At 44.5% G+C, this 72,089-nt stretch overlaps 2 protein-coding genes and 1 pseudogene across 3 annotated transcripts; all 3 read left to right on the forward strand.

Moving 5' to 3' along the window:
* The first annotated feature begins 5,576 nt into the window (after nt 1-5,576).
* Nucleotides 5,577-13,250, forward strand: CDK20 (cyclin dependent kinase 20). Of its 2 annotated transcripts, XM_065878828.1 has the most exons (8): nt 5,577-5,894; nt 6,257-6,370; nt 8,498-8,686; nt 8,936-9,057; nt 9,248-9,310; nt 10,046-10,169; nt 10,615-10,770; nt 12,259-13,250. In XM_065878828.1, the coding sequence occupies exons 1-8, from the start codon at nt 5,820-5,822 to the stop codon at nt 12,454-12,456; spliced, it is 1,041 nt and encodes a 346-aa protein (XP_065734900.1). In that variant the 5' UTR covers nt 5,577-5,819; the 3' UTR covers nt 12,457-13,250. The 2 variants fall into 2 exon arrangements, with proteins under 2 accessions (XP_065734900.1, XP_065734902.1); XM_065878830.1 differs by lacking the exon at nt 9,248-9,310 and having other exon boundaries at nt 5,820-5,894; nt 12,259-12,456.
* A 2,863-nt stretch (nt 13,251-16,113) lies between these two features.
* FBXW12 (F-box and WD repeat domain containing 12) lies at nt 16,114-51,270 on the forward strand. Its single transcript, XM_065879862.1, is given in 6 exon segments — nt 16,114-16,212; nt 18,781-18,818; nt 25,395-25,558; nt 26,006-26,131; nt 28,620-28,890; nt 50,979-51,270. Coding segments are annotated over 6 exon segments (990 nt in total).
* A 3,892-nt stretch (nt 51,271-55,162) lies between these two features.
* The window catches only part of LOC136125004 (NUT family member 2G-like), a 19,322-nt pseudogene continuing 2,395 nt past the window's right edge, over nt 55,163-72,089 (forward strand).

Below are 72,089 nucleotides of genomic sequence, written 5' to 3' on the forward strand. Positions count from 1 at the left end.
ATCATCTTCACTGTCATTATTCTGAATTCTTTTTCTGGAAGGTTGCCTATTTCCACTTCATTTAGTTGTTTTCCTGGGGTTTTATCTTGTTCCTTCATCTGGTACATAGCCCTCTGACTTTTCATGTTGTCTATCTTTCTGTGAATGTGGTTTTTGTTCCACAGGCTGCAGGATTGTAGTTTTTCTTCCTTCTGCTGTCTGCCCTCTGGTGGATGAGATTATCTATGAGGTTTGTGCAAGTTTCCTGCTGGGAGGGGCTGGTCTAGCTCCGTTTTTCTGTCTCAAGATTACTTTGGCTATTCGGGATCTTTTGTGTTTCCATACAAATCGTGAATTTTTTTGTTCTAGTTCTATGAAAAATGCCATTGGTAGTTTGACATGGATTGCATTGAATGTGTAGATTGTTTTGGGTAGTATAGTCATTTTCACAATGTTGATTCTTCTAATCCAAGGACATGGTATATCTCTCCTTCTGTTTGTATCATCTTTAATTTCTTTCATCAGTGTCTTATAGTTTTCTGCATACAGGTCTTTTGTCTCCTTAGGTAGGTTTATTCCTAGGTATTTTATTCTTTTTGTTGCAATGGTAAATGGGAGTGTTTCCTTAATTTCTCTTTCAGAGTTTTCATCATTAGTGTATAGGAATGCAAGGAATCTCTGCATTAATTTTGTATCCTGATTTTTTAGCAGTTTCTTGCTTTCTGTTTTAAATATTGTTTGTTTTAAATGTTATCTGAATACATTGAGAACTACTTCAAACAACGCTATAATTTATTTTTGTTTTTCAGTATCAAGCAATTTTTAAAACCTCAGTGGAGAATAATCTAATATCCTCACCAAATATTAACCCTTTCTATTCTTCTTTTTCACTCTTGACATTCCCTGCTTCCTTCTGTTATCATTCCCCTTCTGTCTCAAGAACTTCCTTTAGCAATTTTCAAATTAAGTCTGCTGGCAACAAATTCACTCAGTTTTCCTTCATCTGAGAGTGTCTTCATTTCACTTTCATTTCTGTAGGATATTCTCCCTGGATATAGAATTCTGTTCACAGTTCCTTTCTCTTAGCACTTGAAAAATGTTGTGCTATTTCCTTCTGGCCTCCATGGCTTCTAATGAGAAATCACAGGAATTAGAGACATTCTGCCCCAGGAGGCAATGTGTCATCTCTCTATGGATGCGTTCAGGAAGGTTTTTTTTTTTGGTTTTGGTTTTTTTTTTTTTTTTTTGCTTTTTTTCCCTTTAGTTTTCAGTAATTTGATTATGCTGTTTCTGGGCATTATGATGTTTGGGGGCTTATTCTTACTCAGCTTCTTGAATCTGTAGGTTATACCTTTCCCCAAATTTGTGAAGCTTCCAGTCATTATTTATTCAAATATTATTTTTCAGCCTTGCCCTTTTCCCCTCTCCTAAATGTTAGATCTACTGTTATTTTCCTACCAGCCCTTCATATTCTGTTTATTTTTAATTTTTTTTATTTAAATAGTTTTAATTGTGGAAAAGAACACATAAAATTTACCATTTGAACTATTTCTAAGTGTACAGTTCAATAGTGTTAAGTATATTTACAGTATTGTGCAACCAATATCCAGAAGTTTTCATCTTGTAAAACTGAAACTCTGTACTCATTAAAAAACAGCACCTCATTTCGTCCTCCCTCCAGGCCTCAGCAACCATCAATCTAATTTCTGTTGATATAAATTTGACTTCTCTACATATTTCATATAAGTGGAATCATACAGCATTTTTCTTTTTGTGACCTGCTTATTTCACTTAGCAAAATGTCCTCAAGGTTCATTCACATTGTAGAATGTGTCAGAATTTTCTTCCTTTTTAAGAATGAATAGTATTCCATTGCATGTATATACTGCATTTTGTTTATTCATTTCTCTGTCTATGGACACTTGGGTTGCTTCCTCCTCTTGCCTATTGTGAACAGTGTTACTATGAAAATGGGTGTGCAAATATCTCTTCAAGATCCTGCTGTTAATTCTTTTGATATATACCCAGAAGTGGAATTACTGGATCAAAGAGTAATTCTATTTTTAATTTGTGAGTAACTGCTATATTTTTTTCCATAGCAGAAGCACCATTTTACATTATTTTGTGTCAAGTTTCTTTGCTGAACATTGTGTTTGGGATTCATCCATGTTGTTGCTAGTAGTTATGCTTTGTTTATTCTCATTACCGTGTAGCACTCCATTAGGTAAAAATCCCACAATTTATTTATTTATTCTACTATAGACTTTGGGGTTGTTTCCAGGTTTGGACTATTAAAAAGAGTGCTGCTATGCATATTCTTGTGTGTTTCTGGTGAATATATATATATATATACACATTTCTGCCAAGTTAAATTCCTAGGAGTGGAATGATTCTGGTGATTACAGTAATATTGTATTATGGTTTTGATTTGAAATTTCCTGATGACTAGTGGAGTTAGCACAGACCTTTTCAAATGGTTATGGGCCATTTGGATGTCACATTTTGTGAAGTGTCTATCACAGGTTTTGCCAATTTTTCTGAAGGTTTGCTTCTTCTTTATGATTTTGTAAGAGTTCTTTATAAGTTCTGGATATGAGTGCTTTGTCAGATACATGTGTTACAATACCACGTCCCATTTTGTGGCTTTGCTTTTCACTCTCTAAATGGTTTCTTTTGATGAACAGATGTTCTTACTAATGACGAAGTCCGACTTTTAATTTTTATTTCCCTTTTAGTATTTTCTGTAACCTAATTTAGAAAATCCTTACCTAACCCAAAGTCATTAAGAGATCATGTTTTCTTCTAAGAGCTTCATTGTTTACCTTTTATATTTAGGTATGCAGTCCATCTGGAATCAATTTTCATTTATGATTTGAGATTTAGGTCAATAGACATTTCTTCCTCATATGACTTTTCAAATGACCCGTACTATTTTTTGAAGACCATCCTTTCCAATTCCACCACTGTGTCTACCCTCACCATTTATAATAGCTGTAAAGCATGTCATTCTAAGTTACTCTCATAACTTATTCAGCCACTCTTCCATGGGATATTTGGGTTATTGTCTGGCCTCTGCCATCATCAAACAGGGTGAACATCTTTGTATGGACATTAAGGCCTTCTTCTGAAGTTGTTAGAACAAAGTAGAATTTCTGAGCCTGAAAATTCTTACATATTTTAAGAATTAGTAAATAATACAGTTCACATCTCAAAGAATACAAAGAGCCCCAGTGAAACATCTGTCTCCTACCCTGTCTGCAACCCTCCCAGTCCCTTCACCAAGTAAGCACAGTCATGAAATCTTGAGTATTTTCCAGATATCCTGTAATGCACAAAAATTCATTCTTTATATTCTTTTCTTCTTTTCTTTTTATGCGGCTAGTGGTACTCTATATGCTCTGTTGTTCATCTTGCCTTTCTAAATTAACAAAACATCTTAGAAATCTTCCGATTACTGTAATAAAAAAGCAACCTTGTTCATTTTTAAGGTAGTGAGCATAATTTTCCATTTGATGGGTGTATCAGAATTTAGACAGTCTCCTATTGATTGACATCTATGGTGTTTCTAATCTTTTGCTATTCAAACTATGCTTCAATGAATAACTTTGAACATGTCATTTCGCTGTGTGCAATATATCTGTAGGAGGTACTTCTAGAAGAGACCTTGCTGGGTCCAAGGGGATATGCAGTTGTAATTTGATGAGCATTGCCAACGCTTCAGAAATATATGAAAGCTCCTGTTTTCCCACAGCATGGCCAATGTAAGGCAGGAAATAGATGGGCTCCAGGCTAGACATTTACAGCTGGCCTCCTGCTTGCTCTTCCTGGGGTGAGAAGAAGATGTGCTCCAGGCCAGACATTCATAACCAGCCCCCTGTTTACATTTCCTGAAGCAAGAGATAAATGGGCTCCAGGACTACATATTTATGACTGGACTCCTGTCTATATTTTGAGATCTGCACTGCAGTATAAAAACCAGCAACAGAAATAGGATAAATAACTGGACACTGGACATTTTTATTGCAGGGACAGAGTGGGACTAAACCCTGTTAAACGATCAAGGGGTCATACATTTCCCACTCTTGGGGCACATGTGCATAAAGTCTCGTTGGGGGTCAAAAGGGAGGGGGCACCACCCCATAATATGTGATGCTAAGGCCATCCCACAGGCCTCTGGGCTGAAATCCATCTTGGAAAAAAGTTGCACACGCATGTTGGGGAGGGTCCTAGGGCAGGTCAGGTGTGGAAAAAGAAACCAGATAATTGGCCAAAGGTACACAAAAACCCAGAAGAACTGCCCTATATAAATGACTTAACCTCCTCTTTACTGCGCTCCTCCTCATTAGGGAGGACGCCCACACTCTTTGTCTCCAGGTGTGCATTTCTGCCTTGCTCCTGCCTTAACTAAACAAACTGTTTCTCTGTGTGCTCTCTCACTTGTTGTTGTTGTGCTGTGTCTCTAATAATAAACTTTGTACCTGTTTTTACAGTTTTGCCTCCATGAGAAATGCATTTTTCACAGGGGGCAAGAGCCAAGGGGTGTGGTTGCTAGGATTCCTGGTTTTCATCCAGTCTACCCAGGTTCAATTCCTGGGCAGGGAATTAAGATCTTGCTTCACGCCACTACTCATTGCTGCCTCTTCAAGATTAAATGGACTGTTAGATCTGAGATCTTTAGCTATCCCAAAGATGGAAAATTGTAGATTATTTTACATTTATCTCATTGTGTATGAGATTGAGCACCTTTTCAGAAGTTTAAAAAGCTAACTGTGGGCTTCCCTGGTGGTGCAGTGGTTGAGAGTCCGCCTGCCCATGTAGGGGACACGGGTTCGTGCTCCGGTCCGGGAAGATCCCACATGCCACGGAGCGGTTGGGCCTGTGAGCCATGGTCGCTGAGCCTGCGCGTCCGGAGCCTGTGCTCTGCAATGGGAGAGGCAACAACAGTGAGAGGCCCGCGTACCGCAAAAAAAAAAAAAAAGCTAATTGTGTTTTTTGTCAACATCCTTTCATGGCATGAACTTCTTAAAAATCACTCTGGCTGCAAATTCCTCCAAATGTTTCCTCATGAGAAGCCCTTAGACATGGACTTTCCGGGTCAGAGTTTGTACTTTTTAAACGTTGTCTTTACATGTTGCCAACTGACGCTCCCTCCACAATGCAGACCCGAACCCGTCTCGCTTCAATCATCATTGGCTTTGGGGCTCATAGGTGGAAATGGCACCTGTAGGTTCTCACAGGTGGAAACTTGCACCTCTAGGTATGGGGGCGAGGGTACCCTGGCCTGCCCGAGGAGGCGACCCCACCCCGTCACCTTTTGGCCGCGACCTCGGCGCCGTGGTCCCGCTCCCGGCTGTTCGGCCCCGCCCCGTGCCCCGCTCGCCCAGCTGATTGCCCCGCCCGCCTCGCTGAGTGCCCCGCCTCCACCCCGGAGAGTGGCTCCACCCTCCCGCCTAGGTAGCCCGCTTCCAAGGCTGTTCCGCCTTGCTCCCAGGCTGCATGCCCCCGCCCCTCTGCGTAACCTGGCGTCACTCGTCACGTGACGTCCGGCAGTGCCGTGAGGGGTCGGCGGTGGGTGTCGCTCCCGCTGGCACGGTCTGCGCACGGGTGATTTCCGCCGAATGAAGCTCACTGAGGCGTGATGGCGAGGGCCTAGGGGAAGGCGCAGACAGGCCCGGACGCCGCCTGTAGCTGCCCTCGGCCTCCCGGCCTCTGCGCTCTTTCCTGCGCCGTTGCTAGGCAGCCGCCTCTGGGCGCGGGAGGCAGGGCGGGCTAATGCGGAAAGGTACGGGTGCCGGGGAGGGGCTGTGATTGCGGAGGGTCCGGGTGTCTGGCAGAGGGCTATGGAGCAGTACTGCATCTTGGGCCGCATTGGGGAGGGCGCGCACGGCATCGTCTTCAAGGCCAAGCACGTGGAGGTGAGCACCCAGCCCTTCCTCCTTCGGTTCCATTGAGATCTACCCATTTTCCCGACCCACGCTTGGGCTCCTGCCTCCCCGCAGCTTTTCGTGGCGTGCTCCCCCCTCTTTTGCTCTCTTGAGTGGAGGGCGTCCATGTTGCGGCCAGCTACCAGCGGTGCTTTCTTCCGGAGAGTGCCCCCTAGGAGCGTGGCGTGGATGTCTCTGAGCTGTTTGCTCAGCGCTGCGCCTGCTAGCCCTGATTTCCCTCCAGCACGGGGTGGGGGGCGCGTCCCACCCCCACGAGGGCCTCAGGCCTCAGCGTCGCATCCCCTTTTCCAGCCGGGGATGGGACTGCAGTGTCTGCGTCTTGTCCCAAACAGACTGGAGAGATCGTTGCCCTCAAGAAGGTGGCCCTGCGGCGGCTGGAGGATGGCATCCCCAGCCAGGCCCTGCGGGAAATCAAGGCCTTGCAGGAGATCGAGGACAGTCAGTATGTGAGTGGGGCTGGTGTTCTGAGGTGCTGGTTCCCGCCCTCCTCCATTCACTCCCACTCTGAGGTCCTGCAGTCACTCTGTTCACTCATTTGCTTCCTCACCCCTCACTCACTCCCTTTCTTCTCCACTTGTTGTTCACCCTTATTCACCCAATTACTTCACTCATTCATTCCCTCTTGTTCACTCACGTATTTCTTGGCGTACTCCTTCGCTCATTCACTAACTAACCCTTTTTTTTCTCAAAACACTTAGTGATTTCTGAAGATAATAATTGCCACCTATTGAGCTCCTGTTATGTTCTGCATGCCAGGTTAACTGCTTTATGTATATTATCCTTCTGAGTTTTGTCCTCTGCTCCGCAAGGCACATTCAGGCTCTCCCTATTTCAGGCCAGGGGAGGAGGCACAGCCACCAGCTTATGGGTGCTCAGCTTGTTCCACTTGTCTGTGGAGGCTTTGGCCCAGGTCTGATCGCAGAATCAGGACGGTTTAACATTGGGGCCTCCCATAGACTCTACCCTCTACTGGCCACTGGCAACACAGAAACCAGCCCCTACCCTGCTCTTGAGAACTGAAGTGTGGTAGGGGAGATGGACAAAGGCTACAGCGCCCATCTGGCGTGGTTTGTGCTGTGACAGGCCTGGGAGGGGCTGTGGGCACACGAAGAGAGACACCTCACACACCCAGTTTCATTCTCTTTGTGGTATTCTTTCTTGTCCATGTCCTGAGTAGAGGATGTGCTTAACTTCCTGGGGAGTGACAAGGGTAGGTCCACCCACCTAAGGGTGGGTGATACTCTGACTTGTTTCTTATTCTCTGGAGATGTCCTTGATATATTGGGTGACACAAGCATGTTATAAAACTGCATGTGTCATCTTGGTTTTGTATGAAAATATTTTGTATATATATATGAATACATGTCTGTGTGTGCCATGTCTCTTGTAAAGTCTGGTGGAATAGACTCCTAAGGTTGACTATAGGTGATAGGGTTTTTCTTTTGCTGTTTTTTTTTCATTATAATTTTGGGTATTATCTGAATGTATTTGTTTGTCCCAATCTGTAAAATGAGTGTCTACTACCCTCAACATCAGAAAAATAGCAATATGGCCATTCTTGTTTTTTGAGGAAAGTAAAAGGGCTTTGCTGACAGCTTGTGTGTGGGAGAGGTGGAGGGCCCATAGGAAGCTGGTGATACTGTCCCATTTCCTGTGCCTCAGCAGTCCTGAAGAGTCTATCTTTAAAACACTCCAGATCTTACCCTGGCCCAGGCCATCCTCACCTCTCATCAGAACAACTACAGCAGGCTCCCCTGCCCCCCCGGCCGCCCCCCCGCCACTGCCTCCACTCCACAGTCAAAAAATGTACATAAAATCATCCACTCCCTGGCTTGAAAAGCTCCAGAGGCTTCTCTTCACTCTGAAAGAACTGTCACCATCTGCTTCCACCCGACTCCAGCCTCTTTTTTCATTCATTCACAACTTCTTAAGTGTCTCTCCCATGATAAGCACTGTCTAGACTCCAGGAGTGCAGAACAGAGGAGCCTCCTTCCTGTTCTTGCCTCTGGGCCTTGTGTTTGCTGTCCCCTGGCCCAGAGCTCCTTCCCAGATGCCTTCTCTTCTTTCTTCATCAGAATCTTCATCAAAATACCCTATATGTTTGTTGTTTGGTCATTTGTCAGTCATTTGTCCCCTGAACTCCTTAAAGTCCTTCAGGACCCACCAGCCCTTGCTGCTGTTCACTACTGTGCAGCCTGCCCTTGTGACCTTGTGGGCCCTCAGGAAGTATATATGACATGTCTCCTGCTCTCCCACTGCTGGGAGTTGTGATCACCTGTGTGTGTGTGTTTCCAGGTGATTTTCCAGTTCGTGGGCTGGATGGGGGACCAGACACTGCCCTAAGTCGCCTTTCTTAGACCTCCTTTTCCCTGAGTGTTTACTGGAGCATTAGAGTAGGGACTTGCCTTCTCCTGGGAGAGGGAAGCAAGAGATCACCAAGCTCCCTGATTCTGAGCTCAGATCTCATGCCACCATCTCTGCCTGCCTGGTCCTCTGTTGGTGCAAGGGCTGAGGGTCCCAGAGAGAGTCTGAGCCATGTGAGACTGGTGGCTGATGGGATGCCCCGCTTGCAGGTGGTACAGCTGAAGGCCGTGTTCCCGCATGGCGCAGGCTTCGTGCTGGCCTTCGAGTTCATGCTGTCAGATCTGGCTGAGGTGGTGCGCCACGCCCAGAGGCCGCTGGCCCAGGCGCAGGTCAAGAGCTACCTGCAGATGCTGCTCAAGGGGGTCGCCTTCTGCCATGCCAACAACATTGTGCATCGAGTCAGTTCCAGCATGGGCTGGGGTGGGACCTGGGGTGGTGGTGGCTGGGCTGTGGGTAGGCCAGCCCTTGATGAAGGGCATGGTTAGAAAAGGGACAGAGGGGGCAGGGCCTATGGGTAGGAGGCCAGGGCTGGGGCCCTGGAGGAGGTCTGGTCTTGTGCTGACCTGGGTGCCCAGCCTGCCAAGCCCTCCTATCCCGAGGTCCTGTGGGGGCTCTGGAGGAACTGATGCCTCTTTTGGTGCTCTCAGGACCTGAAACCAGCCAACCTGCTTATCAGTGCCTCGGGCCAGCTCAAGATAGCGGACTTTGGCCTTGCCCGGGTCTTTTCCCCAGATGGCAGCCGTCTCTACACACACCAGGTGGCCACCAGGTAGGGAGGACCAGTTCCCAAGCAGGACCTAGCAATAGACAGGCCCCAACCCTCCTGCTAGGAAGAGGTGCTTCTTAACCCTCTGTCCAAACAGTGCTCTTGGGGCTGGTGTGGGGGCCAGGATGACCTTCCAAGGCAGCTTCCTGACAGACCGGTGACCTGGCTGTGACCACCTGCCCTCCTCTCACAGGTGGTACCGAGCCCCTGAGCTCCTGTATGGTGCCCGCCAGTATGATCAGGGTGTCGACCTGTGGTGAGACTCCTATGGGCTGGGCAAGGGGAAATGTGGGTCGTTGGGTCACCTTTTCCTCCTGGGCATTGAGGTCTCTAAGCCATTTGGGGGTTTTCCTGCCGTGAGCTCTAGGTTGCCATGGGGGTGTCTCCCCTGGTTAGAGTATCTCTGAGGAGTTTGGGATCAGTGTTCCTCCCCTTGACAGTTTTGAGCTGGGAGGGGTCAAGTGGGATCAGAGTGGTTGTCCCAGTAGGAAGCTTCTGGGCTGAGGTCGGGGAGGTGGTCTGAGGCATGGGGCATCTAAGCTGCTATGCAGGGGGTGATATCCCAGGTTGCAATATTCCTGAGCTATCTAGAGGCCTGGGTCCCTGGATATGAAGGCCCTGAACCTTTATTTGGGGTAGGATGGTTTGTATATGCCTAAGAGTTTGAGATTTGGGGGCCGTTTTGGAGTCTGCCCCAGAATGGGAGGAGGTGGCAGTGTGTCCCAGAATGTGAGGCTCTGAGAAGTCTCAGAACTGTTGAGGGGTTGATGTGTGTTCCAGAGTTGAGGCCTGAGAGCTGTTTAGAGAGGGGGATATGCTCTGTGTTCTAGACTTGAAGTCTTTGACTGTTTGGGGATCTGTATCCTTAGCTATGAAGCCTGAAGTCTACTTTGTGGGTATCTTGACCGCAGTGTGAGGTGTGGGTGCTGGTGTGGGGAGATCTGTTTCCATGGTGTGAGATCTCTGAGTTGTTTGGGTTCTGTATCTGCAGGGCTGTGGGCTGCATCCTGGGGGAGCTGTTGAACGGGTCCCCCCTTTTCCCAGGGGAGAATGACATTGAACAGCTTTGCTGTGTGCTTCGAATCTTGGGCACCCCCAGTCCTCAAGTCTGGCCGGTTTGCAGGGGCCTACAATGGGGAGGGGTGGGGGCGGGTGGCTTCTATTACCCCAGTAGCTAGTGACTCCCCTGACCCGCACCTTCTCTCTCGTGGCCCCATGCCTCCCTGACTTCCCGGACCTCGGTCCTGGCCCAGCGTGGGATCTCCTCCACCCCTGCCCTGCTGGAGGTGGGAGGGCCAGGGCCCAAGCCCTATCCCTTCCCACCCGTCCCCAGCACACACGCATTCAGACCGAGCAGGGCATGGAGCAGGCGCCTGAGATGTGGAGGAAGGACTGAAGGACTGAGTGAGCACGTGATGTCATGAGTGACATGTGAGCAGGGGTGCATGGATGGGGGAGTGATGAGTGAATGGGAGCAGGTTGGTGACAGGGAGCGAGAACTGACACCTAAGGGGGCTGGCGGTGTGGGTGCCGGCCCTGATGGACCCCCTTCTCCTCCAGGAGATCAAGGACCTGCCTGACTACAACAAGATCTCCTTCAAGGAGCAGGCTCCCATGCCCCTGGAGGAGGTACTGCCCGATGCCTCTCCCCAGGCCTTGGACCTGCTGGGGCATTTCCTCCTCTACCCTCCACGCCAGCGCATTGCAGCCTCCCAGGTAGGGTGACACCCGTTGCCCTGACCCTCCTCGTCTGTGCCCTTTTGACCCAGCAGGTTGAGATTCTCAGAACCTGTGATGGGCTGGGACCAGAACCCCTGGAGCCAGGGGTAGGAGGGTGCAGGGCAGGTGTGCCTCTCCTGAGTGGATCCTAGAGGGGACCCTAGAGGGCAGGTGGCCAGGGGTGGCCCATTAGAAGGGCATGCACACCTCGCAGAAGAACGAGTCTCAGGTTATTGGTGACTCGCTTCTTCATCCCTTCATTCCTTCAACAAGAATTTACTAGCATGTGGCACGTGCTGAGCATTGTCCTGGACCCTGATCCAGAGTGAACAGACATGACTTGTGCCTGTGGGGTCTCCACCCTGTGGTGAGGCAGGGCTGTCAGTCTGTGGGAGCCGAGGGGAGGGTTGTTGGGACTGACTTTGGGGTCATGCAAGGCTTCCTGGAGAAGGGCAGGTTTAAGCATGGGGAGTTGTTTTTGCAAGAGAAATGATGAGCAGAAGCCTGGAGAGGAGGACCCAGGAGGGGTGGGTTGTGGCTGGAAGGCAGGGGAGGAGGGGAGGACCATGGGCTGATGGCTGATGGTGTGAGGGCCTCTGTCGGGTGTACCTGGCCATCTGGCCTCATGGCAGCCTCCCCTCCCTGCCCTTGGCACTAGCAGCGTGTGTTTACACATGGCCCTGGCGAGTTCCCATGTCAGCAGCACCTTCAGAGTGTACTGAGGCCAACTGACCACCTCTCAGCCCCCTGCTGCTGCCTCCAATCTAAGCACCACCACCCCCCCACCAATCGCCTTCCAGAATATGCTTCTCCTGCCCATTTAGTCTCTCCTCCACGTGGCAGAGGGACCTTGTCCAGGTAGGCTGTCGTATCCTCACCTGCAGGGCCCTCCTGGGGATCCCCTCAGAGGAGAAGCCAGGTCCTAGTGGCCCACAGGCATCACACATTTGGGGCCATGACCTCTGTGACTCTGCCAGCTCCCATTCCCCTTGCTCACTCCCCTCGGGCCCCAGGGATCACCCATGTTCTGGGGGTCTGTGCATTTCTGTCCCTAGGCCTCACTCATTCACCTTTCAGGTCTCTGCTTGAACGCCACCTCCCAAGGGCCTCCCCTCACCATTCTTCAGGCCTGCAGCCCCTCCAGTATTCCTCATCCCCACCTCATACTTTTCTCTTTCCCACAGCACTGATCATTTGATGCACTGTTTGTCTTACTTCTTTATCGTGTTTATTACCCCCACCCCTCACTTTGTGGAAAACTTGCAGGCAGAGCTCTTTGTTCTGTTTACCGCTGCATCTCCTGTGTCTGGAGCAGTGCTCAAACAGTGAGCACTCCGAGGTGTTGGAGTCACCTGAACGATGAGCAGATGAAGGAAAAATACTCTTCAGGGCAATATTCACATCTCCTCCTCGGCGGGAAGTGGCTGAAGCTGGGACGGGGAGGTGACCAGTTTCCTTTTGCTGCCCCTTGCTTGCTACCCTCAGGCCCTCCTGCACCAGTACTTCTTCACAGCTCCCCTGCCTGCCCACCCCTCGGAGCTGCCGATTCCTCAGCGCCCAGGGGGACCTGCCCTCAAGGCCCCCCCAGGACCCCCCCACATCCATGACTTCCACGTGGACCGGCCTCTCGAGGAGTCGCTGTTGAACCCAGAGTTGATTCGGCCCTTCATCCTGGAGGGCTGAGACGTTGGGCCAGACCCCACCGGTGTGTCCCCCCCTTCCCTCCCCAGGACAAGCCAGGCCTCTTGTTCTTCTGCTCCGGCCTGATTCGACCACAGTGGTCCTGCTCCTGGCCAGGCCATCCAGCCTCAGCAGAGGGGACCCTCAGCCTGTGCTGTCGGCCTCCCATCTGTGTGCTGGTAACAGATCCATCAGAAGGAGGCAGTGAGTTCCGCTGTCATGCCTGCCATGGGGCTGGTTCTCTAGTTGCTGCCTTCCTGGTCAGGGTCAGTCCTGGTAGAGCCATTTGGGGGAGCACTGAGTTTAGGATGTCCTCATGTTGGAAATCCAAGTGGGAAGGAAAGTTTGGGTTGATTTTGTTCTCAGAGACATTAAACACTAGTTCACTTTTGAGATTTATTATAAAACCCCCCGGTAGTTCTACGTGATGTATGCCCCTCTTCCTTTCCAGTTGAGGGAAGTGGCTAAGGTAGCATCATCCCCTGGCCCTTGCTTTCTGTGGTCAATGGGAAAGTGGCCCCATTCGTGGCTACTTTACTCTTGGGGGATTGCTAGGTGCTTCATGTGACAGAGCTCCCTTTTGGAGGTGAGTTGGCAGAAATCAGGACCCAGGAATGGCTCAAGTTGGGGACCCAATAAGTGACCCTCCACACCTTAAGCTGGTTTACCAACATCACCCTCAGGATACGGGTGAGCCTGGACCACATGGGCCTCCTCTTTACTCAGAGATACTGGGCAAATAAGAAGACAGACATTCCTGGAACTCATTTGTTAATTCAGTAAATCCCAATACAATCTGAACTGGCTCTTGTTTTTCTTATTAAATAATTTGGTAAGCCAATTCTAAAATATATGTGGAAATGAAAGGGTTAAGAGGAGGCAGAAGCAGAAGAAAAGGCAAAAAAAAAAAAATGATGAAAGGACTTACCCTATCAGATACCAAGACTATCATAGGGCTGTAATAAATAAGCAATGTGGTATTGGTTCACAGATAGATAAAAACAGATAAATCAGAGAAACTTATTCTTAGCAATCTTTTATTCTTAAAATATTCATTTTGTGCTCATGTGGATAGAATTCTATAAGCACTGCAGTCACAGAGGTGACTAACAGTGCCACAGTCACTGCCCTCCAAGCTCTTAGAGGGCAAAGCACAGTAAACTCCAGTTGCTTTCAGGGAAGAGTCTGAGTGTCTCATATGTCTTTAGAGGTGTTTTAAGGATCTGGCCTCTGCCTGTTTGTCCAGCCACATCTGTAGATTCTAAGCTTCAGTCTAGCTCAGTTTCTGGTGTCTCTTACCTCCGTATGAATGCAAGTCCGTACCCAAACCCTGACCACTGACCCTCAGCCAGTTCCACTCACAAAGACTAAAGCTTACTCCACCCTGACATTGACCCTCACCTTGACCATAGCTAAACCTTACACTTAACCTGACCCTATCACCCTGACCCTGACATAGACTCTCACCCTTAATTCTTTGCCAGCCCCTTCCCCACCCATGCCTGGCTTTGATCTTGGCATTGACTCTGACCCTCACCCAAACTCTGACCCAGTTTGACTTAGAACTAAACCTTGTCCATGAACTTGGCTCTCATCTTCACCTTAACCCCGAGTCTCTAATTGACATTCCTCTTACCTTGATGCTCATTATGATCCTGATGGTTAACATGTCCCTCACACTTGCCCTGAACTTGACTTATCTTTGACAATGACAGCTTCTCTCACACTGATTGTGAATACTGTGATAAATGAGATACTCACCACCTTCAATCTGATTCTGACCCTCAACTTCACTCTGCCCCTAGACTGAATCCTCACCTTGACAAGGACCATCATACTGACCCACCCCGTCCTTGAACTTGTGCCTTGATGCTGAACTACACTGTACACTCAACCTGAAACTAGTCTGCACCCCAAGCCTGACCATGATCCTGATCCTGACACTCATCTTGACCTAGACCTCCATTTCACCCTGACCTGGGTCCTCATCCTAATGCTGAGCCTCACACAGAACATGGACTCACACTTGGCTGTCACTGTTGACACCCTAATCCCATCATGACCTTGAACCTGATCTAGACCCTGACCCTGAAATTGAACTTCACACTGACTCTGACTTTCATTATTATGATGGCTCATCCTCAGCCTGATCGTCACCTTCATCTTGACCCAGCCTCACTTTGAAACTTAACCTTGAACTTGATTTTGACTATAAACCAAACTCTGACCCTCTGTGGTAAGCAGAATAATGTGCCCCCCGCCAAAGATGCCCATGTCCTAACCTGTGAATACATTGCCTTACACACAAAAGGGACTTTGCAAATGTGATTTAAGGGTACAGACTTTGAGATGGAAAGAGTATCCTGGATTATGCAGATTGGGCCAATGTAATGGGGTTGGGGGGAGGGAGAGTTGGAGGAGGAGGACTTAATTCCTTCCAGCAGCAATAGAAAAGGAACCCACCTTGACTTTTAATTGACCTTGACCTTCACAATGAACATCATGCTCATCCTGACCCTGACATTACCTCACATTGATCTTGACCCTGAACTTGACACTGACTCTAATCCTGAACATCAACCTCACCCTCACCTTGACCCTGAATCCTACACGGAACTGGACATCCACTGTCAACTTGAATCCAGCTTTCAATCTTACTTTCACCCTGACAATAACCATCATCCTAATCCTGACATTCATCCTCTCACTGATCCTCTCTAATGGAGCCTCAACCTGATCCTAACCTTGGCTCTCACACTGATCTTGAACCGAACCCTGGATCTAAAATTTCCCTTATAGTGACCTTGTCCTTGAACCTGATTCTGACACCATGACCCTGACCATTCTCTTATCTTGATCCTTAACCTGACATAGAATTTTACCTTGAATTGGACACTCACCCTCACTCTGATTCTGATCTTAATCACTCTGTCCCTGATCTTACCCTCATCCTGACTGTGACTCTGGCTGCTGTGACATTGAGCTTGATCGTGACCTTCACCCTTACACTAACTCTGATCTGATCTTGGCCAGGGCCACGACCAAAACCAGGGTCGGGGCTAAGGCTAGGTAGGGTGAGAGCCTGGGCAGGAGCCATGATGAGGGAGGTATCAGGTTAGGGCCAGGGCTTGGGCAAGGGCCAATGCCAGTGTAAGACGGAGGCTGAGGGTCATTCTGAATGTGATTGTGAAGGCCAGGGTCGGGGCTAGGGCAAAGCTCAGGATGAAGGTGTGTACTAGGGTGAGTCAGGGTCAGGTGAGGGTAGGAACAGGAGTATGGTAGATGTCAGATGCTAATGAAGTCAAGGGTGATGATTAGGGCGAGGTTGAGGAAGAGGATCAAGGTCTGGATAAGGGCCGCCACCAGGGCAAGGGCTCGGAAGGTGCTGGGTTCAGGGGCACCACGAGGTCCCGCATGAGGGTCAGGGCGAAGGTCAGAACGAGGATGAATGTCAGTATAAGGGGGTGGGCAAGGGTCTCAGATGTCAGGACAAGGGCAGAAGCCAGTCTGAGGCCAAGTAGAAGTGGGGCTGGTGAGCGGATTAATAGAAGTGGGTGTTCCGAAAGGAAGCGCGGAGGCTGGGCGAGGATTAAGCGAGCGGGCGGGGCTCGGGCTGCGGGGGCGCAAGCGCAGCAAAGGCGTAGCCCGACCCAGGCAGCCATGGGGGCGGGCGCTGTGGAGCCGCAGATGGCTTTGCACGAGCTGCTGCATGTGTTTTTGGAGGCCCGGGACATGCTCTGCGTCGCCCAGGTGGACAGGGTAGCGCGTCCTGTCCCAGGCGGGAGGCAGGGCTGGGCTCGTGGACACTGGCGTGTCCACGGTCGGTCCATCCCCTCGGAGCCTCAGTTTCCCAAATCTGGGAGGGGGCGTCGGACGGCCCTGAATCCGCGATCTGCAGAGGGCGCTTTTGGCCCCCGGGGTGGCGACCTCGGCGACCTATGAAGGGGTCTCTCTGAAAGCCTCTTATCCCTCCGTCCCTCCGTCCCTCCGTCTGTCGGTGTGTCCAGAGCTCCTGCGCGGTTGGCTTGCACTGGGCACCTGTGAACAGGGTTCACCCCTAAGATTGGCCTAGGGATCCCCACCTCTTCTGGAATATTCTGGAATTTCCCTTCTGAGGCCTGCCTGGAAAGCCGTGCTCTCCCCGTGAGTGGCACCTCCTCCTGCGGGCTCCGCCTGTCCCTTCCCAGCCAGTCGAACTGTACTGGCTGTGCGCCCTAAGTGCCTGTTTAGTGCATTAGTCTGATCAGCGCTTCTGCCCCTGTGGTGTTCCGAGCTCTTCCTCCTCTGTGCTCTTACGCAGCACAACTGTAACTAAATGATCACATACTGTACTTGTTAAATGTTTGCTTCCCCCCCACCCCCGACCCCCGCTAGACTCATTCTTTTGTCTCTTGCATCGCTGTGTGTATAACCACTGTATGATCACTGTGTGTATACACTCAGCGTATGGCTTGATATTTCGTGTACTCTAAGTAAATGTTTGTTGAGTAAATGAATTTCTTTACTTTTAAAATACATTATTATATCATTTTACAAAAAGATTAATAAACAGACCCTTACCTGAATTGTGTAATTATAACTTAAATGTATCAAGTAAAATACTGCGTTGTTATCCCCATTTTTACCAATAGGGAAAGTGAGTATCGTGCCGTGAGTGCATTGGCTGAGGTCACCCAGGTTGTCTCCCAGCAGATTTTGAAAGGGAGGTGCCGTTTACCCTTTGATAGCAGCAACTTCTCCAGGTTCTGGTTTCCCTGTTAGGTAAAATGAGGTCAATAAACCCTGCCTCACAGTGTCATCATGAAGATCAGCATCTAACAGAGGCATTCTCCAAGGTGGGTAATACCCATTTTGCAGGCTATATTACATACTATAATTTTATGTTAGGGAAGTAAGAACATCTCAATTGGGTTTTGAACCGGGAACTATAGAAAAACAGAATGCGGAAATCTTCTTACTTGGTTTGATTATTGCAAAATATCAACTTTACATTCCTACTAGCCAAAAAGATTTCTTAAGGACTGAGAAACTTTGATTTTGGGTGAGTGAGGACTGTGGAAGTAGGAACCTGGGCTCAGATAGGATGGTTGTTATTTCTGCCAGGGCCTGGAAAGCCACGCATCTGGATGGGACCCTCAGTAGGTCTGGGCCACAGAAAGCTCCAGAGTGGTTTCTACTGAAGCTGTATAGGCTCCAGAATCCAGGGTGGCCCAGCTGGAGAGGCCAAGAAGTTCCAGGATGCAGGTGTGGGCCTGAGGGAGGGGGAGGCAGGGTACTCTGATCCCTTCCCAGGGCCACCTGAATCTCTTCCAGATACTTCTGCAGAGAGCAGTTTGTGGGAATAGGGCCTGTGTGCCCTCCCCAGGTAGCAGTTCTGTTCCTTCACCATCTCTGGGACATCCCTTTAGCCAGAGCCTTAATTTACTCCATTGCAGCAGCCTTCTTATGGGTCCTGCTGCTCTGCCCTCGTTTCCAGTTCTTCCTTCTCGCTCTTTTTTTTTTTTTTAATTGGCCCTACCACGTGGCTTACAGGATCTTACTTCCCCAACCAGGGATCCAACCCATGCCCCTTACAGTGGAAGTTCAGAGTCTTTTTTTAAAAAAAATATTTATTTCTTTATTTTGCTGCATCGGGTCTTATTTGCAGCACACAGGATCTTTGTTGTGGCACGTGGGATCTTCCGTTGCGGTGCACGGGCTGTCTAGTTGTGGCACACAGGCTCTAGAGCACTCATGGGCTTAGTTGCCCCAGCATGTGGGATCTTAGTTCCCCGACCAGGTATCCAACCCATGCCCCCTGCATTGGAAGGCGGATTCTTAACCATTGGACCACCAGGGAAGTCTCCAAATCCTTCCTTCTCATAGCAGCCTAAAACACAGTTTGACTTGCCACTTTTCCATTCACAGTTCTCACTGTTTTTGCCCTTCTGACTTCCAAGAGTTGGTCTAAGCCTGTCTCCAGCTCCTTTCTCTATGTTCTGATTAAGGCAACCTACTCATCATCTTTTTCATACTTCTGAATCTTTGCCCAAGTGGATCTTTCTCTCCCTGAAATACTTCAGCCGTTTTCTTAGAGGATAACTGCTCATCCTTCAGGAGTTGATCAGTAATTACTTCTGAACCCCTTGGCTCCAACTGAGTTGGTCATTCTCTCCTTTGTCATTCATTATTTGGTGTGTTTTATTTGATTGTCTGAATTTGTCTCTAACTCCCCACGGTGAGTGTTCTTGAGTGCAAGCACTGGGTCTCATTTAGCTCTCTGTCCCCTCCACAGGGCCTGGCAGGCTAGGCACTAATTGCATGTTGACTGACCAGATACTCTTCTAGGTCTGGAATGAGGCTTCAAGGACCAAGGAACTGTGGAGGTGAGTGGAGGAAGAGCCAGGCCTGCTCAGGAGAGTATCCCTCAAAGGAGAGAGGGGTGTACTTTTCAGCACTCGCTGCGTTTCTGCTAAGTAGACAAGAAGGGACAATCCACAGCCCTTACCAGCAGGAAACTCCTCCCTAGTTGGGGATGTGAGACTTTTTTTATAGTGTATTGAAATATAAGCAATTTTGTTAATCAAGTGGAGGTTGATGTAGGTGGGGGTGCCAAACTCAGGGGCAGAAATGTACAGCAACTTGAATGCAGCTGGCTGATAGAAAAATCAATAGACAAATGAACCACTTTTATTTGATTTCAACTTTGGTGTAACAACATAGTTATATAAGCGTGTTTGATATTAGAACTTAAATAAAATTCAAAAAATTAAAAGTAGATAATAAAAAATATTTTAATAATTAAATTATTAAATTTTTCTTTTCTGTTCATTCCTCCTTTGGAAACTGACATCTTTTCTTTTGTCCCAAGGGGTAAGTGTCAGATCTTCTGCCTCTTGTAGTATATAGGAGAGACTATATAGCCTTGATATCAACTAGGAGCTACATTTAGTTTTAGTCTTTCCTTATGGAAAACAACTGTTCACATGAAGTTTCCTCCAAACATGGAGGGAATCTTTGCTTGATGGTTTTTATTTTTATAATAACTGTGAATTGATAAATTTGAGAATTGTGGAATGCCAATCTTGCCATATTTAGTTTTCAGTATCATACAGCACTGTTCTCTTTGTTGCTTTTTATTCATTTTTTTTATTGCTAATCATACTAATTAGAAAAATGATGTTAATCTCTAGTCAATTTTAAAGTAAGGGAACTTTTACTGGATTTCAGTCTTTATCTCTACAATTTGGGGAATGTACTCTACATAGAACATTCAATTCTGGAAATTGATTTCTCTGTAGATAAGTGGACAAGAGAATGTCTTGCCAAATGTGATTCTCAAAGACACTGTGTCACTAGAAATAAATGAGTTGACTCATAGATTGGTGTAACTATTTGTGGAAGCCCTTGGAGGGCAATTCTCACAGTTGAAATGGGTAGGATGCCAACCCTAAACCCTAGTCTTTGTTCTCATCTTTACTGATAAGCTGGGGTAGGAATTTCCCTTTGAGTAACATAAGTAATATATTTCTTTCAGCAGTTCATAAAATCTCTTGAGCAGCTTATCACCTAACCCCCACATGTATGCATGTGTTACCATATTGTGTGTACCTCCAGGTTCCTCAAGCAGATTCTTCAGCTGTCTGCAAGCCAAGTCATGAATGGGTTTTCGGTTCATTACTATTTTATAGTTTTTGGTGCTAAACTCTTTTTAGCCTACAGTCATTCTTTGGTATGGTATCCTTGATCTATGTTTATATAAAAAACACTGGGTTTATGTTTCTGGAACTGGGACAACTGCAACAGCATTCCAGGAGCATCGTCACATGCACGTGTCATTTCTAATGTTGTATCTGTCATGGGTACTAGGCCCCAAAACTCTCCAGGCCCATAGAAACTCTTACGGACACAGTAATGAACATGGTTAACCGGTCATATGTTTTTAATATGTACTCTATAATTCTAATTTAAAACACTGCAAGTTACTTCTTTAAAATGCTTCATGACCTTTTAAATTCTGCCATCTCTTTAACACACCATGCGTTAGATTTTTGGTTAAAAGTAAAATTGCAAATATTTGCTTTTGTTTAAGCAAAAAAAAAAAAATATATATATATATATTTTGTTTGTGTACAGTAGATTGTTTTGCTGTTAATTGCTTTCTGAAAGGTTTTGGTGCCATGGTGTTTTTTCACTTGATACATCCTTGTATTTCAGAGGCTTATCTCATACTTTACTCATGTGCACACTTCAGCCTTGTTGACAGTCTGCCCTTTTTTTGGTCAAATCACTTGGTTTTATTTCTTCTGAATATTGGTTATGGTTCCTACTTATGGTTTGATGTATAATGGCCTTAAATATGTAGAAATAGATTTCACTTCCACAAAGAAATGTTATCCCCCCTTTTTCTTAAACCATATTATCTTCTTAGTCTAGCTTTTATTTTCACACTGTTTAGGTTGAGATATGGGTACAAGAAATTTCCCTTTCTGTTTATTTCAACTAAAAGAAAGTCAACAACGTAAGAATGATGATGTGAGGCAGCTGATACTCAGCCTCTTAGTCCAAGAGATAAAAGGGATGGTGAAGGCCATGGTGGAGCTGAAAGCTCATTCTTTTATTTTTTTGGCTGTGCCATGCGGCTTGCAGGATCCTAGCTCCCCAACCAGGGATCGAACCCAGGCCCTCATCAGTGAAAGCACAGAGTCCTAACCACTGGACCACCAGGGAATTCCCTGAAAGCTCATTCTTGTCTGAGGAGTACCGTTCTGTGTGGCCCCAGATAAATTTTTCCAGGTGAGAATTTGATTTCAGTATAGCTAGAGATCTTCTTCTTTTACCTAATTTGTATGTGAAATCTCTTGATTTTTAAGTATTGACAGCTAGTTCAAGTAGGCCAATCCTATGCAGGCCAGACAAGGTAATCTGGATGCCCATTCTGCCTGCAGGCTGTGAGTATGCTACTTCTGGTAGAAGGAACAGGGTTTCAGTGAGGACAGGAAAACCCATATCCGACATAAGCACTGGATCCTTCCCAGTGTGTTAGAGGTCACTAGTGCCTAGTACAGAGCCTGACACATAGGTGCTCAGTGAGTGTACAGGCTTTGAATGGAGAGAAACTCTTTGCATTGTACTTATTAAGACCATGGGCTGTGAGCTACTTATTTCCCACCCAGCCTCATTTTTCTCCTCTGTGAGATATGACTGGAGTCCTCTGATGCTGTATCAACTCTGGTGACTGTAAATTTTGAAAGCCTGTGTCCACGGGGCCTCCTTAATCCTCTCCCAGATGTTCACTCTCCTTGTGTTTTACTTCCATGGCACTAATAGGCTGCCCCTTCTGAAACTTAGCATTTCTCTCCGGAATTTTAGTTTTACTTATCCTCCTAACCACCAGCTGAGAGTACTCGTAGGGCAAGGGCCATGTCTCACTCACTTTGGGGTCCACAGACTAGGTGGGGATTCAGTATTCTCCATAGTGTGGATGAGCTAATGTTTTATCTTCAACAGCCTTATAAGCGAGTTGCTATCATAGAATTGTCAGTAGTTATTGATACATACAAGTTAAGGATGCAGACTCTTGGAAAATGGTGGATTAATGACTTCTGAAAATTTTCTGTTCCATAAAAGCAATGAGAAAACTGGCATAAATTGTCAAAATCAACTTTTACAGAACTCTGGAAATTAACCAGAGACTTACAGTAGTCTGGGAAGTGTTTATTCAAGAAAAAAATGGCTTATTCTCAGTAAGAGCAGCAAGTGTTCACTTGCTCTGTTCCCATAACAACCTTCCAGCTTTGTGTTAGCCTTGAATACCAACAGTTCACAATCACAGTGAAACCAGGAGCTGCAGTCACTGGAAGGGTAAGAATGGGATTAGAGATTCTTCAAAGCCTTATTCCCAGAGAATTGTCATTGTTCAACCTGTCTGGTGTTTCCTGGAAGAGCTCACATGTAAGCTGTCTTTATTTTACCTTGCTTGAAGTTCACCCAATGTGAAAAACCTTTACCTTGGGGCATCTGTCAAGACAACTAAAGAGAATTGATTAACTTTTTTTTTTTTTTTTTTGCGGTACACAGGCCTTTCACTGTTGTGGCCCCTCCCGTTGTGGAGCACAGGCTCCGGACACGCAGGCTCAGCAGCCATGGCTCACAGGCCCAGCTGCTCCGCAGCATGTGGGATCTTCCCGGACCGGGGCATGAACCCATGTCCCCTGCATTGGCAGGCAGACTCTCAACCACTGCACCACCAGGGAAGCCCTGATTAACTTTTTAATTAGTCTTTAATCAGAGTTGATGAATGATAGTTAAGGAAACAATAGGCCAACCAAAGAGTTTAAAAGGAAAACTGGGAATGTGATGTCCTTAGGGGTTTTGGAAAGCTCCAACACATTCCTAGGAATCTAGAAGGCCAAGTGCTTATGCAGGGCTGTGTGCTAACTCAGGGAAGATATAAAAGGGCTCTAAACTTTTACCTCTGGTTAACCTTGAGGTTCCGTGGAAGCAGGAAGTGAAGACTAAGACAGAGAAGTCAACTGCCTGGCTGAGTGTTGAACACATGCCCCAACCTGCACATAGAGCATTTGGCAATGACTAGGAAATTTAGTGGTTCCAGAAATTTAGGAAATCTCTGTTCTCTCATTACTGCACATTAATTTAACTGAACAGAGACATAAGTGGCCCTACATAACAAAGAATACAGACTTTCAGAGTTCAGAAACTTTTTAGAGTTACTCCACTAAACAAACAAAAAATAATAACAGCTATAATAAAACAGGGGTGGGGTAGAATCAGATTTCCAGAGTTCTACATTATGTTATTTAAAATGTTCAGTTTTCAACAGAAGTTATAAGTCATGCAAAGATACAAAGTGTGGCTAATATGCAGGAAACAAAGCAAACAATAGAGACTGTCCCCAAGGAAGCCCAGGCATCAGACTTACTAGACAAAGACTTTAAATCAACTATTTCAGTATGTGCAAAGAACTAGAGGAAACCATGTGAAAAGAATTAAAGGGAAGTATGAGAACAGTGTCTCATTAATAGAGAATATTAATAAAGAGAAATTATAAAAACTAACTAAACAGAAATTATGGAGTAGGAAAGTACAATATCAAATTAAAAATTCAAGAGCAGATTTGAGCAGGCAGAAGAAAGAATCAGTAAACTGGAATATAGGTCAGTTGAGATTATCCAGTCTGAGGAACACAATGAAGCTAAAGATGAAGAAAAATGAATAGTGCCTAAGAGACCTGTGGGATACCATCAAGCATGCAAGCAACAAATAATAGGGAGTTCCAGATGAGAGGAGAAAGAAAGTAGAAAGTATTTAAAGATATGGCTGAAAACTTCCCAAATTTGATGAAAAATGTTAATTTGCACATCCAGAAGCTCAGTGAGCTGCAAGTAGGATAAAGTCAAAGGAGTTCCATTTCGAGACACTTTATAATCCAACTTGAAAGCCAAAGACAGAATCTTGAAAGCATCAAGAGAGAAGCAACTCATCATGTACAGGACAACCCCAATGAGATTAATGGTTGATTTCTCATAAAAAACCATGCAGCCCAAAAAGGAGTGGGCTGATGTATTGAAGGTGTGGGAAGAAAAAGATTGTCATCAAGAATTCTATATCTAGCAAAATGACGGAGAAAATGAAGACATTCCCAGATTAACAAAAGCTCTAAGAATTTGTTGCTAGTAGACATGCCCTACAAAAAATACTAAAGAGAGTCTTTCAGATTGATATGAAAGGACATTAGACAGGAACTTGAATCCATGTGAAGAAGTAGAAGAAGTAGCACCAGTAAAGTAACCACATGGGTGTATATAAAAGGCAAAATAAATGAATTGTTTGTAACTCCTTTTTTCCTATGTGATTTAAAGGACAACTGCATAAAACAATAATTGTGACTCTCCATTAGGTACATAATGTATGAAGAAGTAATTTGTATGACAACAGCATGAATGAGAGGGGCATAAAATGGAGCTACACAGGAGCTAAGTTTTTTGATACTATTAACTTGATATTAATCAAAACTAGATTGTCATAAATTAAGATTTTATCCGGTAATCCCCAAGGCAACCACTAAGAATTAAAAGAATATACAGTTGAAGAAATGACAAGGGAATAGGACACAAGAAAATACTTAATACAAAAGAAGGCAGTACCAGAGGAATAGAAGGAAAAATGCATAGAAATAAGCAAAATGACATATGTAAATCCTATCTTATCAGTTGTATTAAATATATATGGATTAAACACTCCAATGAAAAGGCAGAGATTGGCAGAAGGGATTAAAAATATCCAAGTATATGCTCTTTACAATAGACACATTTTGGATTCAAAGATACAGGTTGAAAATAATAGAATGGAAACATATACCATGCAAACAGCAACCAAGAGAGAGCTAGAATGACTATGCTAATAACAGACAAAATAAAATTTAAGACAAAAAGTGTTACTAGGGACAAAGAAGGATATTTTATAATAATAAACAGATCAATCCATCAAGAAGATCTAAAAAATTATAAATGTATATGGACCTAATAACAAAGCAACAAAATGCATAAAGGGCTGACAAAATTGAAGTTCAACAATAGTTGGAGGCTTCAAAAAAATGCAGACTCTTGAGTTCCAGTTGCATGACCAAGGCTGCATGACCCTAGGTTCGTTGTTTAACCCCTCTCTCATATCTAAAATGGAGATGAGGACCTACTTCATGGGGTTGTTATATAGATTGACTGGAAACACAAAAAGCACCTATTCCTGACATGTGGTGAGCACTAATTCAGTGTCATATCATTATCCCCATTTAACGGTGGAGGAAACTGAGGCCTACATAGGCAAAGTGAGTTGTCCAAGCTAGTAGATGGTGAAGCTGGGAATCAAAGCTAGGCCTACTGATGCCAAAACACCTTCTAATGACTCCTGTTCTGCCTGGGACTGTGGAGTCTTTGTTTCAGGCAGCTGTGTCTGAGACACTGGTCCTCCTGTAAAGCCTCCCAGATGACCCTGGGCACACAGACATGGAAACAGTACTATCTCTGCTGATCCGAGCTGGAGTTCCAAATGGAATCTGGGTGGCCAGAGAAGGACTTTATCTGCAAAGCCATTGCTGGGCACAAAGGTATGGGGTGGGGAAGGTGGCAACTGTGCATTCCCACTCTTTCCCTGGTCAGATCTCCAGGGATTTGGTTTTTCAGCAAATTAGTTGGAAAATGCCACATAATGAGGACATACTCTGCTATGTTCTATACCTCTGTTATCATTTGATCCTAACAGAGATCATTACATCTATTTCAGAGTAGAAAGAAACAGAAACTAAGAGATAAGGATGTTGTAACTGTTGTTCACAGTAACATGGCTGGTGGGTGGTAGGCAGTCCTAGGCATGATACCCAAATTGTAAGTCTGAAGTCCCAGCTCTTTCTGTCCACCACTGTCCCCAGAATCAGCACCTGTCATGCTCCTGAGAGAGAAAAGGAATGACTTGCCTGCCTCCCCTTCACTAAGTTGAATGTTCACATCCCAGGCATCCATGTTTGTGCTTAAGGCAAGTCTGTGTTCTCTTTCAGGACAGATAGATGAGCTGGCCTACATCTCAACCGAAGAGTACTGGTTTGATGGGCGGGAGAAGTCCATGGTGTGCGCCATGTCGTCAGATGGCACCGTGTGTGCCTGGGATCTGCAAGAGGTGAGCTGTCCAGGAGGGAGCCAGGATGAGAAGTGACCAGATCCTGCTATGTCCTCAGTCTTAGCAAGGCCCTTTGCCTTTCTTTACCATCACAGCCAACTTGTGAGGTGAGGAGTGGGAGCCCTATTGTACAGATGAGAAATCTGAGCTGCAGGAGGCTCAGTCGCTGTGCCAGGTCACACTTCAGACTTGAGTCTGATTGATCGCAAATGCCCTTGACTTTCTGCTGTCCTACCTCAGGGAGATGGGCATTTTTGCAGTGCCTGATGGAGGCTGTTTATGCAAGGGGATTGACAGCTGCCATGCCCAGTTCTGTGCTGTCCCCATTGGAGCCAATGCCAGCCTCTGGGTGGTTTTGCCCAGATAATGCAGCTTTTACTCACCCCACTTGCAAACTTAAGTGTTAAAACCTCGATAACTTGGTTGGTACTAATTGTTAAAAGCTTTCCTATCCATTTTCATATTCTCTGATTGCTCTTTTTTGTTGTTTAAAGGATACAGTTATTTGCCTCATATGTCTTTCCTCCATGGTCAGTTTTTTCATTTGTTTATGTTTTTTTTCTCTTCCACGTGCTTTATTTTCCTCATATACATTGTGATGTTTGACATTATAATTTCAAGTGAAGGTCTCTGGTGACTGATGGGTGCAGGTGGCTGGTTTCTGTTTCATTGCAGTTGTGTTGCCCTGACCCACCTTATGCTGTGGACATGAGACCACACAGGCTTAGATGAGGAGCTCTTGGGCAGGAAGAAGACCTGAAGGCTGGGAGGTTCCATAGTTGCCAAAACAAAAAGGTCTTGACTTGAACATAAAGAGCTTTGGTGCTGGGGTGGCAGACCTTTTCTGTAAAGGGCCAGAGAGCAAATATTTCAGGCTTTGCAGACCACGTGGTCCTGTTGCAACTACTTAACTATGTGGCTGAAATGCAGAAGCAGCTGTATACAAGTAAACAAAAAGGGAGTGGCTGTGTTCCAATAAAACTGTACTTATGGACACTCACATGTGAGTTTCTTGTTTTTTTCATGTGTCATGAAATAGTCTTTGATTTTTTTTTTTTAATGAAAATACAAAAATTGTCAGTGGGCTGGGTTTGGCTGCAGGCCATGGTTTGTTGAACTCTAGTGTGGTCCATTGGTCACAGTGTGGGACTGTTAGGGCTAGACCCCTCGGCACCTATTCTGCCTGGCTTCCCAATCTTAATCCTCTTTGTGAACACATCTCCAATCTTATTTTATTTTTAAGAAGCTCAATCATTTTGTTGGAGTCATGCAGTATGTAGCCTGTTTCTGAACTCTGTTTCCCTGGTTGCTACTTCCTATTCTGAAATGGGAAGGGGAGTTTCACTGCTTTTTTACCCACTTCCATACTACTAGCCACTGGTGAATAATGTGTATTCTCCGAGACCTACTTGACATGAGCCAGTCACCGGTGCTGAGTCCCCTACTAGTAATAGTCTTGTTAGCTGTTTAAGCAACAGAAATCAACTGTTGATTTGCTGATGTGAGGGGGAAGAAAGAAAAGAATGGAAGAATACTGGGATATCATGATTGGAAAAAGATCATGCTAACATGATAACACCAGATAGAAAAAGAACCGTAATAACTCCAAATTGGAAACAAACCCCATGTGGCAACTCTGAGAAACTCAGAAACAGCAATTAGAGGATTGGTTCTCTGATGCCCTGTCCTAATGTGCTGTGGGCCTGCTGGACCCGGGCTCTTACCTCGCTGTTCTAGCTTTCAGAATCGTGGGAGAGACCATGTATCTGGGAATCAGCCCATCTCGGACCAGTCATTTTCCTCTGTGCTAATGGCTGTGACAGGGCATGGGCCTTCGCCAGGCCTGGCCCGCGGTGGCACTGCTGGGCATACCACTGGGAAGGGCATGTTCTGAGCAGGGCAGTTGTAGATATGCAACAGAAACTGTTTACAACTACAAGGCTGAATTAGCTTATCTGTAAACCTGGGTTCCTTGGGGACCAAGTGAGATGCTCCACGTGGAAGTTCTCTTTATGCAGCCCTGCACAGCCCAGGTCCTGAGTACAGCCCAGGTCCCCAGCACAGCCTGGGTCCCAAGCACAGCCCAGATCCTGGGCAGGGTGGGTAGTGTTGGGTCCTGCCTCCCTGCCCAGCCTTCTTTAGTTGAGCCATAGGTAACCACTGGGAGTGCTTCAGACATCCTGTGCCCAGTGCACATGAAGGACCCCACCCTCAGTCCCCCTGCAATGGCACCAACCCCAGGCAGTCTCAACACCCATGCTCAGCCACTGCTCTCCTCCAGGACACACCTGTCTCCTCTGTGGTAGAACATTGCTCCTGTGTTGTGTTCCCTACCATGCTGTGCAGCCTGTGAGGATGGGGATCACATCCTTTACACCTGCGAATCCCGTGTGCACTGGGTGATGGTCAAATGAATGAAAATAATAAGCATTTAGGAAATAAATGGGCCCTATGTGAGTTGTTACGTTAATTTTGTTGTTGCCTAGGGCACAGAGCTCTGTCTAGCCCTCTACAGCCTGCAGCTCTGGTGAATTTGGTGACTTACCCTCGGCTGCAACTGGCTGTCACCGTGGATGAGCGGGGACTGATCAAAGTATGGAAAGCAGAGAACGGGTGTAAGCAAGCCTCCTGCCTGCCTACATACTCGTCTTCATTGGAGGCCTGTGACTTTCCAGAAGGCCCCCGCCTGCTGGTGAGTGACCCAGCTCTCAGGAACCTCTGCTGTTTCCCAGGGTCTGTGGACCTGGCACCAGACCGCTGTGCCAGGTGGCACTTCAAGCCAGGCCCTCCACATGGCAGACCAAGTGACCAAGTAATTCTGCTCAGTCCCCCAAGCTCCTCCTTGCCTGCCACATGGAGGGCAGACTCCTCATCCCCCTTTGGCTCTAGTGTGCCACAGCCTGTTCCCTGGCCCCATCTCTGCAGCCTCTCACCCTCTCAGAGGTCCAGCCCTGTGGGCTGCCTGTGTTTTCTTGTCCACGGGCCCCTGCTTTCCTGTCTCCTGGTCCTACTCATAGTCTTTCTTCTCCTTGCAGTTCCTTCTCACTACTGCATTCTCACCCTTCTTTCTCCCTTTTCAAGTCTCCACAAGGGCCCAACTGAAAGGAAAACTGAGGCATATTCGACAGAATGCAAGCATTTGCTCCAGATGATGAAGGCCTTCTGTTGCCAGGACATTTGTTTTAGAGGTGATTCTTGGGCATTGGGAGGGAGCATTTGGCCAGAGAGAAATGGCAAAAGTGGGTGTTAGCTGGCAGATTGAGGAAGTGGCTCTCACCTGGGGGCAGTATCCTCCTCCTGGAGGGAAGGAGGTCTTTGAAAGCATGGGCAAACTGGCATTGCAAATATCAAGATGAGCAGACATCCGGGAACAGTTTCATATGTAAACAGAACTAATTCTGTTAAAGAACTAAGCTCGTAAACAAAAAGGTAAAACCTGATGAAACAGATTTCACATAAACAACTCTAGTTGTTTAAAGAAGACTTTGGAATAAGTGTAATTAACATCTCCAGAGCAATTTGAGAATATATTGTATAGATGAAGAGGAATCCACTAAGGTTCTCTCTTGGGAATGGAAGAGCACATGATTCACACATACTTGTCAGTGAAGGACAATTAGAAAAATTAGAAAATATATCAAGTAAGAGAGCTAAAAAGAGCAAACGGTTTCTAGGCCAAGATTCAGAAGATGGCAGAAATCAAAGTGCTGAGCCTAAAAATGGGGCTGCTTTTGCCCTGGAGATGTTTACTACAAAGCTAAGGGGCTGAGCAGAGCTTTAATAGCCAAGTAGACAAAAGTTGGACTGCAGGGCCACCAAGGAATGGAGCCCTGTGAATCCTCTTACATTGGGGTGGGTTATCAAGTTGCAACCTAAGAGTGAGGGTGGTCTGAAAGTAAACAGTCCCTGCACTGGCTGCCCAGTTACTGGGTGGGAGTAAATGAAAATCCTTTCTGAAGAAGGTTAACAACTCCCAAGGCCTCTCTTTTCAAATACAGTGTGCAGGACTCACTTAGAGATAAGTAGGCACATGAGGTAAGATGATATGAACTACCCAAGGCAATCTACAGATACAGTGCAATCCCTATCAAACTACCATTGGCATTTTTCACAGAACTAGAGCAAAAAATTGTTTTAATTATATGGAAACACAAAAGACCCCAAATAGCCAAAGCAATCTTGAGAAAGAAAAATGGAGCTGGAGGAATCAGACTCCCTGACTTCAGACTATACTACAAAGCTACATTAATCAAGAGAGTATGTATCCTGCTACTTTACCAAATTCATTGATTAGCTCTAGTAGTTTTCTGGTAGCATCTTTGGGATTCTCTATGTATAGTATCATGTCATCTGCAAACAGTGACAGCTTTACTTCTTCTTTTCTGATTTGGATTCCTTTTATTTCTTTTTCTTTTCTGATTGCTGTGGCAAAAACTTCCAAAACTATGTTGAGTAATAGTGCTGAGAGTGGGCAACCTTGTCTTGTTCCTGATCTTAGTGGAAATGCTTTCAGTTTTTCACCATTGAGGACGATGTTGGCTGTGGGTTTGTCATATATGGCCTTTATCATGTTGAGGAAAGTTCCCTCTATGCCAACATTCTGCAGGGTTTTTATCATAAATGGGTGTTGAATTTTTTTATTTTGGGGTGTTGAATTTTGTCGAAAGCTTTCTCTGCATCTGTTGAGATGATCATAAGGTTTTTCTCCTTCAATTGGTTAATATGGTGTATCACGTTGATTGATTTGCGTATGTTGAAGAATCCTTGCATTCCTGGAATAAACCCCACTTGATCATGGTGTATGATCCTTTTAATGTGCTGTTGGATTCTGTTTGCTAGTATTTTGTTGAGGATTTTTGCATCTATATTCATCAGTGATATTGGCCTGTAGTTTTCTTTCTTTGTGACATCTTTGTCTGGTTTTGGTATCAGGGTGATGGTGGCCTCTTAGAATGAGTTTGGGAGTGTTCCTCCCTCTGCTATATTTTGGAAGAGTTTGAGAAGGATAGGTGTTAGCTCTTCTCTAAATATTTGACAGAATTCGCCTGTGAAGCCATCTGGCCCTGGGCTTTTGTTTGTTGGAAGATTTTTAATCACAGTTTCAATTTCAGTGCTTGTGATTAGTCTGTTCATATTTTCTATTTCTTCCTGGTTCAGTCTTGGCAGGTTGTGCATTTCTAAGAATTAGTTCCTTTCTTCCAGGTTGTCCATTTTATTGGCATAAAGTTGCTTGTAGTAATCTCTCACGATCCTTTGTATTTCTGCAGTGTCAGTTGTTACTTCTCCTTTTCCATTTCTAATTCTATTGATTTGAGTTTATCCCTTTTTTTTGTGATGAGTCTGGCTAGTGGTTTATCTATTTTGTTTATCTGCTCAAAGAACCAGCTTTTAGTTTTATTGATCTTTGCTATTGTTTCCTTCATTTATTTGTGATCTGATCTTTATGATTTCTTCCCTTCTGCTAACTTCGGGGATGTTTTGTTCTTTGTTCTCTAACTGCTTTAGGTGCAAGGTTAGGTTGTTTATTTGAGATGTTTCCTGTTTCTTAAGGTAGGATTGTATTGCTATAAACTTCCCACTTAGAACTGCTTTTGCCGCATCCCATAGGTTTTGGGTCGTCGTGTCTCCATTGTCATTTGTTTCTAGGTATTTTTTGATTTCCTCTTTGATTTCTTCAGTGATCACTTGGTTATTAAGTAGTGCATTGTTTAGCCTCCATGTGTTTGTATTTTTTACAGATTTTTACCTGTAATTGATATCTAGTCTCATAGTGTTGCAGTCAGAAAAGATACTTGATGCGATTTCAATTTTCTTAAATTTACCAAGGCTTGATTTGTGACCCAAGATATGATCTATCCTGGAGAATGTTCCATGAGCACTTGAGAAAAATGTGTATTCTGTTGTTTTTGGATGGAATGTCCTATAAATATCAATTAAGTGCATCTTGTTTAATTTATCATTTAAAGCTTGTGTTTCCTTATTTATTTTCATTTTGGATGATCTGTCCATTGGTGAAAGTGGGGTGTTAAAGTCCCCTACTATGATTGTGTTACTGTCGATTTCCCCTTTTATGGCTCTTAGTATTTGCCTTATGTATTGAGATGCTCCTATGTTGGGTGCAGAAATATTTACAATTGTTATATCTTCTTCTTGGATCGATCCCTTGATCATTATGGAGTGTCCTTCTTTGTCTCTTCTAATAATCTTTATTTTAAAGTCTATTTTGTCTGATATGAGAATTGCTACTCCAGCTATCTTTTGATTTCCATTTGCATGGAATATCTTTTGCCATCCCCTCACTTTAAGTCTGTATGTGTCCCTAGGTCTGAAGTGGGTCTCTTGTAGACAGCATATATATGGGTCTTGTTTTTGTATCCATTCAGCCACTCTGTGTCTGTTGGTGGGAGCATTTAATCCATTTACATTTAAGGTAATTATCGATATGTATGTTCCTATTCCCATTTTCTTAATTGTTTTGGGTTTGTTATTGTAGGTCTTTTCCTTCTCTTGTGTTTCTTGCCTAGAGAAGTTCCTTTAGTATTTGTTGTAAAGCTGTTTTGGTGGTGCTGAACTCTCTCAGCTTTTGCTTGTCTGTAAAGGTCTTAATTTCTCCATCAAACTGAATGAGATCCTTGCTGGGTAGAGTAATCTTGGTTGCAGGTTTTTCTCCTTCATCACTTTAAATATGTCCTGCCACTCCCTTCTGGCTTGCAGAGTTTCTGCTGAAAGATCAGCTGTTAACCTTATGGGGATTTCCTTGTGTGTTATTTGTTGCTTTTCCTTTGCTGCTTTTAATATGTTTTCTTTGTATTTAATTTTTGATAGTTTGATTAATATGTGTCTTGGCATGTTTCTCCTTGGATTTATCCTGTATGGGACTCTCTGCACTTCCTGGACTTGATTAACTATTTCCTTTCCCATATTAGGGAAGTTTTCAACTATAATCTCTTCAAATATTTTCTCAGTCCCTTTCTTTTCCTCTTCTTCTTCTGCGACCCCTATAATTCGAATGTTGGTGCATTTAATGTTTTCCCAGAGGTCTCTGAGACTGTCCTCAGTTCTTTTCATTCTTTTTTCTTTATTCTGCTCTGCACTAGTTATTTCCACTACTTTATCTTCCAGGTCACTTATCCATTCTTCTGCCTCAGTTATTCTATTGATCCCTTCTAAAGTATTTTTAATTTCATTTATTGTGTTGTTCATCGTTGCTTGTTTTCTCTTTAGTTCTTCTAGGTCCTTGTTAAATGTTTCTTGCATTTTCTCTATTCTATTTCTAAGATTTTGGGTCATCTTTACTATCATTATTCTGAATGTTTTTTCAGGTAGACTGCCTATTTCCTCTTCATTTGATAGGTCTGGTGGGTTTTTACCTTGCTCCTTCATCTGCTATGTGTTTTTCTGTCTTATCATTTTGCTTATCTTACTGTGTTTGGGGTCTCCTTTTTGCAGGCTGCAGGTTCGTAGTTCCTGTTGTTTTAGGTGTCTGTCCCCAGTGGCTAAGGTTGTTTCAGTGGGTTGTGTAGGCTTCCTGGTGGAGGGGATTAGTGCCTGTGTTCTGGTGGATGAGGCTGGATCTTATCTTTCTGGTGGGCAGGTCCACATCTGGTGGTATGTTTTGGGGTGTCTGTGGCCTTATTATGATTTTAAGCAGCGTCTCTGCTAGGGCAGGGTTGTCTTACTGTCTTGGTAGTTGTTTGGCATAGGGTGTCCAGCACTGTAGCTTGCTTGTCATTGAGTGAGGCTGGGTGTTTGTATTGAGGTGGAGATCTCTGGGAGATTTTTGCCGTTTGACATTACGTGGAGCTGGGAGGTCTCTTGTGGACCTGAAATCAGCTGAAGTTGGCTCTCCCACCTCAGAGGCACAGGAGCACCAAGAGCCTTTCATCCACATGGCTCAAAATAAAAGGCAGAAAAAAAGAAAGAAAGAAAGAAAGAGGATAAAATAAAATAAAGTTATTAAAATAAAAAATAATTATTAAGAAAAAATTTTTTTGAAAAATAAAAAGATAATGGACTGATAGAACCCTAGGGCAAATGGTGAATGCAAAGCCATACAGACAAAATCTTACACAGAAGCATACACATACACACTCACAAAAAGGAAAAGGGGAAAAAATAATATATCTTGCTCCCAAACTCCACCTCCTCAATTTGGGATGATTTGTTTTCTATTCAGGTATTCCACAGATGCAGGGTACATCAAGTTGACTGTGGAGATTTAATCTGCTGCTCCTGAGGCTGCTGGGAGGGATTTCTCTTTCTCTTCTTTGTTTGCACAGCTCCCGGGATTCAGCTTTTGATTTGGCCCCACCTCTGCATGTAGGTGGCCTGAGGGCATCTGTTCTTCGCTCTGACAGGACAGGGTTGAACAGCTGATTCGGGGGCTCTGGCTCACTCAGGCCGGGGGTGGGAGGGGTACGGATGCTGGGCGAGCCTGTGGCAGCAGAGGCCAGTGTGACATTGCAGCAGCCTGAGGCACACCGTGCGCTCTCCCGGGGAAGTTGTCCCTGGATCACAGGACCCTGGCAGTGGCAGGCTGCACAGGCTCGCGGGAGGGGAGGTGTGGATAGTGACCTGTGCTTGCACACAGGCTTCTTGGTGGCAGCAGCAGCCTTAGCATCTCCTGCCTGTTTCTGGGGTCCGCGCTGTTACTGCGGGGGTCTGCGCTGTTACCGCGGCTCGTGCCCATCTCTGGAGCTCCTTTAAGCGGCTCTCTTAATTACCTCTCCTTGAGCAGCAGGAAACAAAGAGGGAAGAGAAAGTCTCTTGCCTCTTCGGCAGGTGCAGACTTTTTCCCGGACTCCCTCCCTGCTAGCTGTGGTGCACTTACCCCTTCAGGCTGTGTTCATGCTGCCAACCCCAGTCCTCTCCCTGCGCTCCGACTGAAGCCCGAGCCTCAGCTCCCAGCCCCCGCCTGCCCCTGTGGGTGAGCAGACAAGTGTCTCGGGCTGGTGACTGCTGGCCGGCACCAATCCTCTGTGCAGAAATCTCTCTACTTTGCCCTCCGCATCCCTGTTGCTGCACTCTCCTCCGCAGCTCTGAAGCTTCCCCCCTCCACCACCCACAGTCTCCGCCCGCGAAGGGGCTGCCTAGTGTGTGGAAACCTTTCCTCCTTCACAGCTCGCTCCCACTGGTGCAGGTCCCATCCCTATTCTTTTGTGTCTGTTTTTTCTTTTGCCCTACCCAAGTATGTGGGGAGTTTCTTGCCTTTTGGGAGGTCTGAGGTCTTCTGCTGAGGTCAGCATTCAGTGGGTGTTCTATAGGAGCAGTTCTACGTGTAGATGTATTTCCGATGTATCTGTGGGGAGGAAGGTGATCTCTGTCTTACTCTTCCGCCATCTTCCTCAACTCTAAAGGGTAGTCTTTCCAACAAATGGTGCTGTCGAAAATGGATATCTGCATAGAAAAGAATGACTTTTGATCCTTACCTTACACCATATACAGAATTGACTCAAAATGGATCAATGACATAAATATAAGACCTAAAACAACAAAACTCTTAGAAGAAAACACAAGACAAAAGCTTCATGATATTTGATTTGGTAATGACTTCTTAGAAAACAGTGAGTACTGACAATGATGTGGTGAATTTGGCATCCTTGTGCACTGTCAGTGGGAATTTAAAATGGTACAGCTACAATAGAAAAAAGTATGGAGGTTCCTTAATAAATTAAAAGTAGAATTACCATATTACCTAGAAATTCCACTTCTGGATATATACCAAAAACAAAGTAGGGTCTTGAAGAGATATTTGTACACTCACATTCCTAGCAGCATTATTCATATTATTTAAAACATGGATGTAGCTCAAGTGCCCATCAAATGATGAATGAATAAGCAAGATGTGGTATATACTTATAATGGAATATTTCATTGTTTTATTCTAAAAACTTCATTTTTAGGAAGGAAATTCTGCAATATGCTACAACATAGTCAAACCTTGAATACATTATGTTAAGTGAAATAAACCAGGAACAAAAAGACAAAAACTGTGTAAGTCCAGTGATATGAGGCATTTACAGTAGTCAAAATCAAAAAGACAGAACATATAATGGTGGTTGCCAGAGGCTGGGGGAATGGTGAAGTTGAGTTGTTTAATAGGTATACAGTTTCAGATTTACAATGAAAAGAGTTATGAGGATGGATGGTGGAGATGGCTGCACAACAATGTGAATGTATTTAGTACCACTGAACTGAATGCTTACAAATTATTAATATGGTAAACTTTATGTTAGATATATTTTAACTCAATAAAAAAGAAAGGTTAGGGCTTTTCTGGTGGCGCAGTGGTTGAGAGTCTGCCTGCTGATGCAGGGGACACGGGTTTGTGCCCTGGTCCGGGAAGCTCCCACATGCTGTGGAGCGGCTGGGCCCATGAGCCATGGCTGCTGAGCCTGCATGTCCGGAGCCTGTGCTCCGAAACAGGAGAGGCCACAACAGTGAGAGGCCCACATACCACACACAAAAAAAAAAAAAAGAAAAAAAAGAAAAAAACAGAAAGAAAGGTTAAAAAAAAAAGAAAGAAAAAAAGAGACATCACTGAAAGCTAACATGAAACAAAGCTGTGTCTGGGTCCCACTCTGCATCCTGTCTGGGTTTGCTGGCATCACAGAAACCCATCTGGGTACTTGGCAAGTTTGAGAATAGGATGTGGGCACCTGTAGGAAAGTTCAATGCATCGGTGACAAATGCTTCCCTGCCACTTGGAAGGGCACCTCACATTGGGTATAATGAATTAAATGGTGCCCCCACTGAATATGTCCATGTTCTAATCCCTGGAACCTGTTAGTGTGACATTATTTTGGAAAAGGGTCTTTGCATATGTAATTATATCAAAAACTTATTTGCAATCATTCTAGATTATCCAGGTGGGCCCGAAATCTAATGACAAGTGTCCTTATAATAAGAGGAGAAGACACCGACAGAAAGGAGGAGAAAGACCATGTGAAAATGGAGGCAGAGATTGGAGTGAGCAGCCACAAGCCAAGGAATGCCAACAGCCATTCGCTGAAGTTGGAAATTGCAAGGAAAGTAATCTTTTTTAGAGTCTCTGGAGAGATCATGGCCCTGCAAACACCTTGATTTTGGACTTCCGGCCTCCAAAACTGTGAGAAAATAAATTTCTGCTCTTTTAAGCCAAAAAAGAAAGAAAGAATGGCTGATAACTTCCCAATCTGGGGAGAGAAGATTTAGACATACAAGTTCATGAAGCTAATAGGTCAACACCAAATATCAACCCAAAATGATCTTCTCAAAGACAGACTATTAAAAAACTGTGTAAAATAAAAGACAGAGAATTTTTAAAACTGTCAAGAGAAAAACAAACCCTCACATAATAAAGGAACCCCCAATAAGTCTATCAGTGGATACTCAGTGGAAACCTTGCAAGCGAGGAGAGAGTGGGATGAAAAATTCAAAGCACAGAAAGAGAAACACTGCCAAAGAAGTTTACCCAGCAAAGCTATCTTTCAAAAATGAAGAAGAGATGTTTGTTCTCAAACAAAAGCTGAGGGAGCTATTCTACACTAGACCTGCCTCACAAAAAATGCTGATAGGATTTCTTCAAGCTGAAAGGAAATGACGGTAGTTACTAACATGAGAACGTATGAAAATATAGAACATTCTGGGTAAAGGTATGTATATAGACAAATTCAGAATATTGTAATACTGTAATACAGTGTTGTGTTAATCACTTTAGTATAAAGGTTAAAGGATAAAATTATTAAAAATGACAATAATAATAATTTGTAAAAATATACAATATACAAAGAGGTAAATTTTGACATCAAAAACATAAAATGTGGGGTGGGGGAGTAAAAGGGTAGCATTTTTGTATGCAATTGAAGTTAAGTTGTCATCAACTTAAAATAAACTGTTACATCTATGTTTTATGTAAGGTTCATGGTAACCACATAGCAAAAACCTACAATAGATACATAACAGTTAAAGAGAAAAGAATCAAAGCTTACATTACAGAAAAGCATAAATTCACAAAGAAAGCAAGAGAGGAAGAAAAAACAATGGAACTACAAGAGTCAGAAAAATATTAATAAGATGGCATTAGTAAGTCCTTACCCATCAACAGTTATTTTAAATATAAATGGATTAAATTCTCCAGTCAAAAGGCAGAGGAGCTGCATTTTTTTTAAAAAAGATCCAACGAAATGCTCCCTACAGAAAACTCACTTCAGGTTCAAAGACACATACAGACTGAAAGTGAAGGGGAAAAAAATATTTCCTGAAAATGCAAACAACATGAGACCATGGATAGTTATATCAGACAAACTTTATTTAACTTTTTAACATTTTTATTGGAGTATAATTGCTTTATAATGGTGTGGTAGTTTCTGCTGTATAACAAAGTGAATCAGCTATACATATACATACATCCCCAGATCTCCTCCCTCTTGCATCTCCCTCCCACCCTCCCTTATCCCACCCCTCTAGATGGACACAAAGCACTGAGCTGATCTCTCTGTGCTATGTTCCTGCTTCCCACTAGCTATCTATTTTACATTTGGTAGTGTATATATGTCCATGCCACTCTCTCACTTCTTCCCAGCTTGCCGTTCCCCCTCCCTCTGTCCTCAAGTCCATTCTCTATGTCTGCATCTTTGACAAAGAGACTTTAACTCAAACACTGTAACAAGAGACAAAGAAGATCATTACATAATGATAAAGGGGTTGACTCACCAAGAGAATATAACAATTGTAAATTCATATGCACCCAACATTGGAGCACCCAGATATATTAACAGTGAAGAAGGCAGAAATAGACAACAATACAATAATAGTAGAAGACTTTACTATCCCACTTTTAACAATGAACACACCATATAGACAGAAAATCAATAAGGAAACACTGGACTCAAACTATACTTTAGGCCAAATGGACCTAACAGACATATGCAGAATATTCCATCCAAGAGCAGTGGAATACATATTCTTCTCCAGTGCACAAGGAACATTCTCCAGGATAGATCATATGCTAGCTCACAAAACAATTCTCAGCAAGTTTAAGAAGACTGAATTGATACCGAACAACTTTTCAAACCATGATGGTATGAAACTAGAAATCAATTAACAGGAGAAAAACTGAAAACCTCAGAAATATGTGGAAATTAAACAGCACACTCCTCAACAACCAGTGGGTCAAAGAACAAATCAAAACAGAAATGAAATATCTTAAAACAAATGAAAATGGAAACACAACACACTAAAACTTATGGGAAGCAGCAAAAGCAGTTCTAACAGAAGTTTGTAACAATATATGACTACGTTAAGAAAAAATAAATATCTCAAATAACCTAACTTCACACATCAAAAAATTTAAAGAAAAGAACAAGCTACATCCAAAGTTAGCAGAGGAAAGGAAACAACAAAAATCAGAGCAGAATCAAATGAAATAGAGACCAGAAAAACAATAGAAAAAAATTGAACAGCACATTAAAAGTATCATACACCATGATCAAGTGGAATTTATCCCTGTGCTGCAAGGATGGTTCAACATATGCAAATCAATAAATGTGATACACCACACTAATAAAATGAAAGATAAAAATATAATCACTGTAATAGATGGGGAAAGCATTTGATGAAACAAAATATCCTTTCATGATAAAAAAAACTTCACAAATTGAGTATAGAATACAGGTAATATTCAACAATCCTATAGCTAAAATCACACTCAAGAGTGAAAGGGTGAAAGCTTTTCCTCTAAGATCAGAAACAAGGAAACAAAACAAGGGTACCCAGAGTGGCACCACACATATTCAACATGATACCAGAAGTCCCAACCAGAGAAGTTAGGCAAAAATAAGAAATAAAAGGCATGCAAATCAGAAAGAAAGGAGTAAAACTGTTTTCATATTTATGGTCTCATAGACAGAAAATCCTGAAGACTCCATCAAAGACTGTTAGCACTAATTTTTAAAATTCAGTGAAGTTCCAGGATACAAAAATCAACACCCAGATATCAATTTCATTTCTATACACTAGCAACCAAATATCTGAAAAAGAAATAAAGAAAACAATCTTATTTATAATAGCATCCAAAACAATTAAATACTTAGGAACAAATTTAACCAAGGAGGCAAAATATCTGTACACTGCAAACTATGAGACCTTGATGAAAGAATTTGACAAAGACACAAATAAATGGAAAGATACCCCATGTTCATGGATCAGAAGAATTAACATGTTAAAATATCCACACTACCCAAGGCCATCTACAGATTCAATGTCATTCCTATCAAAATTCCAATGGCATTTTTCATGTAAATAGAAAAAACAATCCTAAGATTCGAATGGAACCACAAAGACCACAACAAACCAAAGCAATCTTGACAAAGAATAAACAAAGCTGGAGTTACCACACTTCCTGTTTTCAAACCAAAGTTATAGTAATCAAAAGAGTATGGCATAAAAACAGACACATAAAACAATGGAACAGAGTAGACAGCCCAGAAATAAACCCACACATATACAGTCAATTATTATTTGACAAGGGAGCCAAGCATACTTACTGGGGAAAGGATAGTCTCTTCAAATAATGGTGTTAGGAAAACTGGATATCACATGTAGAAGATGAAGCTGGACTCTTAATTTACATCACTCACAAAAATTATCTTAAAATAGATTAAAGACATAAACATAAGACCTGAAACTGTAAAACTCCTAGAAGAGAACATAGGGTAGAAGCTCCTTGACATTTGTCTTAGTGATTTTTTGGATATGACATCAAAAGCACAAACAACAAAAGCAAAAATTTAAAAATGGGACTACATCAAACTAAAAATCTGTACAGCAAAGAAACAATTCACAAAATGAAAAGACAACATATGGAATGAGAGTAATATTTGTAAACAAACTAATAAGGGGTTAATATCCAAACTACATAAGAAATTCATTTAACTCAACAGCAAAAAAACCAAGCAATTCAATTAAAAAATGAACAGACGATCTAAATAGACAGTTTTCCGAAGAACACATATAAATGACCAACAGGTGTATGAACAGATGCTCAACATCAACAATCATTAATGAAACACAAATCAAAACCACAATAAGATATCACTTCAAACCTATTAGAATGGCTATCATAAAAAAGACAAAAGATAAAAGTGGAGGAAAGGAATGCCTGTACACTGTTGGTGGGAATGTAAATTGGTGCAGCCATTATGCAAAACAGTATGCTCAAAAAATTAAAAAGAGAACTACCATATGATCCAGGAATCCCACTTCTGGGTATATAGCCAAAGGAAATGGAATAAAATTACTATCTCAAAGAAATATCTGCACTCCCATATTCACTGAAGCATTATTCACAATAGCCAAGATATGGAAACAACCTTAGTGTCCATCAACAGAAGAATGGTTAAAGAAGATGTGACAAATATATCTACATATATAGATATACACACAATGGAATATTATTTAGCCAAGAAAAAGAATGAAATCTTGCCTTTTGAACAACATGGATTGACCATAGGGCATTATGCTACGTGAAATAAATCAGAAAGACAAATACTGTGTGCTATCACTTATACATGGAATGTAACAAAGCTGAAACTCACATAAACAGAGTAGGATGGTAGTTGCCAAGGTCTAGGAATTGGGGGAAATGGGGACATGTTGATCAAATGGTGGAAACTTCCAGTTATAAGATGAATAAGTTCTGGGCATCTAACATACAGCATGGTGACTACAGTTAACTATACTGTATTATATACTTCAAAGTTGCTAAGAGAGTAGATCTTAAATGGCTTAACCACACACACACAAAAGTAACTGTGTGAAGGAATGGAAAAGTTAACTAACCCTACTGTGGTAATCATTTTGCAATTATGTATTTGTAGCAAATCATCACACTGTATACCTTAAACTCACTCAATGTTATATGTTAATTATTTCTCAATGAATATGGAATACAAAACAAAACTGCAGTCCACCATTGATCAGACTGGCATCCCAACACAGTCTATTGGAGGAAGCCTCTCCTCACTCACTTTTGGGAGTAGCCTCTGCCTTGTATATTAACTAGTTATTCTAGTCACTCCTAAGGTCACCAGTCTAATAAGCAGGTATGTTGATCTCAGACAAAAAGAGACTGATGAGATGAATCTGTCCTGGCTAAGGTGCCAACTAGTGAATTATAGTCCTTTCAGACCTATACTATAGCACCTTTAAGCTACAGAAGGAGCTGAGAAGGACCTTAGGGACTACTCCTTCAAGATCCTATAACAATTTAAGTTGGAATACAGCATATGGTAGACACAGCACAAAGTGGCAGCAGCCAAAGTGCAAACGCACCAGGAACTAACAGTACCTTCTTAGGCAGAACTTGCTGTGTGGTAAAATCAGTTAGAAAGCCAAGAGCAGCCCAGAGGTAGGCCCCTCCATTGAACACTTGAGTCATTCTGCTCACTGTGCCAACTGTTCTAAAATTATGTCCAGGATTTAATTTATGGAGGTGACCAAGTGATGATACAGAGAATCCAATGCCTCTGAAACTCATTAGTTACATTTCCTGAAAGAAGGGGACATGCAACACCACACAGGGCTAGTGGGTAAGTACCAGGTTTGGTCAGGAGGCACAAGCAGGAACAAGGAGAAAGCCTATGCCAGAGTGTTTATTGGAATTTTGACAGAAAATGTAAGGGAGGGCAGAGTAAACAATTTAGGATTGCTTAGTTTGAATAATTCTGGTGGGTTTTAGGTTATAGGTGTGGTCTCTAGTTGCCTGGTACCTGACCCTGGGACATTTTAGGTCAGGGGAAATATTGGCTTAGTGTGTAAGTTAGATTAATGGGGTAATTGAGGCTGTAGACTCCAGATTGGTTGATTGATTTGCATATGAAAGACAAGCTCCCAGAGAGTCCTTTGCTAGCCCAGTGTGGGGCAGTCTCTCCCTGGCCAGACAGCTTTTTAAGATGTCAAAACATCACAAAATACAGAAAATGAAAACTTGATTAATACACTGCTGCTGCTCTACATGGCCGTTTGTCCACCAGGCTCACTCATCTCAAGACCCATATGCCAGGACCACACAAATGCTGAAGGAGTGTGAACCTGCCTAGGTACAGACACCCTGAACCCATCTGCATGAAGAGGGGCCAGAAATCACCAACATTTATTGGTATTCTTTGGCCCTAGAGAATGGACCAACTCTAAAAATAGAGTTACCATGTGATCCTGTAATCCCACTCCTGGGCATATATCCAGAGAAAAGTCTAATCTGAAAAGATACATGCACTCCAATGTTCATAGTAGCACGATTAACAATACCAAGACATGGAAACAACGTAAGTGTCCATCAACAGATGAATGGATAAAGAAGATGTGCTATTTATATGCAATGGAATATTACTCAGTCATAAAAAGAGAATGAAATAATGCCATTTGCAGCAACATGGATGGACCGAGAGATTATCATACTAAGTGAAGTAAGTCAAACAGAGAAAGATAAATATCATTTGATATCACTTATATGTGGAATCTAAAAAAAAGATACAAATGAACTTATTTATGAAACAGAAATAGATCCACAGACATAGAAAACAAACTTATGGAACCAAAAGGGAAAGGAGGGGAGGTATAAATTAGGAGTTCAGAATTAACATATACACACTACCATATATATAATAGATAATCAACAAGGACCTACCGTATAGCACAGGGAACTATAATTAATATTTTGTACTAACCTGTAAGGGAAAAGAATCTGAAAAGAATCACTTTGCTGTACACCTGAAACTAACCCAACATTGTAAATCAACTATACTTCAATAAAAAAATATATAATGCTTCCTTTGGAATTTTCCTGAAGGTCAATGACCAGTGGGTATCTTTACTGTGCACTGGCAGGAGGCTATCTTAACCCATGAACTGATTATTTTGCTATCAATGAATAGAATATCTAGTCCATACATTACAATTTTTTAAAAAGAGAAATTTATTTTTTAAATATTTATTTATTTGTTTGTTTGTTTGGCTGTGCCAGGTCTTAGTTGCTGTGTGCAGGATCTTCGTTGCGGCATGCAGGATCTTTAGTTGTGGCATGTGGGAATCTTTTAGTTTCGGCATGTGGCAATCTTTTAGTTTCGGCATGTGGGATCTAGTTCCCTGACCAGGGATCGAACCTGGGCCCCCTGTATTGGGAGCGTAGAGTCTTAACCACTGGACCACCAGGGAAGTCCCGAGACAATTTATTTAAGAAATTGACAATTAGTCCTTATTGTTTTGAGTGCAATTTGAATCCATCCTCACTTCTAAATTCCACTGCCACTTTCTTATTGTGAGTCACTTCACCAACCAGAACAATTACTGCGATCCCCAGTTCCACTCTTTCAATCCTGCAGTAGTGCCTCTGCTCAGCTTCTAAAACTGCCATTTTCTTGTTTAAAACCTTGCCTGGGAAAGTGTCCAGCTACAGATTGTAATGGTGACCACCTGAATCTGAGTCTTGTAAACCTTCCAAACCAGAAGATCAACAATGACAAGTAAAACAACACAAATAAAGAACACTAATAAAATTACTATTGGCCATGCTTTAGATATACTTGGGTGCAGAGAATACCAAGAACTTCTAATTATTTACAAGTAGAGAAATGAAAAACAAATTTCAACAGGCTCTCATTGAGACAGGCCTGGGACCTGGGACCTTTTGCTGCAGTGCTGCAATGCTTGCACCTGGACAAACCTCTCCTCAAGCAAAAAAGTACAAAGAAACTATAAGGGACTAAAAATAACTGTGTGCATGCGCAATTGGGACAAATTATGGACAAAAGATACAAAAAGAACAAAAAACCTCCCTACTGTCACTTCTGAAGACCTGGGAGCAAAAAAACAGGGTGTCCGGAGCAAAGGCAGGGTACTGAACACGCCCCCTGCACTCAACACCACCAGAGGGGTGGACAAACACTTAAGCCACCCCTCTGGCCCAACCCCTGGACACCTGCTACGCTCACCCCATATAAAGAACCAGCTCACTTACCCCCCACCCCCACCAAGGGAGCAAGTGAGCAAGGGAACCTGTAACTTGTTCTGGCTCCCCACTGCTGCAGCAGGGGCCCCAATAAAGCCTTGCCTGAATTTCTTGTCTGGCCTCTAGTCAATTTCTATTTATTGAGGAAGGCCAAGAACCCTGGTCGGTATCATCATGGCTGGTAAAAGTCTACAGGCATGAAAAATGAGTGAAGGTGAACTTAAGAGATTCTGTGAAAAAGAAGAGTGGAACAGAAGATGCAGATAAAGATAGACAAAATCACTTCCAGAAAGTGAAATTACAACAGTAAGTGTCAAAATGCTAAACACAAGTTGAAGAATTGTCAATTCCTGGCATCAGCTATAATAATTGGGCTTGAAAGTAAGCAGAACTATAGGTATTAGCCTTTGGGATGCATTGCTTCTGGGGGGAGAATCTGCCAAATGGAGAAGTGGTGGCAGTGAAAAGAAAGAAGGAAGAAAAAGGAAGAAGTAAAAGTTAAGGATCCTACAGAAACCAAAGACAAACATGTCACGCCACCTCTCCTCTCTTTCTGCCACCATCCCAACCGTTACCAACATAATCAAAAATTTTAAATGCATTTTAAAATACTGGTAGAAAAGGGCACTCTAATGCCAGGAAAATTATCAACAAAAGGCCTAGGACTGAAAAAAAATTAACTCAATTCAACATAAAGTATACAAAAATTAAATAGAAAATTCAAATTAAAATATTTCCTGTGATAGATATTCTTTCCAAAAATTAATAAGGGAGCAGAATACTGTAACAAACTTCTAAATTGAATTAAGTATTCATAAACAAGCAATTAGTTTTAAAACAATGTTTTTTTAACATTGAATGCATGCATTGAATCAGCAATTTTAAAAACTAATGACAAAAAAGGACAAAACACACAAAAAATTCAATGAAAGTCAATCAAGTTCAGAAAAGGAATTGAAGAAAAAGACAAAGTCCACCAGGGAAGGAAGAGAAAATTATAGGGTGCCCAAGAGAATACAGATTGGAATAAAATTTTAATAAGGGACTTTGAGGAAAGGCAGGAAGACAACAAAGAGAGTACATCTGAGATATTTTTAAAAGAGTAAAAAAGTTTAAGGAGAAAGTGGATGAAATGCCAGGCAGGCAAGAAAAAAATATCTGATCTCTATATAATTAGAGTTACTAGAAAAGAAAAAGAAACACAACAGAAATAAATATTGATATTTAAATCTGTAAGGCAAGAAAACTATCTGGAAATAAAAGATAACTTAAATTTACATGTTGAGAGGGCCTACCTTGTACCTGGGAAAATGATTCAAAAACAAATCACTTTGAAAAATATGTTAGTAAAACAACTCTAAGGAAAAAAATCATCAGGTCCTCTAAACAAAATAATCAAATTACCTATAATGAGAAGAATATTAGTCTAGCACCAGCCTCTCAAGAGCAACATACAACGCAAAGCAACAGTGGAACAGCATTTTCAAAATATTCCATAGAACAAAAGTTACCCAAGGTTTTTATATTCAGCCAAGCTGCCTTTAACATATCAAGTCTATAAGTAAACAGTTTCGACTGTGCAAGAACCCAGGGACTATTGTGCAGGTGAGTCATTCATGAGGAATCTACTATAGGATGAGCTCATGTAAACAGCACACACTGAGGAAACCTTGGTAAATGATTGCTGGTGATTATTTAATATATTTAATTGTAAATCAAATACTAACACAAGAGTAGGGTAATGGGTGAGAGAATAGTGTTTAATTGTTACATGTTCTGACTATGTGGAAAGAATTCCATTAAAAATGGGAGGAGAAGAGAGGGAGAAGAGTGAAATTTGAAAAAGGTAACTGACTGTTGTATATATGAGTGTCAGTGAGTACCATTTAAAACTGACAGACTAGATAGCAAAAGATTTTTTAAGAAAAATGAAAATTAAGGGCATTGTAACAGGTATACATATAAAGAGTACTTAGAACAAAACAGAATCTAAAAACCAAATAAAATAATAAAAGAAAATTTTGTTACATTTATTGTAAATAATATCTATCAATTATAGCATAAAATAATATGTCAGAATTGAAACAAAATGTACTTGTAACATTAAAAGTACATGGGCAAGGAGAAAAAAAAAGAATGTACCAACTTGATCGACCAGGGTCAAGGCACACATACAAAGGCCCACAACCCCTGAATGCCCCACTCAAAATTCTCAGAGTCTCCCATACATGTACGCACTGATGCCTGAATATTCTTGCTTCACACACACACACACACACACACACACACACGCACACACTCACCAGTGATAAATGCTGATGAATGCTTAATAAAATGCTTTCCAAGGGTAGGTAGGAAAGCTTTGATTTACGGAGCTTCACAACTTACCTGGTGTAACTATTCTCAGCATGACTAATTTCAACCTGACATCACAGAGCTGGGAAGAGATATGCACCATTGACTATACCAAGCTAGTACGAGCCAGTTCCAGTGCACCCCATCCCCTTTCATGTGAATATGTGCACACAGTCTGACTACACCCTGAGTAACACCCTGAACACTCACCCCAGATATACAAAACCACACTACATATCTCCAGAACATATCTCAGAACATACAATCTTTAATATACACTAAACACACCCATACAACTGCTACCTGAAACCTGAATGTACATACAAAACACCTCTCACTACCTTATTTTTACACAAAACCACTCACCTTGAATGTGCTCAAATACCAACATATGCAACCAACACACTACCCATATATTCACAACAAATAACCTGTAGATACATAGGCTCTCAAAAAACACCAAGTATACAGTTGTTTCATGAACCACCCAAAAAATACCCACACACAATCCCACAGTCCCAAAATACATATACTCCACAATTCCTGAACACACAAACCTACACAGCCTCTCTGTTTCCAAATACACACACTGAACCTCTCCCATATCTCAGAATACACACCCCATAAGCCCCATGAACCTAAAGACACACACACAGGCACAAAACAACCAAACTTGCCAGATACATAGAGGACCATCCCACAAACATTGAAAACACACATATAAGCAACTCCACCAAGTTCTTCAACCAGTACATTCCAGAAATGTCATAAAGAGGATCCCTGAATGCTTTAATACACACACAAAGCCCTTACGCACACTCTCATAAACTAACCATGAACATACACCCCTCATGCTCAGATACATAAAAGACACAAAAACACCAGCAATCCCTCAACTGTAGCTACATACACTCATGACCCCCCCACACACATGGACACACACACCAGCAAATATTCCCAATCTCTAAATATATATATCCCCCAAAACACTATACATCATCCTTACATTTCCAGAATCCAACATTACCACCACAATCCCCAAACATTTCCAAACACAAAAATCCCAGCATTCCAGGAAACCACTGTGACCATTTCTGACTACCTCAAACCCTATGAATTCACCCATGCCCTGATGGATATACACACAAACCAGTACACACTCCTAAGACATGGACACATCTCCAGCATATCATATATAAATACACATAAAACCCCTTCCAAATCCCAAATTACACATCTTAAACCTCCATACCCCTAAATACTTACTTAGAACCATATCATACACTTCCAGTACAAATAAATTCTCCCATTCTCCTGTATACACATAACTCCATTACTATATCAACACAAAAATACTTACTTCCAGATACAAATAACCCCCAGGAAAAATGCAAACACATATTCTAGAAAATATTCATCTAATCTGCTCGCTCTTTGAATACACACACAAACTCAACATACATGTTTCTCACCACAAACCCCAAATATACCCCCAATTACTCAGCATACTACAAATATGGAAACATACCAACCTATAAGCAAAAATAGACATGAGGCTTCACACTATCTGCATATACATAATCCCACACTCCCAAATACTCACACTGAAATAACACCACCTACTTCCAAAATACAGATTCATATAAACCCCACACCACACAACACATTCATATGCACATATACATTATACCACCAGTCCCATAAAACAGTCATACACCTTCCCTCACACACCCCAAAGCACAAAATTCCTGAAAACCACCAAAAGAAACGCACATAATATAGCATGCCCTGAATAGATACAAATGATCCCTCTACGTTTCAAAAATAAGCAAAACACACGACCCTACACCAAAAATAATAAACACAAGTACTTTTTCCAACTTTTCCACTATGTACATGCAGCTAACCCTTCAAAACCCACCATCAGACACGCATTTCTAACATGCTGGGAGAAAACACACACATAAACGCACATTCCCAAAGTCTTACACTACAAATACATAACCCGAACAACTAGAGTACATCTGAATTACAACTCAAACCCTCTACATAAACTCAAATACATCCACTCTCACAACAACACACTCATGTCTTCCACTTAACCCCAAATATCCACACAGACATCATCAACCCACAAATACAAATACACTACTCAGCTTCTCACCAACTCCATAAATACACAAATAAACCTCACGCCAGGAATTCATGGAAACACATTCCCAATAGGCTCCCAAATAATGATATACATAAAACCACCCACTGCCCATGAGGTCCTACAATCCCTGGAAGATCTACAAATACACATATACAACATGACACTTCCAGATACACATAAACACCCACACTCCCCAACTGCCAAAAACAAGGATGTAACTTCTTAATATCCTTAAATACAGACACTGAACTCCAACAAGCCACAAACGCACATATATATAATTCACACTACAAACACACCCACACAGTACTTTCACGACCCCAGAATACAAACATAAACTACCTTAAGCCCCATACACACCTGCCGTGGTGTGTTATGAAGCAAAGCCTTAATAACCTGAATCAGCACTCCCTAGAGAAGTGTGGAGATATATACCATATAATTAATTTTAATGATATAATAGATGTGTGCACATAATTTACAAATAACATAAAATGTACACTACTCTTCACTGTAAATTCTATATACCAAATTGATTCTTACCTAATGCTTTCGTTGATTTTTGCTGAACTCTTGCATCACCAGCCAACCTATGCTTGCAATTCCGTCATGATTTGAGAGTATCAGACTACGAATAAATGCTTATTGTTAGATTCAGCAAATTTACTCCTCTCATTGACAAAAGAGTACAGTTTGAACATAAGTGTTGATTGATATTTTTATGTTAAAAAATTACTAGTGGGCTTCCCTGGTGGCACAGTGGTTGAGAGTCCACCTGCTGATGCAGGGGACACAGGTTCGTGCCCTGGTCCGGGAAGATCCCACATGCCGCGGAGCGGCTAGGCCTGTGAGCCATGGCCGCTGAGCCTGCTTGTCCAGAGCCTGTGCTCCGCAACGGGAGAGGCCACAGCAGTGAGAGGCCCGCATACCGAAAAAAAAAAGTTACTAGTAAAGCTATGAGGATGTTCGCTAGATCTTCACTCATATTCCAGTGACCTGAGCTACACCTTTGGAAACAGATGAGGGTTTTCAACTCGCAAGAACTTCCCTCTAGCTTTTGTACTCTTCAGAACGCGCAGACTAGAACTGCACCTGTTTAATAGCTCGCACACACTATTTACCCCGCACTGTAGGCCCCGCAGCCACTGAACCCTTCATGCAGCCAGCTCCCCAGTGGTGCCAGTAACCCTGGGGTTAACACCTCAAGGGAATCGAGCTCTATGGGGGCGTGAGGGGAGTCTCCTTACACGGACAAGGGCACAAATAACCCACAGGGTGAACAACAGCACATAGCGGTGACACCTGAGGGGTGAAAAGTCCCCGTACCCCTTACCTCAGGATTCCTATAATTGACTCTAGAGGCCGCCATGAAAGACCCCGCCCCCCCCCACGATGGCGGTTGGGGCCCCGCCCTCCGCGCTCGCGCATGCGCTCCTGTCTTCCGGAGCAAACTGCCCCAACAGATGCCGGGAGCCGTTGGAGGACGGCGGTCCGCGTGCCCGAGAGCCCCGCCCCAGTGGGCGTGCGCGGGCGTGCAGGCGCGGAGCGCGCGGGCATCTGTTCCAGAAGTTCTGCAGGAGAGGAGAGAAGTGAAGGGTCAGGCACGCTGCGGAACTTCTCAGGCGACGCTCCTCGCCGGGAATCTTCGTGACGGTCTCTTCTTAAAACCATCTCTTGTGAGATGGGCACTCGTGATTTTTATATTGCACACGTGAAACCCATGCACTTAGATACAAAGAGTTCTGGAGAGCTCCACTCTAAGCACAGTAGCAAGTTGGGGCAAGTGCTTTTATGCCCTTTGGACAGCAGTTCCTTGGTTCTTGTTTATGCCTTTCAAAAAACAGTAGGTCCTTTTTCCTAGCAAGCCTGAAGTTTCCATTAAAGAACAATTCTAGGAAAGAATTTCAGACCTGGGAAACACTCTTAAGATACTGTCTCCTGGCTCCGTTCCTAGAGTTTTTTCCAAACGCATTTACCCTAATAGAATTTTTTTTCTTAGTGTATTAAATACATGGAGGTTTTCCAATAAATGTTGATTCACAGGTGTTTCCTTTGTACGGTTTTGTCTTTTTTTTAATAACTTTGAGAAAGAGTTGACAATCTGGGCCAATTTCAACACAGCAGGTAATATGGGAACAATTTTACTTTCCCTCCCTCCTTTTTTGTAATATCTTACAGAATTTCAGTTGGCAATAAAAACAACAACAACAACAAAAATAGTAGCAGGATCAACTTACTGACCTGATTTTTTAATACTTCCCAAAGAAACTTCAATCATCAGATCCTCTCTCCGGTCAATTTCAAGATTAGAGCATTTCTCACTCAACAGGATGCCTCTGAAGACCCCTCACACCTAATAGCACTATGCACCTCCAAGTGCACAGACTTGAAAAGACACAAACATGGTATCTCTTCATTTCTTTAATGTTTCGTGATTGAGTGGAAATGAACTGTCTTCTGAGGCTTGTGATGCATGTCCAGAGATGTTTTTTCTCAGTAGTCAATGCCTGCCCCCAACCTCTGTGCAGGAATAGTCAGAGATCATGATCCAAAGGACTTTTAGATACTCCCTTCTGTGACTGGTCTTCCCAAATTACATTTGGGCTAATTTGATTATCTCTGTCTCTGGGGTGTAGGATTTTGAAGTATTACAAAAGTGATTGCAGAATTGGAACTGGCTAATTTTTGCACAGTGCAATTTTTGTATCAGTGGCCTTGAGAATACTCCTTCAAATACTGTATCAGAATTATGAGTGAGAATCTTGTAAATAATTGGTTCAATGACTGAACAAGGGGAGGAAGCAACAAGGAAGCCTGCCTTTCTCGAGTGCCTGGGTACAATATTTTGCCTCACCATCCCTCTAGTATGAAGTTATTGGTTGAAAATCATTTAAGTTTTCCTTCATTATAAAAGCTCCAGTACTGAGTGATATTCCCAAATTGTTTATTATTTTGTTCAGTCCCCAACAGGAGTTTCTTTAGATATAAAGTTCACCACGATGTTGCTTGAAATATTCTCACCTTATCTTCTCATCTTCTTCTGAGTCAATTTCTCCTGACAAGGGGCAAGGAACTTCTTAAGCACCAACAGGAGTCTTTTTCACACTGTGGAACAGTCCTTCTAAACCTCTGTTTCCCTCTCCAACACCCCACAATCAGTAGGAGTTCTACTGCTGCTACAGCAGTCAGTGAATCTCGTCTCCCAAGAGATTGGGTTGCAATCCTCTGAGGTTTTCACCCTTCATCGCCCTTGACAAGTTTCCTAACAGTCCTCTCTTCTCACAACACAAAACACAAATACTCTTTCATACCATTTTGATAGTGGTAAACTGACTGACATGGATTCTCAATATGAAAAAAATAATCAAACAAGTTTTTTAAAAGGAATGCTACCATGATTCCCATGCAGATGGGACCATATGCAACAATGAGGCCTAGATTCTAAAGAGCAAGGGTATGTAATGCAGACAGGAAATTAACAAACTTGTAAGCAGGGCTTGCAGGCTAGGATTTAGTTGGAAGTGGGTTTGTATGAATGGGGATTGGAAATTGGTAGATGAACTCTTGGCATTGTCTCAAGGTGCACATCCATTTCATGGGTAGTGGATTTTTAACACCTAGAAAAACCAGGACTCTAGGATGTTTAGTCCCTTTAACATAAGGAAAGAGAAGATTCTCCGCCTTCTTCTTCCTTACTTCTGTCCTTACCCCTACTAAGCCAAGACGTTCAATGCTATATGATGGCTCTTCCAAATCCATTTCATCTGAAGAGCCTGCAGATTTTGTGTATGTTTACAATTGTGTTTTGTGTTGCAGCCAGGATGCACACTTGAGTCTCTTTACTCCAAGTTCTCTTTCTCATAAGGATGAGTAATTAATAATAGCTTGGTATGTTATACTTTTTTGGTAGTGTTGCCAGATAAAATACAGATTTCAAGTTCAGTGTAAATTTCAGATAAACAGGAAAAGAATTTGCAGTAAAAGTATGTCCAAAATATTTCATGGGACACAGTTATACTAAAAACAAATTCATTGTCTATGTGAAGTTCAAAAACCAAATTCAGTTAGGCATTTGTTATTTTTCTTTGCTAGATCGAGCCACCCTATTCTTTCAGGTACTTTGAAATTTAAGGGACTGTAGAAATTCTTGTTCTAGGAATCTAGTGCAGAAACAGAGGAGCCACGATACCCGTACAAAGACAATCATTGGAAATATCCTTAGATATATTGGAACATCTATGAATTTTCAACTAGAAAAAACAATGAAGGCATTTTTAAAAATGAAAATAGATTGCCTTCATTTTTGGTTGCATGGCATATCTCTGGAAAGATTTTAATGAAACAGATAACACTGGTTTCCTCCGGGAAAGAGGATTGGGTTGACAGGGGAAAGAGGTGGGAGGAGGACTCGCCACTGCATATTCCATTTTGCACAACTTAATTTTGAACCATGAGAAGGTGTTACTCGCTTAAAATATTATACTAAGATCATTTAAAAGGTAAAAACCTAAATCTTTAACAACCATGGAATACTATGAGAAAGACATTTAGTGAATTCTGTTCTTGGACATGGGGGTTGCATGACAGTTTTTTGATGGACGGGGGCTTTCCAACACAAAGGATCATTAGTAAGGCTGGTCCTGCTGGATGTTGGTTGGAGCACAAGGACCACTTCCTTAGGAGTGATGTACATACAGCAGTCAAAGACACTGCATCTGCTGAGACAATCCTAATTTCAAATACTCAGTTCCATGTGACCATAAATACCCAAGTGTTTATCAGACTAACACTTGGGTATTTTGTTCAGAAAGTCTAGTCTCTGTTGAAGTAAGTCAAGAGCCAGGTAGGAAGCAGAGTGTGTTGAGGGACACAAAACTAGGTTGATGGATAAAGACGTGAAAGGAAGGGACCGTCATGTCCAACCTCAGTGCCATGAATCAAAAAAACAGTTTATAAACTGCCTAAAGAGGCACACGCCAATTGTGTTGCCACCGTGTGAGGTGGAAGGAAATTCTGGTTCTTGCCTACCTGCCAGAGCCCTAGTGAAATGTCCCCCCACCCCACCCCACCAAGACCCACGTGCCCTCTGCCCCTCCCCCACTGCAGAATGTTTCAGCCCACATTCTACTATTTAGATTCAAACTTGTCCCTCCTTTACTTGGATCCTGAGCAACTGCTGAAGCAGGTCACTCTCTGGGTCCTGGTCTTGACTTTTCTCATCGAGGCTACCAGACAGCAGTAGCCCGTGCCCAAGCCTGCAGGATGGCTTCAGAAGGAGGTAAGCCTATAGGCTGGGGGTGTGTTCTCAGAGACCCTGCCATCTCTCACATCCTTCGGGTTCAAACGTGACACTTCACTGTGGGCACATAGCTGGACTGAAGTAGAGGGAGAAGAGAGCACTGAACACAAGCACATTTCATCTGGGGAGACTGGGGAGCCTGAAGAAACCTGAGACTGCGCTGGGGAGGAGGGGTCATTGGAGGTAGATCAAGAGGAATTGCCCTGGCTATGGAGAAAGGATGGCAGCAAGTATGACAGATTGATTCCCCACGACACCTTTGGTGGCTAATGGTGGCCGTGGACCCGGTGCCCCTGGGGCTTGCAACCTCACTGTCCAAGTCAGGTCACAAGGGAGTCCAGTGGAGGCCCCCCAGACTCAGACCTTTATCGTTACTCAGGGCCCCCTCACCTGGAGCACTCCAGGGGCCCTCAGCGGGAGTGCTGCATGTCCTGCACCCGTATTCTTAGCAACCCCTGTGATGGAGACCATTGTGACTGCTCCAGCTGTTGGAGTTACTCAGGCTGGCAAGGGAGGCTGGACCCCAGGCTTTCCTCCTCAAGCTCCACCACCAACTGCCCAGCTGGCCCCTATCATTCGCCCAGTGAACTCTGGGCCTTGGCCACATGGCACTTCCAGGGAGGGCAGCCTGGCCACAAACCAGCCCTACGCCTCACAGGGTGACTGCTCTAACCCCCAGAGCGTGTACAGTAACTTCCGACGTTGGCAGAGCCTCAAGCCACTGGCGCGGAGACACCTTCCCCAGAGTCCTGATGCAGAAGCTCTTTCCTGCGTTCTCATGTGAGTGAACGTTCAGGGGGTCGTGAGCTTATCGGAGCTTTTAGATAAAGAGGACCTGGGGATGCACTCGCAGGTTAGGTTTCTAGGGATACTGGAAGCAAGGTCTGAGGGCGATGTCCATGCTATGAGAAGGCACATTGTCGGTCATATGGGTGAGCCTGCCAGTCCATGACATCATGACTGAAATGTGCCTTATCTCAACTGACCCCACCACCCTGAGAGTCTAGCCAACTTGCTCTTCCATGATTCTCATGGTAATATGGACTGAAGACTTGCAGTCAGAGAGGGTCATGCTGTAAGGTGAGGAGCCAAGGAGTGGATGCCGCAGTCTCCTGTGGTGCCGTCTCCTTTCATACAGGACTTGAGTGTACGTGGCCGGGGGAGGTCACTTCGGAGGAGGGGGAGGAGCGCGGGGCCCAGGATAGCGCTTAATGCACGCCTTGACTTCGTTGTTGTGGAGAATTCCACTAGGAACAGGGTGACGGTAGAGCTCTCCTAAGGGCATGGGCTCTCTCCCACTAGAGCTGTGAGCCTGGCAGGCATTTCCATCCTAAACCTCCGGTCCCTCGTAAAAACAGGACAGTCACACTTCACTCAGAGGACCGGGCAGAAGACTCCTTGGGCTAATCTATGAAGTGTTAGCAGATGGCCTGGCACATGCCACGCCTCATTGATGATAGTGATTTTTCTTACAAAAAGGCAGCCTTGAAGAGGAAAAGAGCTCCCCAAGGCACAGTGTCCCAGCTGTAGCCTGGGAGTGGATGGTCATCCTTGAGTGAGTGTGAGGCAGTGACAGCAGTGGCCGGGAAGCCTTGTCTTTGCCCTCCCAGACACCTGCCTCCCACCCTCCTGTTGCTCAGTCATGCTGTGTTGAGTGATGTGTGGTCCACATTGGCGGGTGGGGTCGGGAGGGTGGGGGCTGGGCTGGGCATGGAGACTGACGCCAAGGTCTTACAGCCCAGTGCTTTGATCTGTGGCCCGCCTGAAGCCCACCATGACGCTTGAGTGGGGACTGTGCAGGGCCGTGCAGGAATGGCAGCGCATAAGCAACGTTGACCGTATGATCTACTACAAGATAGCCGAAAAGTGAGTCAGCGTCCTGGGCCCAGGGACTGCGTGGAGGGTGAGGGGACTGGGTGAGGGCAGTGTCTGGCCATGGGGATGCTCATCAGAGAGGACAAAGGAGAAGGGCTGTCACTCAGAACACGGGCCCCGCAGCCCAGAGGCCCTACTGTCCTCCAGAAACCCCTCCCTCACCTTGACAGTTTGGGTCTTCTGTCCTTCCTCCACCAGGAGCTCTGCCCTCCCCTGATTTTGACCTACCCTTGCCTTGACATGAAGGTCTCAGGATGGGGCAGGGTGACGCTGTGAGTCCAGGTGGGGTCCAACTCCGGCCATATGGGCTGAGCCGGGGAAAGAGCTCCACCCGCCAGCCTGCTGCTTCCTTAGTGGTGGGTGGCTGGCGGCCACTGACATAGTTTTGGGACCCCCTCTCCTCATGAAAAGTGGCCTGAGTGGGTACCCTGGCATCCCTGAAGAGGCTGGGGAAGCCAGCTGTCGTCAGCCCGAGGGTCTCTGGCCCATCCGTTGTTTGCTCCATGGTAATCCCCTTGGTTTAAGAAAGAAAAGCAAACAAATGAGCGCCTCTCAGGAAAGGAAGGCCTCTCCTCTAAGCTCAGCACCCACGTCGTCCAGCCTCTCCTGGGCCCCCCCGTCTCCAGGTCTCTGTTCCAGGACTCTCAGTCCCAGCCCAGGGTCCTGGATTCGGTCAAGGACCCCTGTGGGGAACACATGCCTGTTCCAGCCTCTGGCTGTCAGCCCTTCATGTGGTTCTGGATGGGGACGGGGGGCATGAGGAGGGTGGCCCCTGGGTCAGCCACGTGTCCCGTTGACCTGGTTCAATTCAGCGACCTGGGTCGATGCTGTTGAATGGCCTCCAGTGCTGGTGAGGCAGGAAGGGTCGCAGATCTTGTATCAGTTCCAGGAGCAGCTCTCTGCTGTGGACAGCACCTCACAGGGCCTTGACAGCCACAAGGCACATCCTCTCCCAATCCCTCATTCTTGGCTGCCTTTGTTGGGCTCCAGAACCCAGGCCTTTTTCTCAGGGTGGCCTGTGCCTCCGTCACCCCCCAGGTTCATGGAATTTGAGGCCGAGGAGGAGATGCAGATTCAGAAGTGGCAGTGGATGCAGTGTGCGCAGGACCTGCCTCCTCCAGCCCCACCGAAGCTGGATCCTCGGGGGCCCCCAGCCCCGAAAGTGGGCCTTCAGCCAGGCACCCATGTTCCCCCTGGAGTTGAAGGCACAGGTAACAGGGGCCTAGGGTTGGCCACTGACCCCACGTGGATCCTTTTCCTTCAAGACACGGGCATTGGTCTTTCAACCAAAACAGCTACTGAGGCAGGGGGTGGGGGCGTGGGGTCTCACCTGCCCTTTGTCACTATGGGGTATTGACTTGGTCAGTTTTGCAACTCCTCTCACACCTCCCTGTCAAAGGACCCCACACAAAGTCTGCCTAGGAAGTGGGTTTGATGGCGAGACCCCTAGAAAATTGGAGGTTCCCCACTTCCTTACTTGTGACTCTCTTAGATGCCCCCCTTACCTCCCCTCTCCAACAGTGCATGAGGCTTCAGGTGGTCCTGACCCCCCCACACCCACATCAATGTTCCCCAAACAATGCACTCACCAACGTGTGCTCGGTGGTCAGGAGGTGGACCGGGAGTCCCTCACCTTCCTTCCCTTCCTCCTGCTCTGTCTCAGCCTGTGCTCCCAGGATGTCCGGCCCCAGGGCCCAGCCCTCCCGCCCAAAGCCACACGGGTCCCAGCAGCCCCCGGAGCCCAAGGCACCCAAGGAGATTCCCCCCGAGGCTGTGAGGGAGTATATGGACATCATGGATGCGCTGGTGGGGCCCGTCCACTCAGCCACAGGCGAGTCAGATGCAGAAGGTGGAGAGGACAGAAATGAGCTGAAGCAGGAAGAGGACGGCACCTACTCGGACCCGGGCCTCTTGAGCTACATTGACAAGCTGTGTTCCCAGGAGGACTTTGTCACCAAGGTAGGCTAGGCCTGGAGCCTGGGGTCTACAAGATGCCAGGGCATGGAACACTCAGCACCCAAGATCTGGGTTCTGCTCAGGCCGTAGGGACTTAAGCTCAGCTCTTTGTTCCTGAGCCTGGTGTTAGGGGAGGTTTACGCAGATGTATGTGTGTACGTGTTTGTGTTTGTCTGTGTGTATGCCTTTGTGTGTCTGTGTATGTGCCTCTGTATATGTGCTCTTTTGTGTGTGTATGTGCATGTGTGTGTGTGTGTGTGCGTGTGTGTGTGTGTGTGTGTGTGTGTGTGTGTGTGTGTGCTGAGCATCCCCGCCTTGTGGAGGAGAGTGGGGTGGGTCTCTGCTTTTCACTTTCCCTCCAGGTCTTCTTGTCTCACAGGCCACTCCTGGCCAAGGATGCTCACAGCCTCTTCTTTCTGTCCGAGGTGGAGGCAGTCATTCACCCTCGATTCCTGGCAGAATTGCTTTCCCCAGATGCACAGCTGGATCTCTTGGCCCTAGTGGAGGAGCTGGAGCAGGAGGAAGGGCTCACCCCGGAAGAAGTGAGCCAGGGGAGGGAGAGGGACACTCAGGGAGCCAGGGGACCCCACCGGAGGGGGACCCCAGGTGATCCAGGGGACAGGGGAACCCAGGGGAGCCAGAGGAGGGAGGGATCCCCAGTAGAACACGGGAGACAAGGGACACCCTGGAAGACCAGGGCACGGAGGGACCCCAGTGAACAGGGGAGAGGTAAGACCCCAGAACTGGAGGGCCACCTGGCACTGTCCATCCCTCCCCTGCCTGGGAGGCCTGGCATGGGGAAGGGCCCGTTTTGGGGTGGGTGCAGTGCAGGGTGAAAGGAAGGAGAGGATGGGGAGCCGGGAGAGGAGGGAAGGGCACAAAGCTGGGAAGAAGGTGCAGGAGGATGGCAGGAATGCCACAGTGACTATTTGGATTCGAGTTCTCGGGTCCCCCGTCCCCTCCTTCCCCAAAGGGCCATTGTCCCACTGCCCAGGGCTCCTCCTCTCACACGTGTGTGTGGAGCCAACACTGTCCTCCTCCCTCCTACCAGCTGGTGCAGAAATGACCCCTGGCCTTGAAAGAGGACGAGGGTGTGCGGGCAGCCCCGAGTCACAGTGCACCCGGAATGCGCTCAAGTCCCTCTGAGTCCGACGCCGGCCAAGGTGCCCAGAGGCATGACCAAGACCCCCATCTAGAGGTCAGTGATGAAGCCTGCCCACCAGAGATTGATTCTGAGGCTCCTCATAGGCTCATCCAAACAGACACTGGCCTGTGCAGGCCCAAAGTCTTTGTTCCCTCTCGAGGACGTCAGGAGGTCTCTCCATTCCGGGCCGGACGGCCCTCCCCTCCCCAGAGTCAAAGGCGCGCTGCCCCTCTACGGGAACCCAGGGATGCGTCTGTTCTCAGAGAGGCCTCTCCTGTTCGGGTGGCCCGAGGGCCCAGGGACGGGTCCAGTGACGACGACGAGGAGCTCCCCAGCCTGGCCTTCCTCTTCGGCTCTCTGCAGAGCCTGCTGCCTGCCTGGGTGTCCCAGAGTCCTGCCCATGCCTCAGGCCTGGCCTCCCCTGGAGGTTGGGGAGCCTGGAGTGCTCCCCATGCCCCCTCCCCTCAGAGAAGAGGCCTCAGCCCAGCTCCACCAGCCGCTCCCAAGTCGAGGAAGCGGGCTCTGTGTGGACGCCCAGCCGCTGCTGAGAAGCTGCCCATCCCCGGGGCTGGCCCCGGGGTGTCCTGGAGGCCAGGCTTGGCTCTGGGGCTGGCTCGCCCCTCACAGGCAAGAAAAAGAAAGTGTGACCTGTGTGTCACAGAGAGGAGAAGGAGGTGGAAGAAGCACTGCAGCCAGTAGGGAACAGCTGGGCCGGCCCTCTAGGGTGAGGCCCCAGCTCGGCCCCCAGGGAAGCCTAGGGGCTCCTCCTCATCCCAGTGCTGACCCTGGATGATGTCGGGAGAAGGGAGGGAGGGCAGGACCACCAGGGCGGGGAGGGGGAGCAGGATTGTGGGGGGTTAGGGAGGTGGGTGAGGTGGGTGTGGCCAGGTTTGGGTGGGAGCAGGACCTTTGGAGTGATGTATATCAATTGTGAATAAAGATAGTCTTGGTGGGAAATGCTCTCAGGCCACTGTCATCTTGTTCGTGTTGCGCTGCTCCACAGAGAGCGATCCAGAGAGGAAGGAAGGATGAGGGAGGTCACAGGAGCTCTGGATCTACAGGTGGCCAAACGTTTCCTCCACATAGACAAGGATTCCTCAGGCTGGCCCTGGGAACGCACAGCTCTCACTTTCCCCAGGGACCCCCTCATCATCCCCTTCTCTAAAGCCTGCTTGGCTAGGGGCCTTCTGGGGCCTCTGTACCATCTTCTGCATCCCTGATCCTTCTGGGGAGGCAGAGCTGCTTTTGTGCCTTTCAGCCCTCTGGACACTCACCAGTTTCTAGGATGGAGCCTGCACACAGCCCTTGTCATTATGGAGCTTCTCTCTGCTTCCCTGAAGTGGCCAGGCGACGGCGCTCGGATGACCCTCCACTCATCCAGGGTTTCCTGTGTGGGTGGAGTGACCAGAGAGGAAAAGTCTTGGCTATGGGGACAGGACTGTCTGCCTCGTCGTAGCGGGAGTATCCTCTACTCCCACTGGGATTATTGCAATGTGGAGAGTGGTGGAGGCAGCTACCTCTTAATCCCAATGAGGATGCAACAAGGGGAATGGGTGTGGGGAAATTCATGGGGCACCCGAGAAAGGTGTGTATAAGGGTAATGACAGTTGGGCCCCTTTGTGGAATTTGTGGGATTTCTGTGCAGCAGCATCTCGTTCAACTGAGGGAGGAGGATCCATCTGGCTGTGGCTGTGGGGACTGGCCTTAGGGGCCTATGGGTGTGCAAAGACACCCCAGAACTACTGTCCCTTCCCTTTCCACCCACGGCTGGACATGTGTGTGTATTGGTATCAACACTGATTTGTATTCCCATATAAAACGGTTCCTCCTAACAAACTCTGACCGTGTTTCACAAGAACAGCTTGCTCACAGGGGCAGCAGGGTTGGGGGAGAGGTGTCTGTGGCCCCAGGTCTGGGTGGGAGCTGGGATCCATGCTGAGGAGTGTGGAGGCCTCAGTCATCGTCCTGTGGGTGCCGGCAGAGACTTCGAATCATCAGAGCAGGGCAAATGACCCGCTCATAAGGGTGAGACAAGCAAACAATGAGGGCCAGGGCGCAGACCCCTGCTGTCTCCCCGAACTGCCCCCGCTTGCATCCTGCTTAGCCCCCGTCATGGCAAGTGCTGGCCCACCTCTGAAGCCCCTTCCTCCTAACGCACTCAGATGCTCTGATCCTTTGTGAACCCGCCCTGGGCCTCAACCCCACTTCCCTGCTGGCCAAAGCCTCTTCTACTGCTTCTGAGTTCTGATTCCTTCCCCAGGACCCAGGCGGGGGTTGGGACAGCAGAGACTCCCTAATTCTCCCTCCTCCTCCCTGAGATCTTGACAATCACCTTTATATGTTTCTATGATTTTAACTACTCTAGATACTTCATGTGAGTGGCTATGACATGTCCTTTTATGAGTGGCTTATTTCACTTAGCATAATGTCTTAGAGGTTTATCCATGTTGTAGCATGAGACATGGTTTCCTTTTATTTCAAGGAAGGAAATATTTCATTGTATTTATAGACCCCATTATCCGTTCATCTGTTGATGGACATTTGGGTTTCTTCACATCTTGGGTATTTTGGATAATGTTACGATGAATGTGGGTGTGCAAATAGCTGTTTGAGATCCTGCTTTGAATTCTTTTGGATACAAATCCAGAAGTGGGACTGCTGGATCACATGGTAGCTATATTTTTAATTTTTTAAAAATTTATTATTTATTTATTTTTGGCTGTGTTGGGTCTTCGTTTCTGTGCGAGGGCTTTCTCTAGTTGCGGCGAGCGGGGGCCACTCTCTTCATCGCGGTGTGTGGGCCTCTCACTGTCGCGGCCTCTCATTGCGCAGCACAGGCTAACAGGCGCGCAGGCTCAGTAGTTGTGCCTCACGCGCCTAGTTGCTCCGCGGCATGTGGGTGGGATCTTCCCAGACCATGACTCGAACCCGTGTCCCCTGCATTGGCAGGCAGATTCTCAACCACTGCACCACCAGAGAAGCCCCTATTTTTAATTTTTTGAGGAAACCTCATATTGTTTTCCCTAAGGGTTGTCCCATTTTACACTCTCACCAACAATGAGAAAGAGAGTCACCGCCAAGAACTTGGTAAATATCCATCTTATAAAAATGTTCATGTTTTTAGCACAGCTGTACATAATCACAATTATGTATAATAAAAATATTTTGGGTTATATATGGTGTCATGTAAATCATATTGCCTTTGCCTTCTTATTTCAACATTCTTACTTTAAGAAAAATGGATATATTAGATGTTCTTTAATTTTTTAATTATTTATAATTTTGCATTGTATGCATACATTAAAAATAATTTATCAGTTCCCTTGTTGGTGAACTTTTATAAATTATAATGTGACAGGGTAATCAGTTCCAGTGGAAAAGTTTTTCCTTTCAGAACTTTGAATATTTATTCCATCGAATATGGCTTTTGTTACTGTTTTTTCAAATTATGCCATCAGTACACCCTTTCATGGTGGGTGATCAGTTTCCTTGCTAATTGTTTTTTTTTAAGATTGTCTTTTGTCTTTTGTGTTCTCCAGCTTCTTGACGTGTGATTAGTTTCAGGTTAAAAAAATTTATCCTCCATGTGATCTATTTTGCTTCATTAAGTGACAACACATTCTTCATCTCATCTAGAACATAATATTATCTTTTTCAAATGTTACTTCTACTCATTCTCTCCTGCCTCTACTTCTAGAACCCTGGATATATGTATATTAGACCATCTTATATATTCTCTATGTCTTCATCAGCTTGGACGGCTATAACAAAATGCCATAGATCTGGTGGCTTGAAAAACAGACGGTAATTTCTTAACAGTCCTGAAGGTTGAAAGGCCAAGATCAAGGTGCCATATTCAGTTCCTGGTGAGAGCTCTCTTCCTACTTTTCAGATGGTTGTCTTACTGTGTCCTCACATGGCAGAGAAAAAGACGGATCTCTCGTGTCTTTTCTTCTAAGGGCACTAAACCCATTATGAAAGCTCCAATCCCATGACCTAATTACCTTCCAAAGGCCCTATCCCCAAATACCTTGAAGGTTAGGGCTTCAACATAAGAATTGGTGGGGGGGGGGGACCTTGAAGATGGCGGAAGAGTAAGACGCGGAGATCGCCTTCCTCCCCACGGATACACCAGAAATACATCCACACGTGGAACAACTCCTACAGAACTCCTACTGAAGGCTGGCAGAAGACCTCAGACCTCCCAAAAGGCAAGAAACTCCCCACGTAACTGGGTAGGGCAAAAGAAAAAACAGAGACAAAAGAATAAGGACGGCACCTGCACCAGTGGGAGGGAGCTGTGAAGGAGGAAAAGTTTCCACACACTAGGAAGCCCCTCCGCGGGCGGAGACTGCGGGAGGCAGAGGGGGGAGTTTCGGGACCGCGGAGTAGTGCACAGCGACGGATGCGGAGGGCAAAGCGGGGAGATTCCTGTACAGACGATCGGTGCCGACCAGCACTCACCAACCCGAGAGGCTTGCTGCTCACCCACCGGGGCGGGCGGGGCTGCGACCTGAGGCTCGGGTTTTGGTTTTGGACGGAGCTCAGGGAGAGGACTGGGGTTGGCGGCTTGAACATAGCCTGAAGGGGTTAGTGCACCACGACTAGCCGGGAGGGAGTTCGGGGAAAAGCCTGCACCGGCCGAAGAGGCAAGAGACTTTTTCTTCCCTCTTTGTCTCCTGGTGCGTGAGGAGAGGGGTTTAAGAGCGCTGCTTAAAGGAACTCCAGAGACGGGCGCGAGCCGCGGCTAAAAGCGCGAACCCCAGAGACGGGCACGAGCCGCGGCTGAGGGCGCGAGCCCCCGAGACGGGCGCGAGCCGCGGCTGAAAGCGCAAACCCCAGAGACGGGCGCGAGCCGCGGCTAAAACCGCGGACCCCAGAGACGGGCGGGAGACGCTAAGGCTGCTGCTGCCGCCACCAAGGGGCCTGTGTGCGAGCACAGGTCACTCTCCACACCCCTCTTCCGCGGAGCCTGTGCAGCCCGCCACTGCCAGGTTCCCGGGATCCAGGGACAACTTCCCCGGGACAGCGCACGGCGGGCCTCAGGCTGGTGCAACGTCACGCCGGCCTCTGCCGCAACGTCACGCTGCCTCTGCCGCCGCAGGCCGGCCCCGCACGCAGTGCCCCTCCTTCCCCCATCCCCCAACCCCCGGCCTGAGTGAGCCAGAGGCCCCGAATCAGCGGCTCCTTTAACCCCGTCCTGTCTGAGCGAAAAAACAGACGCCCTCCAGCGACCTACACGCAGAGGCAGGGCCAAATCCAAAGCTGAGCTCCTGTGAGCTGTGAAAACAAAGAAGAGAAAGGGAAATCTCTCCCAGCAGCCACAGAAGCAGCGGATTAAAACTCCACAATCAACTTGATATACCCTGCATCTGTGGAATACCTGAATAGACAAGGAATGATCCCAAATTGAAAAGGTGGAATTTAGGAGCGAAATCTATGATTTTTTTCCCTCTTCCTCTTTTTGTGAAGGTGTACGTGTATGCTCCTGTGTGACATCTAGTCTGTATACTCTAGCTTCCACCATTTGTCCTAGGGCTCTTTCCGTCCATGACTTTTTTTTAAAAATTCTTTTTCTTAATAATTAAGTTTAATTGTAATAACTTTATTATACTTTACCTTCGTTCTTTCTTTCTTTCCTTCCTTCCCTCCCTCCTTTAGACAACGAATCACCCCAAATTGAGGAGGTGGTCTCAGGGAGCAGGATTTATGATTTTTCCCCCTTTACCTCTTTTTGTGAAGGTGTATGTGTATGCTTCTGTGTAAGATTTTCTCTGTATAGCTTTGCTTCCAACATTTGTCCTAAGGTTCTATCCGTCCCTTTTTTTTTTCTAAATATTTTTTAATTCAATAACTATATTATACTTTATTTTATTTTTACTGTATCATCTTTCTTTCTGTCTTTTTTTCCTTCTTTCCCTCCTTCCTTCCTTCCTCCCTCCCTCCCTCCCTCCTTTCTTTCCTTCTTTGCTTCTTTCTTCCTTCCTTCCTTTCCTCCTTTCCTTCTTTCTTTCCTCATACTTCTACTAATTCTCTCTACTTTTTCTCCCTTTTATTCTGAGCCGTGTGGATGAAAGGCTCTTGGTGCTCCAGCCAGGAGTCAGGGCTCTGCCTCTGAGGTAGGAGAGCCAACTTCAGGTCACTGGTCAACAAGAGACCTCCCAGCTCCACATAATATTAAACAGCGGAAATCTCCCAGAGACCTCCATCTTAACACCAGCACCCAGCTTCACTCAACGACCAGCAAGCCACAGTGCTGGACAACCTATGCCAAACAACTAGCAAAACAGGAACACAACCCCACCCATTAGCAGAGAGGCTGCCTAAAATCATAATAAGGCCACAGACACCCCAAAACACACCACCAGACGTGAACCTGCCCACTAGAGAGACAAGATCCAGCCTCATCCAGCACAACACAGGCACTAGTCCCCTCCACCAGGAAGCCTACACAACCCACTGAAACAACCTTAGCCACTGGAGACAGACATCAAAAACAACGGGAACTACGAACCTGCAGCCTGCAAAAAGGAGACCCCAAACACAGTAAGATAAGCAAAATGAGAAGACAGAAAAACACACAGCAGATGAAGGAGCAAGATAAAAACCCACCAGACCTATCAAATGAAGAGGAAATAGGCAATCTACCTGAAAAATAATTCAGAATAATGATAGTAAGGATGATCCGAAATCTTGGAAGTAGAATGGACAAAATGCAAGAAACAGTTAACAAGGACCTACAAGAACTAAAGATGAAACAAGCAACGATGAACAATGCCATAAATGAAATTAAAATCACTCTAGATAGGATCAATAGCAGAATAACTGAGGCAGAAGAACGGATAAGTGACCTGGTAGATAAAGTAGTGGAAATAACTACTGCAGAGCAGAATAAAGAAAAAAGAATGAAAAGAACTGAGGACAGTCTCAGAGACCTCTGGGACAACATGAAACGCACCAACATTCGAATTATAGGGGTTCCAGAAGAAGAAGAAAGAAAGAAAGGGACTGAGAAAATATTTGAAGAGATTATAGTTGAAAACTTCCCTAATATGGGAAAGGAAATAGTTAATCAAGTCCAGGAAGCACAGAGAGTCCCATACAGGATAAATACAAGGAGAAACACGCCAAGACACATATTAATCAAACTGTCAAAAATTAAATACAAAGAAAGCATATTAAAAGCAGCAAGGGAAAAACAACAAATAACACACAAGGGAATCCCCATAAGGTTAACAGCTGATCTCTCAGCAGAAACCCTACAAGCCAGAAGGGAGTGGCAGGACATACTGAAAGTGATGAAGGAGAATAGCCTGAAACCAAGACTACTCTACCCAGCAAGGATCTCATTCACATTTGATGGAGAAATTAAAACCTTTACAGACAAGCAAAAGCTGAGAGAGTTCAGCACCACCAAACCAGCTTTACAACAAATGCTAAAGGAACTTCTCTAGACACGAAACACAAGAGAAGGAAATGACCTATAGTAGCGAACCCAAAACAATATATAAAATGGAAATAGGAACATACATATCAATAATTACCTTAAATGTAAATGGACTAAATGCTCCCACCAAAAGACACAGATTGGCTGAATGGATACAAAAACAAGACCCTTATATATGCTGTCTACAAGAGACCCACTTCAGAACTAGAGACACATACAGACTGAAAGTAAGGGGATGGAAAAAGATATTCCATGCAAATGGAAACCAAAAGAAAGCTGGAGTAGCAATTCTCATATCAGACAAAATAGACTTTAAAATAAGGACTATTAAAAGGGACAAAGAAGGACACTACATAATGATCAAGGGATCGATCCAAGAAGAAGATATAACAATTGTAAATATTTATGCACCCAACATAGGAGCACCTCAATACATAAGGCAAATACTAACAACCATAAAAGGGGAGATCAACAGTAACACATTCATAGTAGGGGACTTTAACACCCCACTTTCACCCATGGACAGATCATCCAAAATGAAAATAAATAAGGAAACACAAGCTTTAAATGATACATTAAACAAGATGGACTTAATTGATATTTATAGGACACTCCATCCAAAAACAACAGAATACACATTTTTCTCAAGTGCTCATGGAACATTCTCCAGGAAAGATCATATCTTGGGTCACAAATCAAGCCTTGGTAAATTTAAGAAAACTGAAATTGTATCAAGTATCTTTTCCGACCACAACGCCATGAGACTAGATATCAATTACAGGAAAAGATCTGTAAAAAATACAAACACATGGAGGCTAAACAATACACTACTTAATAATGAAGTGATCACTGAAGAAATCAAAGAGGAAATAAAAAAATACCTAGAAACAAATGACAATGGAGACACAACGATCCAAAACCTATGGGATGCAGCAAAAGCAGTTCTAAGGGGGAAGTTTATAGCAATACAAGCCCACCTTAAGAAGCAGGAAACATCTCGAATAAACAACCTAACCTTGCACCTCAAGCAATTAGAGAAAGAAGAACAAAAAAACCCCAAAGCTAGCAGAAGGAAAGAAATCATAAAAATCAGATCAGAAATAAATGAAAAAGAAATGAAGGAAACAATAGCAAAGATCAATAAAACTAAAAGCTGGTTCTTTGAGAAGATAAACAAAATAGATAAACCACTAGCCAGACTCATCAAGAAAAAAAGGGAGAAGACTCAAATCAATAGAATTAGAAATGAAAAAGGAGAAGTAACAACTGACACTGCAGAAATAAAAAAAATCATGAGAGATTACTACAAGCAACTCTATGCCAATAAAATGGACAATCTGGAAGAAATGGACAAATTCTTAGAAATGCACAACCTGCCAAGACTGAATCAGGAAGAAATAGAAAATATGAACAGACCAATCACAAGCACTGAAATTGAAACTGTGATTAAAAACCTTCCAACAAACAAAAGCCCAGGACCAGATGGCTTCACAGGTGAATTCTATCAAACGTTTAGAGAAGAGCTAACACCTATCCTTCTCAAACTCTTCCAAAATATAGCAGAGGGAGGAACACTCCCAAATTCCTTCTACGAGGCCACCATCACCTTGATACCAAAACCAGACAAGGATGTCACAAAGAAAGAAAACTACAGGCCAATATCACTGATGAACATAGATGCAAAATTCCTCAAAAAAATACTAGCAAACAGAATCCAACAGCACATTAAAAGGATCATACACCATGATCAAGTGGGGTTTATTCCAGGAATGCAAGGATTCTTCAATATACGCAAATCTATCAATGTGATAAACCATATTAACAAATTGAAGGAGAAAAACCATATGATCATCTCAATAGATGCAGAGAAAGCTTTCGACAAAATTCAACACCCATTTATGATAAAAACCCTCCAGAAAGTAGGCATAGAGGGAACTTTCCTAAACATAATAAAAGCCATATATGACAAGCCCACAGCAAACATCATCCTCAATGGTGAAAAACTGAAAGCATTTCCACTAAGATCAGGAACAAGACAAGGTTGCCCACTCTCACCACTCTTATTCAACATAGTTTTGGAAGTTTTAGCCACAGCAATCAGAGAAGAAAAGGAAATAAAAGGAATCCAAATCGGAAAAGAAGAAGTAAAGCTGTCACTGTTTGCAGATGACATGATACTATACATAGAGAATCCTAAAGATGCTACCAGAAAACTACTAGAGCTAATCAATGAATTTGGTAAAGTAGCAGGATACAAAATTAATGCACAGAAATCTCTGGCATTCCTATATACTAATGATGAAAAATCTGAAAGTGAAATCAAGAAAACACTCCCATTTACCATTGCAACAAAAAGAATAAAATATCTAGGAATAAACCTACCTAAGGATACGAAAGACCTATATGCAGAAAATTATAAGACACTGATGAAAGAAATTAAAGATGATACAAATAGATGGAGAGATATACCATGTTCTTGGATGGGAAGAATCAACATTGTGAAAATGACTCTACTACCCAAAGCAATCTACAGATTCAATGCAATCCCTATCAAACTACCACTGGCATTTTTCACAGAACTAGAACAAAAAATTTCGCAATTTGTATGGAAACACAAAAGACCCCGAATAGCCAAAGCAATCTTTAGAACGAAAAAAGGAGCTGGAGGAATAAGGCTCCCTGACTTCAGACTATATTACAAAGCAACAGTAATCAAGACAGTATGGTACTGGCACAAAAACAGAAAGATAGATCAGTGGAACAGGATAGAAAGCCCAGAGATAAACCCACGCACATATGGACACCTCATCTTTGATAAAGGAGGCAGGAATGTACAGTGGAGAAAGGACAGCCTCTTCAATAAATGGTGCTGGGAAAACTGGACAGGTACATGTAAAAGTATGAGATTAGATCACTCCCTAACACCATACACAAAAATAAGCTCAAAATGGATTAAAGACCTAAATGGAAGGCCAGAAACTATCAAACTCTTAGAAGAAAACATAGGAAGAACACTCTATGACATAAATCACAGCAAGATCCTTTCTGACCCACCTCCTAGAGTAATGGAAATAAAAACAAAAATAAACAAATGGGACCTAATGAAACTTCAAAGCTTTTGCACAGCAAAGGAAACCATAACCAAGACCAAAAGACAACCCTCAGAATGGGAGAAAACATTTGCAAATGAAGCAACTGACAAAGGATTAATCTCCAAAATTTACAAGCAGCTCATGCAGCTCAATAACAAAAAAACAAACAACCCCATCCAAAAATGGGCAGAAGACCTAAATAGACATTTCTCCAAAGAAGATATACAGAATGCCAACAAACACATGAAAGAATGCTCAACATCATTAATCATTAGAGAAATGCAAATCAAAACTACAATGAGATATCATCTCACACCAGTCAGAATGGCCATCATCAAAAAATCAAGAAACAATAAATGCTGGAGAGGGTGTGGAGAAAAGGGGACACTCTTGCACTGCTGGTGGGAATGTGAATTGGTTCAGCCACTGTGGAGAACAGTATGGAGGTTCCTTAAAATACTACAAATAGAATTACCATATGACCCAGCAATCCCACTACTTGGCATATACCCTGAGAAAACCAAAATTCAAAGAGAGTCATGTACCAAAATGTTCATTGCAGCTCTATTTAGAATAGCCAGGACATGGAAACAACCTAAGCGCCCATCATCGGATGAATGGATAAAGAAGATGTGGCACATATACACAATGGAATATTACTCAGCCTTAAAAAGAAATGAAATTGAGCTATTTGTAATGAGATGGATAGACCTAGAATCTGTCATACAGAGTGAAGTAAGTCAGAAAGAAAAAGACAAATACCGTATGCTAACACATATATATGGAATTTAAGGGAAAAAAATGTCATGAAGAACCTAGGGGTAAGATAGGAATAAAGACGCAGACCTACTGGAGAACGGACTTAAGGATATGGGGAGGGGGAAGGGTGAGTTTTGACAGGGCGAGAGAGAGTCATGGACATATACACACTAACAAACGTAGTAAGGTAGATAGCTGGGGGGAAGCAGCCGCAAGGCACAGGGATATTAGCTCGGTGCTTTGTGACAGCCTGGAAGGGTGGGATGGGGAGAGTGGGAGGGAGGGAGACGCAAGAGGGAAGACATATGGGAACATGTGTATATGTATGGCTGATTCACTTTGTTGTAAAGCAGAAACTAACACACCATTGTAAAGCAATTATACCCCAATAAAGATGTTTAAAAAAAAAAAAAAAAAAGAATTGGTAGGGGGGATACACGTCCATAGCATTCTGCCCCTGGTACCCAAAATTTGTGTGTTTATTGTATGCAAAATACATTCATTCTATCCCAACAGCCTCAAAAGCCTTAACTCATCCCAACACCAACTGTAAAATTTAAAGTCCAAAGTCTGATCTAAACACCATCGAAATCACATACGGGGGAGACTGGAGGTACTATTCATCCTGAGGCAAAATTTCTCTGTAGTTGTAAATCTGTGACCTAAACAAGTTAAGTGTTTCCAAATACGATGATGGGACTGGCATATAATAGACATCCCTACTCCGAAAAGAAGAAATAGGAAAGAGGGAAATGATGACAGTTTCCAAGCAAGTCCAAAGCCTAGCAAGGCCAATCCCATTAGATCTTAAGGTACGAGAATAATCCTCTTTGGTTTGAAGCTTTGCCATCCAGGCCCACTGGGGTGGCAACATCATCCCCACAGCTCGGTGGAGCAG

This window comes from Phocoena phocoena, chromosome 6 (genome assembly GCF_963924675.1).
Source record: "Phocoena phocoena chromosome 6, mPhoPho1.1, whole genome shotgun sequence".
Taxonomy (NCBI): Eukaryota; Metazoa; Chordata; class Mammalia; order Artiodactyla; family Phocoenidae; genus Phocoena; species Phocoena phocoena.

Coding starts and splice junctions, on each gene's coding strand:
- CDK20 (XM_065878828.1), top strand. CDS start 5,820: ATGGAGCAGTACTGCATCTTGGGCCGCATTGGGGAGGGCGCGCACGGC. Junction 10,170..10,614: donor CCAGTCCTCAAGTCTGGCCG/GTTTGCAGGGGC, acceptor CTTCTCCTCCAG/GAGATCAAGGACCTGCCTGA. Junction 10,771..12,258: donor AGCGCATTGCAGCCTCCCAG/GTAGGGTGACAC, acceptor TGCTACCCTCAG/GCCCTCCTGCACCAGTACTT.